This window comes from Muscardinus avellanarius (assembly GCF_963383645.1).
Source record: "Muscardinus avellanarius genome assembly, chromosome: 19".
NCBI lineage: Eukaryota > Metazoa > Chordata > Mammalia > Rodentia > Gliridae > Muscardinus > Muscardinus avellanarius.
The window spans coordinates 49,109,295-49,180,521 of NC_137805.1; the positions used below are offsets into that span (position 1 = coordinate 49,109,295).

Sequence of the window (71,227 nt, forward strand, 5' to 3'; positions counted from 1 at the left end):
ACACACACACAATTTTATTGCTTTTTCACAAAGAGGGTACTCAAAAAACATGAGGGCTAGAGGTATCCTCACCAGGTTTTTGTGGTAACCTGCACATCTGTTCATGCCCTGTTCACATACTACTCGCCAATCTGTACCTCTATCATTTATCCATTTTTATACCTCCATGCAGACACCATGAACTCATTCACCATCCATCATCCATCCAGCCCAAAGTCCACTCACCTTCTCTTTCCGACCATCCTTGTCCATCACCATGTCTTCCCTACCCAGCCATCGCCATCTTCCTATCATCCCTCATCAGTCTATTTCTCACCCACACATCTGTTCAGACTCCCACCAGCCATCATTCTTCCACCTGTCTATCTATTTATCTTCCATTCCTCATTCAGCTACCCACCATTCACAGCCGTTAATTACTTACTTACTATCTCTCATGCATGCATTTGTTCCTTATCCATTCAAGCTCACGCACTTACTCATCTCTTTGTCCCCACCCACCCACTATTCCATTCATCATTTATCCATACATCATTTCTCACGTATTAATTGTATATCCATTCTTCATTTATTTCTTCATAGCTACCATCAGTCATCAATTCACAAATTTATTCTTCATTCATTCATACATTGTCTGTCTTTTTTGTATGTGTGTGGTACTGGGGATGGAACCCAGGGGCATTCTATCTCCAAGCTACACCCCCTGCCCTATTTTTTATTCTTTATTTTGAATCAGGGTCTCACTGAGTTGCAAAGGGCCTCACTAAGTAGCTGAGGCTGTCCTTGAACTGTGATCCTCTGTCTCAGCCTCCTGAATGCTGAGATTACAAGCGTGCTCCACCATGCCCAGCTCTCCACCGTCTGTCTTTCATTAAATATCTGTCAGACAGTTGCCATGCCTGTCATCATCTGTGCATTTTCCACCTATATACCCACCTACAGTTCGTGTAATAATTTCATCATCTATCTGTATACATCCAGTCATCCATTTATTTATTTATTTACTTATTTTTGGTACTTGGGACTGAACTCAGGGATATTCTACCTCCAAACTATCCCCCCAGGCCTGTTCTTATTTATTTTGTGGTACCAAGGATGGAACCCAGGGGCATTGTACCTCCATGCTACACCCCTAGCCCTATTTTTTTAAGTTTTTATTTTTTTTTGAAACAGGGGTGTGTGTGTGTGTGTGTGTGTGTGTGTGTGTGTGTGTGTGGTACTGGGGATGGAACCCAGGGGATTTCTACCTCCGGCCTATACTCCCAGACCTATTTTTTCATATTTTATTTTGAAACAGGGTCTCACTAAGTTGCTGAGAGCCTAAGTAGCTGAGGCTGGCTTTGAACCTATATGATCCTCCTGTCTCAGCTTCCCAAGTGCTGGGATTACAAGTGTGCACCACCACACTCGGCTTTGAAACAGGGTCTTACTGAGTTGTGAAGGGCCTCGCTAAGTAGCTGAGGCTGTCCTCGAACCATGATTCTCTGGTCTCCGGCTCCCGAGTGCTGGGATTACAAGCATGGGCCACCACACCCGGTTTATTTTTATTTTGTTTTTTTTTTTTTTTTTAATTTTATTTTATTGGTGCACTGTATTCATACATCATAGTGGGATACAAACTTTTGTAGACATACATGCACACCTCGCCCAGTCAGCCCCCACCCGATCCCCACCCCATTCTCTCCCCATCCCTCCTTCCCATGCTTGGCTTAGTGGTTGACATCTAGTATTATAGCAATTTATCCAAAATTAAAAATGATAATCTCACATAACAGTTTCATTTGTCTGATACCAAGTGTTTGATGATTTAAAGATAGCATTTCAATATTTCTTTTTGCTTTCTTTCTTACTAGAGCATATTTTTTTCTGTTTTTTTAGGTGAAACTATCATATATTTATATATTTATTTTTCAGAAAAAAATCTATCCTAATATGGAATATGAATTCTAGATACCCAAAACGATCTTGAAAAAGAACAAAGCTAGCAGATATATATTTTCTGATTTCAAACCATATAAAGCTACAATAATTGAAACAGTGTAGTACTGTTCTAAAGGCAGATATATAGACCATTGGAGTTAAATACAAGCCTAGAGCTAAATTCTTCCCTATATTGTCAAGTTATTTTTGACAAGGTTTCCACGAACATTTGGTGGTGGAAATAATAATCTTTTAACTAAATATTGTTGAAAAATAATAATTACATGGAAAAGAATAAAATTGGACCTTTACCTAATCCCATATACAAGTATTAACTCAAAATTGATAAAAGACCTAAATATAAATCTTAAGACTATAAACTTTTAGGAGAAAATCTGGGTCATAAAACCTCACAACATTGAAATTGGCAGTGATTTCTTGGATATGATTTCAATGGCACAGGCAACAGAAGAATATACAAACTCCCTAAAAAATAAAAGAAAATATTGTATATCCAAAGACAATGTAAACAGAGTTAAAAGTTACTAATAGAATTGGATAAAATATTTCCAAATGCTATATCTGAAGGTATATTAATATTCCAACTAGAAATCCTAAAAATTAACAACAATAAAGGCAAACAATACAACTTAGAGATAGGTAAAAGACTAACATAAATAATGAATCTCCACAGATAACCAATCTTAGTTGTCTGTTGGATGGAAACTCTTGTTTCTCTGGTTCTGGTGAGTGTTACCTATTTCTTCTTTGTAGTTAATCTCTTTGAGTATTTTCTCTAGCGCTGGTTTTGAAGACATAAATTCCTTCAGTTTCTGTTTGTCATGGAAGCTTCTTATTTCTCCATCTAATTTGATAGAAAGTTTTGCTGGATAGGAAATTTTTGGCTGGAAGTTGTTTTCTTTCAGAGTTTGGAATATGTTACTCCAAGCCCTTCTGGCTCTCATGACTTGGTTTGGGAAGTCTGGAGTGATTCTAATTGGTTTGCCTCTGAATGTCAGTTGGCCCTTTGTTTTTGTTGCCTTTAAGATTCTCTGCTTGGCTTCCACATTGGTCATTTTGACAATTATATGGCGTGGGGATCCTCTTCTCCGATCCTGTCTAAAGGGAGTTCTATAAGTTTCCTGGATCTGTGTATCAACCTCTTGCTCTATATTTGGAAAATTTTCTGCTATTACTTCCTTGAAGAGATTGTTGATCCCTTTGGTATCACTTTCTTTTCCCTCCTCTATTCCAATTATTCTTAGGTTAGCTCTCTTAAGATGGACCCATATTTCTTCAATGTCAGATTCCTGCTGTTGGATATTTTTTTCTACATTAGAAACTATGCATTCATTTTTGGATTGCTCATCTTCTAAGAGCGAGATTCTGTTCTCCATGTGGTCTAATCGGTTGTTTGTGCTTTGAATTGAGGCCTTTACTTCATTAATTGCATCCTTTATCTCTTTTTGGCTCTCTCTGAATTCTTTTCGAAGCACCTCTATTATTTCTACAGTTATTTTCCTGATTTGATCTTCTAGAAATCTCTGATTTTCTGTTTTATCAGGTTCTGATGTTGTGGGGTTGTGCACATTCATTACTCCAGTGTTATTCCTCTTTCCCATGATTTCGGAGGTTTGTGCCTTCTCTGGGTTCTTCCCTTGGGTCACTATGGCTTCACTTAAGGTGCTCTGGATCTCGAGTCTGTATTATCTCAGACCCCACTACTCCTTTACTGGGTTGTATCACAGAGTCTCCGACCCAGGGAGTCGATAGAGGCTGCTTTAAACTATGGGGGGTGCCAGGTTGCACGTTCTCCTATGGTGTGATATCTCTGCCACCACCACTCCCTCACTGGGTCAAGTCCCAGGAGGCCCAATACTGCGATTTCTCCTCTGTGGCCCGCAATTTGACTCACTGTTCTTGAGTACGCAGATGTAGCTGTACTGGACTCGGTGAATTCACTGCTGCTGCCGCCGCCGGTGGCAATATGGCGCCTCTGCCACGCCCTCGGCCATGAGGCTGGCGTATTTTTTCTTCTCTGGTTTTGATTTCCACTCTGAATCCCTGCAGCGTGTGCTGAGCTCAGCCACTGGGAGCTTTAAATGCTGTCTGCGCCGAAAGATCCCGCCTGGCTGTTCCGCAGCGGCTCACCTGGCTTGCTGTAGCCGTCCATTGAGTTCGCCGCTGCCGCCGGCAGTATGGCGCTGCTGCCGCGTCCTCGGGCGCGTGTGTCTCCTCTGTGGCCCTGAGCTCTGTTCTCAGTCCGCTTTCTCTCTGGAGCCTGGTGGGTTTTTTTTGTTTTTCTGGTGATGGTGTTTTCTGGCTATGAAAGGCGCTCTTTTTGTGGTAATGGAGATTGGTTGTTAGCGGGACTCTTAAGCCCCGCTTTTCTCGGTCGCCATCTATTTTTATTTTGAAACATGGTCTCACTAGGTTGCTGAGAGTCTCACTACTTGCTGAGGCTGTCCTCGAACCTGCGCTCCTCCTGTCTTAGCCTCTCAAGCACTGGGAGCACAAGTGAGCACCACTGTGCATGGATGATCCAATAACTTATGGTCCATTTTCCACGTCACCCACCAGGTGACAGGCAGCAGTAATCCAGACTGAGTAAACCGCGATCTGTCCTCGAGTAGTTCAGAATCTAGTAGAGAATGCAAGTTTGGCGGTAACTACATGATGTTTGCTGCAGCCACACAGATGACTGTACCAAGCACCCGGGTGCCGTGCCTTAGAGGATGAAGGAAGGGCTCCAGGGAGCGAGCAGCCTGGGTCTTGAAGATGAGTACAAGTTCAGCTGGTGCTTTGGGGGATGAGTCCTCAAGTGGGGAGGGATGTACAGCCAGGTCCCCAGCCTCCACACCAGCCCTGGTTTTGCTTCTTTATGGGAAACAGCAAATACTCCGGAGAAGCCAATTAAGCAAAGAAAACTCCCCTGTAGGCGGTGGGAGAAGGCTACTATTTCAGGATCTGGCTGAAATAAAAGGGGATTTCCTTAGACGTCAGCCCCCATGGAAGGAGAAGTGACAGCAGATGCCCATGGTCCCGGCCGGGATTTGACAGAGAATGGCCTTGGGAAGAAGGAAAAGGTCTGGGCAGGAGTGAGGACCACTTAGTGTGAGCCTCTTAGGTAAAGATGAATCCACAGAGGGTATTTCCTTGTTCCTTTTACTCAACTACAGGAATGATAATATCATTATATCATTATTTTAACAGCCACAGTGTGTGTGTGTGTGTGTGTGTGTGTGTGTGTGTGTGTGTGTGTGTGGACCCAGGGGCATCTTACCTCCAAGCTGTACCCCAGCCCAATTTTATTTTATTTATTTATTTATTTACTTATTTATTTATTTATTTTGGTGGTACTGGGGTTCCTGGAAGCCCTTCTACCTCCGGGCTACACTCCCAGACCTATTTTATACTTTTTTATGTGGAAACAGGGTCTCTTGAGCCAGCGCGGCTGGCTCCAAACGAGCGCAATCCTCCTGTCTCCACCTCCCAAGCGCGGGGATTACAAGCGTGCGCCACCATGCCCGGCCTTATTTTTTATTTTGAAACAGGTTCTCACTAAATTGCTGAGGCTGGCCTTGAGCCTCTGGTCCTCCTGTCCCAGCCTCCCGAGTACTGGGACTGCAGGCGTGTGCCACCACACTCGGTTGGAAGCCACATTTATTAAGTACAGACTAGTGTTAGGAACTTCCCTGCATTATACCATTTCATCCTTCATCTTCAGCAACCCTAAGAAATAGTTGTTACTCCCCATTCTTTGGGTAAGGAAACTTAGTCCCGAGAGGTTCGGCGAGGGTTCAAGTCCCTCTGCACATTGCAGGTCCTCTCCATACCTCCTGGCTGCATCTCTCTGACTGTCCCTTGGGCTCAGTATATGGTTATTCTAATCCCTGAGCACGGGGACCCAGTGAGGAAGGAGCAGGGGAGTAGGAAGAGGAGACTCCTACATGACTCAAAGTGCGCACTGGCTAAAGTCAGTGTTTCATCAGACTCGAAGTTGTGGTCCTCCTGTTTCAGCCTCCCAAGTAGTACAACACTGCTCCCAGCCAGAGGAGGCAGTCGGGTGTGGTAGCGCATGCCTGTAATCCTAGTACTTGAGAGGCTGAGACAGGAAGATCACAGAGAGTCCAACCGCAGCAATTTAGTGAGGCTGTCAGATCCTATTTTTTTTTTTTTTTCGGTACTGGGGATGGAACCCAGGGGCAAGCTACACCCCCAGCGCTATTTTTTATTCTTTATTTTTTGAATCAGGGTCTCACTGAGTTGCAAAGAACCTCACTAAATAGCTGATCCTCGAACCGCGATCCTCCTGTCTTAGCCTCCCAAATGCTGGGATTACAAGTATGCGCCACTACGCCCGGCTAGCAAGATCCTATTTCAAAGCAAAAAATAAAATAGGGCTGGGGTGTAGCTCAGAGGTAGAATGCCCTTGGGTTCCATCTCCAGTAACACACACACACACACACACACACACACACACACACACACACACACACACACCGAGACTATGAGAACATCTTCATTCTTCATTCCAGCATTCATGAACAAATACTTAATGAGGCATTGTTTGTGTTAGAAGATAAATTTTTACAGAAGCATAAAATCATGTCACTTTTCCAAACATAAAGTGAAAACATGCCAGAGATTCTATTTAACTTAATTTATGAGGGAAGCAGTAAGGTATTAGAAGCTAGTTAAAAGGAGAATCCAAAGAGAAGATGTGTGTGTGTGTGTGTGTGTGTGTGTGTGTGTGTGTGTATAAGGAACGATGCAATTGGCTTCGTAAAGATGCAAAACTTCTTGTATTAGGACTGGGGGAGGGGAACCAACCACATTTTGAACAGATAAAATTTATTTGAATCTTGCTGGGCGTGGTGGCGCATGCTCATAATCCCCGCGGTTGGGAGGCGGAGACAGGAGGATGGTGCAGGTTCAAAGCCAGCCGCGCTGGCTTAAGAGACCCTGTTTCAAAAAAAAAAAAAAAATATATATATGGTCTGGGAGTGTAGCTCAGAGGTAGAAGGGTTTCCAGGAACCCCAGTACCATAAAAAAAATTTATTTGAATCTCCATGGCAAAAATTATTATTATTCAGCCAGGCGTGGTGGCGCACGCTTGTAATCCCAGTGCTTGGGAGGCTGAGACAGGAAGATCACAGGTTCACGGCCAGCCTCAGCTACTTAGTGAGGCTCTCTGCAATTTAGTGAGATTCTGTTTCAAAATAAAAAAAAATAGGGCTGGGAGTATAGCTTTGAATCAACCCCCAGTTCCTCAAAAATATATCTGCTGTGTTTTTTATTTGGTGACCTATTGTTCTGAAACCTGCCTCCCCTTGTGAAGCTCCACTTTAGCACACTTTTGGATGTTTGTTCTCTAAATGCTTTGGGGTCTGAAGTTTTTAGTGTGTAAAACTGGTGAGTGAACCCAGAGGCATTCTACCTCTGAGCTAATAACCCTCAGCCCTATTTTATTATTATTTATTTATTTATTCATTTATTTTTGTGGGTCTGGGAATGGAACCCAGTGAAAGATCTGTGGAGAAGCTGTGTAGATTACCAAGGGCATTTGATCTCCAAGCTACACCCCCTGCCCTAATTTTTATTCTTTATTTCGAAACCGGGTCTCACTGAGTTGCAGAGGGCCTCACTAAGTAGCTGAGGCTGTCTGTCCATGAACCGTGATCCTCCGGTCTCAGCTTCCCGAATGCTGGGATTACAAGCGTGCGCCACCACACCCGGCCTCTCAGCCCTATTTTCTTAATTTTTATTTTGAAACAGGATCTCGCTAGGTTGATAAGAGTCTTACTACTTCCTGAGGCTGGTCTTAAACCTGTGATCCTCCTGTCTCAGTCTTCCAAGTACAGGGATTATAGGCTTGCAGTACCACATCTGGCCTGAATTTTCATTTTTATAAATGATAAGCTGGCCAGGTTTGGTGGTGCATGCCTATAATCCTAGTACTTGGGAGGCTGAGACAGAAGGATCATAGGTTTGAGGACAGCCTCAGGAAGTAGTGAGATGCTTATCAACCTAACGAGATTCTATTTCCAAATAAGAAATAAAATTGGGCTGGGGTGTAGCTTGAAGGTAGAATACCTCTGGGTTCAATTCCTAGTACCACAAAAAATTAATAAATAAAAAATGATAAACTGGGTGTTGTGGTGCACACCGGTAATCCCAGTACTAGGAAGGCCAAGACAGGAGGACCACAGATTCCAGGCTAGCCATATCAATTTAGGAGGCTGTCATCAATTTAGTAAGACACTATTTCAAAATAAAGATAAAAAGAGGCCGGGAGTAGTGGCGCACGCTTGTAATCCCCGCGCTTGGGAGGCTGAGACAGGAGGATCGCACAGGTTCGAAGCCAGCCTCAGCTACTTAGCGAGGCTCTCGGCAACTTAGTGAGACCCTGTTTCCAAATAAAATATAAAATAGGTCTGGGAGTGTAGCAGAGGTAGGAAAGCTCCTGGATTCCACCCCCAGTACCAAAAAAAAAAAAGATAAAAAGAGCTGGGGGTGAAGCTCAGAGGTAGAATGCCCCAGAGTTCAATCCCCAGTACCAAGCAATAAAATTGTGATTAAAATATATATGTTCTAAAATTGTAAACTATCATTTAAACCATTTTAAGTTTCAGCTCACTGGTATTAAGTACATTTACACTGCTGTGCAACCATCACCACTATCCACCTCCAAATTTGTTTTCATCTTGTAAAACTGGACTCCACACCCATTAAACACAGCTACCCATCTCCTTCCCTCGCCAGCCCCCACGTAATCTCCATTCTATTTTCTGACTCCATGAATTTTAATACTCCAGGAATCTCATATGAGTGAAACAAGACAATGTTTGTTCTTTTGTGACTAGCTCATTTCCCTTAGAATGCTGTTCTCAAAGTTCACAGCAGATGTCAAACTCTGTGTGTGTGTGTGGGGCGGGTACTGGGGATGGAACCCTTCTACCTCGGGGCTACACTCCCAGACCTATTTTATATTTTATTTGGAAACAGGGTCTCTTAAACCAGCGGGGCTGGATTCGAACCTGCGTGATCCTCCTGTCTCCGCCTCCCAAGTGCGGGGATTACAAGCGTGCGCCACCACACCCTGAAGAATTTCTTTCTTTTTAAAGGTTGAATAATGTTCCACTGTTATGCCGGGCATGGTGGCGCACGCTTGTAATCCCCGTGCTTGGGAGCCTGAGACAGGAGGATCACACAGGTTCGAAGCCAGCCTCTGCTACTTAGTGAGGCTCTCAGCAACTTAGTGAGACCCTGTTTCTAAATAAAGTATAAAATAGGTCTGGGAGTAGCCCAGAGGTAGAAAGCCCCTGGGTTCCACCCCTAGTACCACTAAAAACAAAAATAATGTTCCACTGCTTGTCCATCCATCTGTTGGTAGACATTTGGATCGCTTCCATATTTTACTTTTGGGAATAATGTTGCTATGAATATGATTGTGTAAATATCTGTTTGAAGCTGGGCGTGGTGGCTCATGCTTGTAATCCTGGCATTCGGGAGGCTGAGACAGGAGGATCACGGTTCATGGACAGACTCAGCTACTTAGCCCTTTGCAACTCAGTGAGACCCTGTTTCAAAATAAAGAATAAAAAATTGGGCAGACGATGTAGCTCAGAGGTCGAATGCCTCTGGGTTCCATTTCCAGTGCAGCAAAACAAAAACAACAACAACAACAACAACAACAACAACAACAACAAAAAACAATTTGAGACTTTGCTTTCAGTTCTTTGGGGTACACATGTTGAAGAATTGGCGGCTCATATGATAATTTCATGTTTAATTTTGAGTGACTGCCATACTGTTTTCCATAGAGATGGTATCATTTCTCATATCCACCAACAGTATGCAAGGCTCCCTTCTCCATATCTTTGTCAACACTTATTATTTCCTGTTTTTTGATAGCAGCCACAAAAATAGATGTAGGTGGCTTCTCATTGGGATTGAGCCCAGGGGCGTTCTATCACTGAGCTCAGCACCTGCTTTCTTTTTCGTTCCCTCTTTCTCTATTTCTGTCTTTCTTTTTTTGTGTTCCTGGGGATTGAACTCAGAGGCACTCTGCCTCTGACCTATACCCCTACCCATTTTTAAAATATTTTTGTTTGAAACAGGGTCTCACTGGGTTGCTGAGAGTCTTGGTGGGTTGCTGAGGCTGATTTCGAACCTGCCATTCACTTGTCTCAGCCTCATAAGTTTATAGATGTGTCCCATCATACCCAGCTTTAAATACCTCTCTAAAAAAATCTCTTCGAGTCCTTTGTTTTGTTTTTGGTTCTGGGGTCTGAACTCAGGGCCTCTCTACCTCTGAGCTAGGCCATCAGCTTTGTTTATGTTTGTATGTAAGTATGTATGTATTTATTTATTTATTTTGCAGTACTGGGGATGAATGCCAGGGGCATTCTACTTCTGAGCTACATTCCAGCCCTATATTTTATTTATTTATTTTTGCGGTGCTGAGGATAGAACCCAGGGGCATTCTACCTCTGAGCTACACTCCCAGCCCTACTTTTTATTATTTATTTTGAAACAAGGTCTCACTCAGGCATTTCATAACTACTTGAATTCTTATGGTAAAAATGTCACTAATATGGTAGAATCACTTGAGGTGACAAATTACCTCAGCATCTGTTTTTCGGTATTACTTAAGGCTATTTCTGGTAAAGTTTTGCTTTTTTGCACCAAAGGGCAAACATTTTGCCATATGGATATTTATGGTCTGTAACTGTATTTATATGTATGCCTATAAATGTTGATACTATGACAACGATCAATTAAAATTTATCAGCAGTCAAAAAAAAAAAAAAAAAACAGGGTCTCACTGAGTTGCAGAGGGCCTCGCTAAGAGCTGAGGCTGGCTGTGAACCGCGGTCCTCCTGTCTCAGCCTCCCAAATGCTAGGATTACAGTGTGCACCACCACACACACAACTGGCTCTTTTTTATTTTGAAACAAAGTCTCACTAAATTGCAGAGGGCCTAAGTAGCTGAGGCCGGCCAGGAACCTGTAATCCTCCTATCTCAGCCTCCCAAGTACTGGGATTACAAGCGTACACCACCATGCCCGGCCCCAGCCCTTTAAAAACGTATTGTTTTTGCCGGGCATGGTGGCGCACGCTTGCAATCCCCGCGCTTGGGAGGCTGAGACAGGAGGATCGCGCAGGTTCGAAGCCAGCCTCAGCTACTTAGTGAGGCTCTCAGCAACTTAGTGAGACCCTGTTTCCAAATAAAATATAAAATGGGTCTGGGAGTATGGCCCAGAGGTAGAAAGCCACTGGGTTCCACCCCCAGGACCACCAAAAAAAAAAAAAAAAAGTTTTGTTTTGAAACTAGGTTGTTAAGAGTCTCACTAGGTTTCTAAGGCTGTCCTTGGAGCTGAAATCCCCGTCTCAGTCTCCTAAGTACTAGAATTACAGACATGAACCACTGTTCCCTAGCCCTTTTTAACTTTTATTTTATTTTATTTTATTGTGGTACTGGGGATGGAGCCCAGGGGCCTTCGACCTCCAAGCTGCCCCCTGCCCTATTTTTTTTATTCTTCATTTTGAAGCGGGGCCTCGCTACGTTGAGACTTAGATGGATCCCTTATGCCATCCTTAGACGGCCTCAAACCTGTCATCTTCCAGCCTCAGCCTCTCAAGTAGCTGAGGTTATAGGCCGATTCCACTAAATTTTCTTTTTAGATTCTTTGTTGTTGATATACAGAAGAGTATCACTTTCTATTTCTACAATTTTGCTGAATTTTTTAGTTCTAAAAGACTTTTTTTTCAATACTGGGGATGGAACCCAGGGACATTCTACCTCTGAGCCAAACCCTCAGCCCTATTTTTTATTCTGTATTTTGAATCAGGGTCTCACTGAGTTGCAGAGGGCCTCACTAAGTAGCTGCGGCTGTCCTCGAACCGTGATCCTCCGGTCTCAGCCTCCCAAATGCTGGAATTACAAGTGTGCGCCACCATGCCCGGCTTTCTAAAAGCCTTTTTGTGAAATAAAATGAGAGTATTTTAAAAAAGGAAATGTATCAATTAAAATGCCTTCATATAATGACACAAACCAGCTCAAACAAGAAGAGAATCTGTTATACAATGTGAAACCCAGCTGTAGGGTGATTCAAGTATTAGTTAACTGAGCAACATCAGCATCAACTCAGTTTTCCCATCTTTCCTCTCTGACTTCAGGTAGCTCCCTTCATAGTTGCAAGATATTTGTCACAGATTCAGGCATCAGATCCTCGCTCAGCAATATACAGAGGCAGGAAAGGGACATGCTTGTTGAGTCAATCTGTTACAAGAGAGTGAGTGAATGAATGAATGAATGAATGAATGAATGAATGGAGTCACAGTGCCTAACATCGGCTTAACTAATAGGTGTTAATCTTTATTTTTATTGTATAAAATTTGCAATGTATTTGTATAATTCATAAAAAATGCAAAGGTGTACTGGGAAGAGTCTCATTCCCATTCCATTGTCCATCTATTTGGCTCCTACCAATGTGATTGGCTTCCTAGGTTCCCAGAAGTTCTTCATGCAAATTTACACAAATTTATGCAAACAAGCATGTTGTTATTCCCTGGGCCAAGTTGAATGGGGGTAGTTGGGACTGAGCAGGCAGGGTCTGGTAGACTTGAGGTCAGAGGACCTGCTCAGTTCATCCTTGCTGGGTTTCTCAATTAGCCAGCCTTCCATTGCTGTTAACAAATTCCTTTTTACTTTTTTTCTTTTTTGCAGTATGGGGATGGAACCCAGGGGCATTCTACTTCCGAGTGACACCTCCACCCCTTTCTTTCTTTCTTTCTTTCTTTCTTTCTTTCTTTCTTTCTTTCTTTCTTTCTTTCTTTCTTTCTTTCTTTTCTTTCTTTCCTTCCCTCCCTCCCCTCCCCTCCTCCCTCCCTCTTTCTTTCTTTCTTTCTTTCTTTCTTTCTTTCTTTCTTTCTTTCTTTCTTTCTTCTTTCTTTCTTTCTTTCTGGTACTGTGGTTCTTGGAAGCCCATCTACCTCCGGGCTACACTCCCAGACCTATTTTATAGGTTTTATTTGGAAACAGGATCTCTTAAGCCAGTGCGGCTGGCTTCGAACCTGTGGGATCCTCCTGTCTCTGCCTCCCAAGTGCAGGGATTACAAGCGTGCGCCACCACGCCTGGCTATTATTCTTTATTTTGAAACAGGGTCTCACTGAGTTGCAAAGGGCCTCACTGAGTTGCTGAGGCTGTCCGTGAACTGTCATCTTCCTTTCTCAGCTTCCTAAATGCTGGGATTACAAGCATGCGCCACCACGCCCGGCTCTTATTTATTTTGAAACAGGGTCTCACTGAGTTGCAAAGGACCTCACTAAGCAGCTGAAGCTGTCAGTGGACCTGTATTCTCCTGTCTCAGCCTCCCAAATGCTGGAATTACAAGCATGCACCATCATGCCTAGCTGTAACAAATTTCTGAGATAATCAACTTAAACAGAGAAAAAGGTTTATTTTGATGAATGGTTTCAGTCCATGGTTGCTTGATCCCGTTATTTCTGGGCTGTGCTGAGGCAGAATGCCGTAGTGGGGAGCATATGGCAGTGCAGAGCTACTCTGCCCATGGTGGCTTGGAAGTAAAGGGTAAGCAGGAAGGGACCCAGGTCCCCTTTTCCCCTTTGAGGGCACACCTTCAATAACCTAACTTCCTCCCGTTAAGCCCCACCTCCCAGAGGTTCCACCACTTCCCCCTAAGGCCACAGACTAGGAACCAGTCTTTCAAAACATGGGCCTTTGGGGTGACATCCAAGATCCAAACTATAGCAGGCAGTGCTCTGATGGGTGCACAGTTGTACACTTGACCTGAAACATGAATCAAATCCCCAAGCCTGGATTCATCCCGGCCAGGGCTCTGGCCTCCGCACCTGGCCCGTGGTGAGGTGGAAGCACAGCCCCTGCGTGGGAAGCGACAGTCAGGCGCACCACTTCCTCAGAGCAGGCTGGCTACAGCCAGGGAGACTGCGCAGCTGCCCACTGGAGCCACGCTAACCCCAGAGCAGCAACACCAGAGCGAGGACCTTCCTCCTGTTCCACTTCTCCTTCAACTTGTTATGAAGGAGAAAGTCTCAGTTGAATGCCCTTGTGTTTTTAACACCTCTTATAATGCTTACTTCCCTTTTTTAACAGAGAATAGGTCTCCAGAGCCTTGGCCAGGCAACCGGATCCGGCTAGAATTTAATGACATTGTTTTGTTTTCATTGCGCTTATTTTTATGGTTACCTTCTATTTATGGCACCAGATACTGGTTTTCCATTTATGGAGGGATCTAAAGTTTCCTTTTGGAATAATGTTACTATAAAACATAATAATACAAAACATAAATATAATATTTATAATTATTAATTTTTTGGTACTAGGGATTAAACCCAGTGGCATTCTACCGCCAAGCTACACTCTCAGCTCTTTTTATGTTTTGTTTTAAAACAGGAGCTTACTAGGTTGCTGAGGCTGGCCTCGAACTCCCAAGTACTTATATCCGATGTAGAAATGTTAAAGGAGAATGGGCTAAAAAGGTGGACATGCTTCTCAGGTGCTGCTTCTCCCAGTCCCTATGTGACAGAGGGCCAGTGAGGCTGCGAGAGGGAGGGAATCTCCAGGTCACACTGATACTTGGACTGAGCACTGGTCCTCTCCATCCCCCTGTGGCAGGAGATGTGCCAGAGAGGTAAGACAGAAGCCAAGTGTCAAGCGTGCTCACCCCGGCCAGCCCACTGCATTAGTCAGCTGGCCAGCATCTCCACAGCTGACCAGGCCAGGAAGGGAGTGCAGAGCGGTTTGGGGGCTGCAGGAGAGAAGGGAAGGATGTTGGTGTTTATCAAGCACCAGCCAGGTGGCACTGGTCATGTATTTGAACCACAGATTCCCCAAATCAGTGATACCAGCCCTGGGAGGTGCTGGATCGATCCAGGAGGCAGCAAGCAGCCTCAGGTGATTAGTTGGAGGCCAGTGAATACAAGTAAGGGAGTGGCAGAGCACCCAGAGGACACAAAGTAGCTTTTCTACAAAGAGGGTGGTAGGCCGGGCATGGTGGCAGCATTCCGGAGGCTGAGACAGGAGGATTGCGGTTCGTGGACAGCCTCAGCTACTTAGGCCCTCTGCAACTCAGTGAGAGAATAAAAAATAATATTCATAGTTATTAGGGCTGGAGGTGTAGCTCAGAGGTAGAATGCCTCCATCCTCAGTACTGCAAAAACAAAAACAAAAACAAAAAAACCCCACAAAAAACCCAAACCAAAACAACAACAACAAAAAGCCAGTAAGTTTGAAAATTTATGTTTAGATCCTAGTTGAGTGCTGGACTTGGCCCTAAGGAATGCACAGGTTCAGGGGCAGACTCACCCCACACCAGTAACTCAGGTTTCTGTTGGCAGTCCAGTAGGTATTGAGCAAAGACATCTCAAGTGACATCTGGAGTTTTGTCAGCTATTTTGTCCCTATTTTCTTTTGGGAAACCATCCCCTCTGAATTCTTATAGCCTAGGCCAGGCACGTGAGACGTGGGCACATGACCAGGCCTCGCCAATCAGAACACTTCATCCTTCTTGTCACAGTGATTGGCTCAAGGCACATCATCTAAGGCAGGCCAATGAGGGCCTTCCCCAGGACTTTTGCTGAAACTGCTAGAGAAAGGGCTCTCTCCTTAGGGTTTCTAGATGGATAATCATAGGCCAAAGCGCAGGCACCATCTTTACCACCAAAAGGGGAGGGTTCCCTGAAGAAGCCAAGAGAAAAGCAGGAAGAGAGACTGAGAGAGTCCGTGTGTGTGTGTGTGTGTGTGTGTGTGTGTGTGTGTGTGTGTGTTCCTGGGGAGGGAATGAACCCAGGGGCATTCGACCTCTACACCCCAGCCCTTTTTACGTATTTGTTTTGAAACAGGGTCTCACTAGGTTGTTGAGAATCTCTCTGAATTCCTGAAGCTCTCCTTGAGCCTGTGAGCCTCCTGTCTCAGCCTCGTGAGCACTGGGACTACAGGGCACACCACCAGGTCCAGCTTTGTGTTGTCTACATTTTACTTTATTATTTACTTTCTTTGTGGTACTGGGGATTAAAGCCAACTCTGAGCTACATCCCTAGTCATATTTTAATTTTATTTTAATTTAATTTAATTTTATTTTTTGGTGGTACTGGGGTTCCTGGAAGCCCTTCTACCTCCGTGCTACACTCCCAGACCTATTTTATATTTTTGAAACAGAGTCACTCTAAGTTGATGAGTGTCTCACTACTTGCTGAGGCTGTCCTCAAACCTATAATCCTCCTGTCTCAGCCTCCAGAGTACTGGGATTACAGGAATACACCACCATGTCTGGCTACATTGTATATATTTTAACACAATTAAAAGCTATTATTTGGGGAGAGATGCTGATTCCTAGGGTGGTCAAGGCATGCCTCTCTGAAGAGGCGACATTTGAGCAAATCTCTGAACAAAGGGAACTAGTGAGTTTTGCGGGCATCTGGGAGAAGAGCACCCAGTGGGAGAAGAGCACCCAGGCAGAGGGGCTGTGGGGTGGAGCGAGCCTGGCCCCGGTGGCAGGGTGGTGGCAGGACCTGTACGTCAAGACTGAGCTTCAGACTTGGTTAAGAGTCATAGGATAAGCCGGGCGTGGTGGCGCACGCTTGTAATCCCTGCACTTGGGAGGCTGAGACAGGAGGATCGCACAGGTTCGAAGCCAGCCTCAGCTACTTAGTGAGGCTCTCAGCAACTTAGTGAGACCCTGTTTCCAAATAAAGTATAAAATAGGTCTGGGCCGGGCGTGGTGGCACACGCTTGTAATCCCCGCACTTGGGAGGTGGGGACAGGAGGATCGGGCAGGTTCGAAGCCAGCCCCCTGGCTTAAGGGACCCTGTTTCCAAAAATAAACAAGTATAAAATAGGTCTGGGAGTGTAGCCCGGAGGTAGAAGGGCTTCCAGGAACCCCAGTACCACCAGAAAAAAAAAAAGAAAAGAAAAGAAAAGAAAGGTCTGGGAGTATAGCCCAGAGGTAGAAAAGCCACTGGGTTCTATCCTCAGTAACACACACACACACACACACACACACACACACACACACACACACACACATCATAGGATAAGCCGGGCGTGGTGGTGCACACTTGTAATCCCAGTGCTTGGGAGGCTGAGACAGGAGGATCACAGGTTCAGGAACAACCTCAGCTACTTAGTGAGGCACTTTGCAACTCAATGAGACCCTGTTTCAAAATAAAGAATAAAAAATGGGGCAGAGGGTGTAACTCCGAGGTAGAATTTACCTGGGTTCCATCCCCAGTATTGCAAAAAAAAAAAAAAAAGAGTGATAGGATACTGGGCGTGGCGGTGCACGCCTGTAATCCTAGTACTCAGGAGGCTGAGACAGGAGGACCACAGGTTCAGGGAGTTTCAGCAATTAGACCACATTCCAAAATAAAGTAAAAGGGCTGGGCATGTAGCTTGGAGGTGGACACCTCTGGGCTCAATCTCCAGTAACACACACACACACACACACACACACACACACACACACACACACTCACACTGTGTGTGTGACAGGAAGCCAGCGAGTGCTGGACAGAGGAGAGACGTGATGGCCCTGCCTCCTCGGCTCTCCCTGGCCGGCAGGAATCTCAGGTGTGCCTCTGGAATCTCTCGGTTACTGCCCTTCATGTGCGCCTTCATGCCGATGTCGAGGTCATCTTTTCTTTTTCTTTTTTCAGTACTGGGGGTTGAAGCAGGGCCTCACCTGTGTGTGGCCAGCACCTAAGGCTGAGTCCTAGTCCTGAGTTGCACCCGCAGCCGCAGGCTGTCGTTTTGTCAGCTGGGGCCTCTGTGGCCTCCAGCTGGCCTCCCTGCTGACCTAGCCTCTACCAGCCACCAGGGCTCTGTCTTCCTGCAGACCGTGCCCCACTGAGAGTGAGGGCTCTCGCTCTCCAGCCTGGCCCTATCCAGCTCTGCAGCCTCATCTCTTCTTGAAGCCTCCTAAGCCCACACCCAGTCCCTGAGCTTCTGAGAGGTCCCCTGCCTTCGGCTCCCTCTGGGGCTGCTATACTTACCCGCTCCCCTGCCCAGGTCCCTTCTTACCTAGACCTCCTTGCGTCTTTCGCTAGTCCCCCAGTCACTGGTCTGCGAAGCCCTCCCGGCCTTCCCACCCAAGCTGGCTTGCTCCCTCTCATCTCTACCTGCAGAGCCCGCCACACTGTCATGCAAGGCTGCTTGTTTTTGTTTCGTTTTATTTATATAAGCATCTCCATCCCCTGACCTCCTGTATCCCTCACTTGCCTGCCCACAGGATGCTCTCAATGAATATTTATTGAAGAAGGAGATGAGTTTAGAATTTATCTAGCAAAAAATAATAACCAACCACTACCACCAGCAGCAGCCAAGCCAAGGTAGGGCCTCGCTGTGTGCCAGGCGCGGTGCCCACCACTTCAGAATCTGGATCTCATTATTTTTCACAATCTTAGGAGGGAACCACTGTAATTAGCCCCACTTTAGAGATGAGGAAACTGAGGCATGGTGAGATTAAGCAAATTTCCCACGGCCACATAACTCAGAGGCACTAGAGCTGACAGTTCAAAGAACCCAGTCTAGAGCCATAGTCCAGTGCACAGCCGGGCTCCTGGCGTCACCGCATCCATGGCTGGGCTTTCCAGGAGTCCCTGAGCCACACGCAAAACTGGCTTGCCTGTGAACTTTTTTAGGAGGAAAAGTTCATTACTTTTTAAAGTTTTTGGTGCTGGGGATTGAACCCAAGGCCTTAAACATGCTGTACACTGCACTACTGAGCCATTTCACCATTTCCAATTCACAAAACCTATTTTTTGTTGTTTTTAATAAGAGATAGGGTCTCGCTCTGTTGCTCAGGCTGGCTCCAAACTCTTGGGCTTAAGCCATCCTCATTTCTCAGCCTACTGAAAAGCGGGGATTGTTACACAGGCTCTTTGAAAGTTCATGACTTTTATCAGTCTCAGAAGGGTTCTTGATAACCTCTAAATTTAAAATGTCCTTCCGCATTCGGGGGGAAAATGTGGAGTGTTTTGAGTATTGGATTATTGGGCTTCAACCTATGCTTTAGAAAGACTGCCTTGGTTGTTCATTGTAGTATAATGCAGTAGAGAGAAAAAAATTGGAAACATCACTAATATCTGCCCAGAGTGGATGCTTCATTTGTATTATGTCTGTCCTTCCACAGAAGAGAATGTTCATTCAGCCATGAAAATGAATGAAAAATCTCTGTATTCATCAACAGGGAATTATTCCCAAAATATATATATATATATATATATATATATATATATATATATATATATATATATATATATATTACGGTACTAAGGATGAAACCTCAGAGCTACACAGTCCTATTTTTTATTCTTTATTTTGAAACAGGGTCTCACTAAGTTGCAAAGGACCTCACTAAGTAGCTGAGACTGTCCTTGAACCTGATCCTCGTGTTTTAGCCTCCCAAATGCTGGGATTATAAGCATGTGCCACCATGTCCAGCTCCAAGATATATTTTTTGGTGGTACTGGGGTTCCTGGAAACCCTTCTATCTCCAGGCTACACTCCCAGATCTATTTTTTTATATATATTTTTATTTGGAAACAGGGCATCTTAAGCCAGCATGGCTGGCTTCGAACCTGCATGATCCTCCTGTCTCCGCCTCCCAAGTGTGGGGATTACAAGCGTGCGCCACCACACCCGGCTCCAAGATATATTTTAAGTGAATAAAGCAAAGTGCAAACTAGAGGGGATATTATTATTTTTTTTGAAAGTTCTGGGGATGGAACCCAAGGGCATTCTACCTCCAAGCTATACCCTCAGCCCTATTTTTTTTAATTCTTTATTTTGAAATTGGGTCTCACCGAGTTGCAAAGGGCCTCACCGAGTAGCTGAGGCTGGCTGCGAACCCAGATTCTCCTGTCTTATCCTCCCAAATGCCAGGATTACAAGCATGTACCACCATGCTCGGCTTAGGGGGTATATTAAATTTCTATTTGTGCTTTTATAAAAGGGAGATGGTAGCAAGGCATGGTGGTGCATACCTATAATCCTAGGGGTTTGGGAGGTTGAGGCAGGAAGACTGCAGGTTTCAGTCCTGCCTAGGCAACTTAGCGAGACCGTGTCTCCAAATTAGAAATTAAAAAAAAAAAAGGCTGTGGTGTAACCCAGTGATAGAGCACCTCTGCATTTGAACTCCAGTACTGAAAAAAAAAATAAGAGAAGGAGGGGGTAGGATTATAGATCTAGACATGCTTCTATATGCACAGAACACCTTTGGCCATATTCACATGACAACAGCCAATGGAAAGTCTACCCCAGGGTTTGGATTAAATGAATTCATATTAGATAATTGCTTAGAAGAGGGCCTTGCACACAGTAAGCAGTACAGAAGATTTTGTTGAGTAAAATAACAGAGGGGTTCTCTTAGGAACCAAGCCACTTAGGGGTGGAGGAGACTTACTTTATACTGAGGCCCTTAGGTACCTTTTGACTTTTAACCATGGGTGAATGTTATCTATCTACATCTATCTATCATCCATCTATCATCTATCTATCTATCTATCTATCTATCTATCATCACCATCTATCTTTCTAAACTGTGTGTGTGTGTGTGTGTGTGTGTGTGTGTGTGTGTGTGTGTGTAAAACCAGGGGCATTCTATTGCTGAGCTACAACACCAGCCCCCTTTTTTATTTTGAAACAAAGTCTCAGTAAGTTGCTGAGGCTGACCTCAAAACTCATGTACTGCCTTAGCTTCCTAAGTACTGGGATTACAGGCCTGTGCTACCGCCTGGCTCTTAAAGTTGAAGACTGACATAGAGGTGGATAAAGGGCAGTGGAGGGGTGGGGCCTACAAGGAGACCCTGTTGGAGTCGGTGCGAGTGGCCAGAGGCTGTGTAGTGCAGTGTGAGAAATCAGGAGGGCGAGGAAAGGGGGAGGGGACACTAGAATGCCCACACCCACGGTCCACTATAAAAAGCATACTTGAAAACACAAGGCTGGAAAAGCTTTTTTAGTATTATTATTATTATTTTTAAATAGCCAGAGTGCGTCCCCCCAGGAGGCGCGCTGCAGCTGTGGCCACGACAGTTCCCAGGTGATGTCAGGCTTGGCCTGGAGCCAGCCCTGGCCCCTTGGAGACAGTCTTGGGTTCAGCTTGACTGTTTTTCCTTCCTGAGACTTGAGGACACCTTCCTGTCTCAAAGAAAGCTGCCTTTCCAGGGCTTTCTGCGGGCTGGGGGAGGCGGTGGGCCTGCATGAGGGCAGAGCGCCTCTGCCTGCCCAGTCCCTTCTCTGCCCTGGCGCTGCCTGGGGGAGGCCCTGGGCTGAGGCAGGCTGGGGGCGAGGGACGTTCCCACGGACTGCTCAGCCCTCCCTCTCCCTGCAACCCTTCTGCCCACCCCCCTGTCCACTGTGGTTGCAGTGGCTGCCCGTGCTTCTGAACTGGGCCTTTGGAGGGTGCGATGAACAGAGCTGCCTTGGGGGTGTCCCCTGCTCCTGACTGTGTGGCCTCAGCCTGTCTGTTCCTCTTTGGGCTGTGACATGGGCCAAATCACCTCTTGGTGTGCAGACACCTGGCACTCAGATGCCCCAGCGGGTGGCGGCCTGGAAGAGCCTGCCTCTACGGACACTTGTCTCCTGCCTGAAAGCCTCTGCGTTTAGCCAGAGGCTGCAGGAGGAGGAGCTGAGTGTGGGCTCTGGCCCCAGCGTGTGTCTCTATCTAGCTTCTGTAGTTCTGTGGTTGCAACCTGGGGAGCCAGGAGGGTGGCAGCAGCCTCTGCTGCACCGGCTGGGCAGGAGAAATGATGACAGGCCTCAGGCGTACCTGGCATCACGGCGGTGCCAGGAGATGGTGCTGGGATTACCCTTCGCCCAACAAGAGCATGGCGTTGACCAGCCACAGGCTGCTTGGTGCTCACGGAGACACATCAAGTGAAGCTGATACCCTACCGTTAGTGTGGGTGCAGTAGCAGCCAGGGCGCCTCTCAGAGCCCCACACTTGGGAAAGCCCTCTCTCACCCTGGTGCGCCATCCCCGAAGACACTCCTGCTGCAGTGGTCACTATTCTCACACGCCTTGGACACAACCATCTTTTTTTTTTTTTGTCCTGGGAATTGCACTTAGGCCTTGCACTTGCTAGGCAAGCACTCTACCATTGAGCTTTACCCACAGCCCCCAACTTTTTGGGAGGATACTGGGCATTGAATTCAGAGGCATTCTACCTCTGAGCTACACCACCCTCCCATTACTTTTTCATTTTTAAAATTTTGAAACGGAGCCAGGCATGGTGGCGCACGCTTGTCATCCCCGCTCTTGGAAGGCAGAGACAGAGGATCGCACAGGTTCGAAGCCAGCCGCGCTGGGTTAAGAGACCCTGTTTCCAAAAATAAAGTAGGTCTGAGAGTGTAGCCCGGAGGTAGAAGGGCTTCCAGGAACCTCAGTACCACACACAAAAAAATTTTTTTTGAAACGGGGGTATTGGGGATTTAGCTCAGTCACAAAGTGCTTGCCTAGCAGGAGCAAAGCCCTGTGTTCAATCCTCGGCCCTATAAAAAACAATGGAAAAGAGACAGGCATGGTGGCTCACGCTTGTAATCCCAGCATTCAGGAGGCTGAGACCGGAGGATCGCAGTTCGTGGGCAGCTTCAGCTACTTAGTGAGGCACCCTGCAATTCAGTGAGACCCTGTTTCAAATTAAAGAATAAAAAAAAAAATTGGCAGGGGGTATAGCTCAGAGGTCAAATGCCTCTGGACCTGCAAAAAACCAAAAAAACAACAATGGAAAAGTATAGGGGAGGGAGGGAGGGAGGGAGGGAGAGAGAGAGAGAGAGAGAGAGAGAGAGAGAGAGAGAGAGAGAGAGAGAGAGAAACAGGTTCTCACTAAGTTGCTAAGGCTGGCCTGAAAACTGCAATCCTCCCACCTCAGCCCTCCCATGGACTGGGATTTTCTAGGTACACACCACTGTAGCCAGCTCCTGTATTTTTTATTTGCTCAGCGTCTGCTTTTTGCCATAAGTTGTAACAACTAGGTCAGGCACCACCTCTGTGCCAGTCTCATCTTCTCTAGAGACTTCTGTAGTCCATGGAGCAGCTGCACTCATGTTTGTTGACTGACTCGCAGGCTAAGTCCGCCTTAAGTTGGTGTATGACGTCAAGCTCTCTATTATGCCTCCCGCTGAGTTTTACCTCCAGCAGTGACTCAGGCCATGGGCTCTGGGGTTGGATCCCCTGGATTCTGGCTCTGCTATTCATTTCCTAGTTGGATGATCTGGGGCTTGATTTTCTTGTCTGTAAAAACAGACTAGAAACAGTACCTACCTATGTGCGTTGCTGCAAGATTGAATAAACCCTCTGTGTAAGTCCTTCCGAGTGGTGCCTGGATGGGTGAGCCCCCTCAACGTCAGGATGCAGCTCTTACCTGGTGTGGTCAAGTGGTGGGTAGGTGAGAGCCGAGCGGGGCTCTGAGGCCAGAAAACTTCCTATGGCTGCCCTGACACCCAAGGCAAGGTCTTCCCCTTCTTCCCCTCAATACTAATAGTAATACATATGTAGTGAGCATGTTGAGTACAGTGTCAATTCTTCTATATCAAGTATTACATACTTAACACAGAAGTAGGCCCTCAAAAGATCCAGGCATTTTTCCAAGCCTAGGGATTTGGATGTTCAGGAAAAAAATACAATCACAATTTGCCAGGCTCTCCCCCAGGGTCAGCCTGTCCGGTTCACAAAGCCCTTCTGGTTCCCTGTGTGCTGGCTGTGCTGAGACGAGGCCAGCAAGGCCCAGGGAGGAGCAGATACCCACCGCGGCTCGCCAGGAGCAGTGGGCCGGGGACCAGGAGCAGGGGACCAGGCCAGGTCTCACGCCTGGGGCTGGCTTACCCGCCTTGCTCCCTGGTTTCCAGGCCCTACTGGCCTGACCTCTCACCCTGGCCCCCTGGGAGTCCGATCTCAGGCCTGTGGGGTCTGCAGGTCTGGTCTGCATTAGACACGCTGAGAGGCAAGGGCCGCCCCTAGCTGGCCGCTCGGCGGGGCCCCGCTTGCAGCTGCCAGGGCTCCCAGGGACATGAATCATGGTGGCAGGAGGCTCGGGAGGCTAGGACCACCTTAGCCTCTGGAGGGCCACAGAGGCCTGGGAGTCAGGGGCAGGGGTGTCTGGGTCCACTGGGAGGATTTTTCTGGCTTCCCTTGGACTAGCTGAAGTGGAGGGTGGGGGCAGGTACCATTTGGCAGCCCCTGGTTTATAATGGGCCAAGACCCCTGGCTTCTTTAATGATTTTGCAATCATTTACAAACATGCAGAGAAGAGATAAAAGTAGTGTGGAGAACCCCTGCGTACCCTTTACCTGCATGCCCTTTACCTCCATACCTTTTACCTGCCTGCCCTTTACCTGCATACCCTTTACCTGCATGCCCTTTACCTCCATACCCTTTACCTGCATGCCCTTTACCCCATTCACCAAACTTGACCGGTAGGCCACATTTGCTTCATCCTTCTCTCCCACATGCATACTGTTTATTTTTTCTCTCTGATCCATTTGCAAATATGTGACCTGCATCATGCTCCTCTAGTCCCAAAGAATCCTTAGTTCTTAAGCACAAGAACATCCTGCATGGCGGGAGGGAGACCTGGTTGCTGGTGGCCCAGCAGGGCCAGGGACTCGCTGGGGGGACCTCAGGCAGGCTGTTCCTTTGTGTTGTGTTTCCTCACTGAAATGTGAACTCTCAAATCATGTTCATGCTGGTGGGTGTAGAAGGTTTGGATGAATAAGTACAGACTGTCAAGGTCCACGGTGGCCTGGCTGCAGTCGGTCCTTCACACGCTCTCAGTCCTGGATTTCTTCTCCCTGAATGACTTTACTCCTCTGGCCCCCAAGTTGGCTTGGAGAAGCCTGACTGGGCTGGCCCATCCTGGAGGCAGAAAGTACATGTATCGGGGGAGGGACCAAGTTAGAAAAATGGTCCCCAGAGGTATTGGTCCACAGCTGTGCTTCTCCCAGGCCACATGGGTTGGGCTGGCCTTGCAGCTCACTTAAGGACATTAACTGTCCATTGCCCAGGAAGAAGCAAAATCTGCAGAATGGAGCATTATGCAGCTGTGAAAAAGTGAAGGCACTCCTTGAACATCAAGTGTCCCTAATAAATATTGTTAAGGTAAAAAGACCCAAGTCAAAGCCGGGTGTGGGGGCGCACGCTTGTAATCCCAGCGCTTGGGAGGCTGAGACAGGAGGATTGCACAGGTTCAAAGCCAGCCTCAGCCACTGAGTGAGGCTCTCAGCAACTTGGTGAGACCCTGTTCCCAAATAAAGTATTAAAATAGGTCTAGGAGTATAACCCAAAGGTAGAAAAGCCCCTGGGTTCCACCCCCAGTAACGCGCGCGCGCGCGCGCGCGCACACACACACACACACACACACTCCAAATACAAAGCACATCAATGCTCTCACATGTGTGGAAATCGACATGCACATGTATGGTGCACGTACCTGCAGAACATCTGTAGAAACCCTTCAGACCCTGGCTCAAAGTACCTGACTCTGGAAAACTTAACAGACTGAGAGGAGATGCCGTCTGCTCATTCTCTTCTTGTCTTTTGAGCTGTGATCTAAGTATACTGTGTAGGTCTACATAATTGAAAGAACCCGGTCTGAGTGGGATTGCTAGCCTTGGGCTCCCAGGAAGGTGCTAATAGCGTTTGTTGTTCCGAGTGCTGGATATACAGGTGTGTTCAGTTGGTGAGACTACTGAACTGTGCTCTGTTATAGTCGTGCGTGCGTGCGTGCGTGTGTGTGATGCCAGGGGATTGAACCCAGGCGTGTTCTTACCACTGGGCTATACTACACACCTATTTTATTATCTATTTTGAAACAGTCTCAGCCCAGGTGTGGTGGCACACACCAGTACATGGAAGGCTGAGACAGAAGGGTAGCAGGTTTGAGGACAGCCTCATCAATTAATTAAATAATTTATTTATTTTTGGTGGTACTGGCAGTGAAACCCAGGGGCTTTCTACCTCTGGGCTATCCTCCCAGACATATTTTATTTATTTATTTATTTATTTATTTATTTATTTATTGTACTGGGGATGGAACCCAGGGGCCTTCTACCTCCGGGCTAAACTTCCAGACCTATTTTATACTTTATTTGGAAACAGGGTCTCTTAAGCCAGCTAAGGCTGGCTTTAAACCCGTGCGATCCTCCTGTCTCAGCCTCCCAAGCGTGGGGATTACAAGCATGTGCCACCACACCCAGCTCCAGACCTATTTTATACTTTCTTTGGAAACAGGGTCTCACTAAGTTGCTGAGAGCCTCACTAAGTAGCTGAGGCTGGCTTCGAACCTGTGCAATCCTCCTGTCTCAGCCTCCCAAGCGCGGGGATTACAAGTGTGCGCCATCACGCCCGGCCAGCCTCATCAATTTAGTTAGACCCTGGTTCAAAATATTAGAAAGGGCTGGGGGTATAATTTGGAGGTAGGATGCCCCTGGGTTTATTTCTTAGTGAAGCCCCTCAAAAAAGAAGGAAACAGGGCCTTCTAAGTTGCTGAGGCGATCCTCCTGTCTCAGCCTCCCAAGTACTGGGATTGCAGGCGTGTGACACTGTGCCTGGGATGTGCGCTTTGATAAGAAGTTTTAACTTGGCATGCTGTAAATGACTGTTAAGTGTGTGGGGTGGTTTTTTTTTTTTTTTTTTTGGTGGTACTGGGGTTCCTGGAAACCCTTCTACCTCCGGGCTACACTCCCAGACCTATTTTATACTTTTTTATTTGGAAACAGGGTCTCTTAAGCCAGCAAGGCTGGCTTCGAACCTGCGCGATCCTCCTGTCCCCGCCTCCCAAGTACGGGGATTACAAGTGTGTGCCAGCACGCCCGGTGAGAGAAGTGTGTGTGTTTAACCAAAACTCCACAGGATTACAGTGAAAGGTGTGGTTATCTATGGGATGGATGATAATTCTAGGGTTTTGTAACATTGATTTATTTTTTCTTTTGCAGTGTTGGGGATTAAACTCAGAGCCTCACATATATAGACAAGCACTTTACCACTAAGCTACACCCCCAGCCCCACATTTCAACTTTTTACAATAAAGAAATAAGCAGAGATACCTATGACATCTCCCCCACCAAAGAAATAGTAATTAGGAGCCAGGTATAATGGCAAATGCTTGTAATACCAGTACTTGGGAGGCTGAGACAGAAGGATCACAGGTTCAAAGCCAGCCTTTGAAATTTATGAGGTTCTCAGTAAACTAGTAAGTCCCTGTTTCCAAATAAGAAATAAAGTCAGGCTGGGAGTGTAGCTCGGAGGTAGAATGTCCTTGGGTTCAAAGACCAGTACTATTAAAAAAAAAAAAAGAAATTGTAATTAGTAGCCAGGCATGATGGTACTTGTTTGTAATTCCAGTACTTGGGAGGCTGAGACAGGAAGATCACAGTTCTGAGGCTATTTTTGGCAACTTAGTGAGATCTTGTTCCAAAATAAAATATAAAAAAGGCTGGGAGTGTAGCTCAGAGATAGAATGGCCCTGGGTTCAATCCTGACAAAAAAAGAAAAAGAAAAGTTGGGTGTGGTGGGATACACCTATAATCCCAGTACTCTGGAGGCTGAGACAGGAGGATCACATGTTTGAAGCCAGCCTCAGCAACTTAGCAAGACCCTGTTTAAAAATTAAAAATAAAATAGGGCTGGGGGTATAGCTCAGATATAAAATGACCCTGGGTTCAATCCCTAGTACTCCCCTCACACATACACCAAAAAAAAAAAAAGGAAAGAAGGAAAAGAAAGAAAGGAAGAAAAGAGAGAGAGAGAGAAGAGGAGAGGAAAGGAAAGGAGAGGAGAGGAGAGGAGAGGGAGAGAGAGAGAGAGAGAAGAAAGTATGTCTGTGTAATCAGTATAGACCCTTCTGGAAGGACCTACAGGAAACTGCTAACAGCAGTTGCTAACTTAAGGAGGGGCTTCAGGGAACATGTACTTTTTACTGCATATTATTTGATAAAGCTTGGACTATTTACCCAGTGCATAAATGGTCTATAAAAAGCTATTTAACACAGCAAAACAAACACTCCACTTTCTGTTCTAGCTGCTCTTGATTAGAAATTGGGCCAAGGAGACCAGAGAGGTCAAGCAATATCTCTGGGGTCACCCTGCAAATCCGGGGGCAGAAATGGGCTTCCAGCCCAGAGCACCCAAGTGTCTACCCTGCCCCCACTCCCAGATTTCCTGCCATTGACAAGGTCAGAGTCTCCTTTTCCTGTGGCTTCGCCAGAGGCTGCCTGTACCTGGACAGGGCAGGCACAGGGAGAGCAACGTGCTTTCCTAATTAACTCCCAAAGGGAAAAGCACAGCCTGCTGGGACACAGGACAGACAAGACCAGTGTGCCTGGAACACCAGAAAATGAGGAGAGCCTGGAAAGCTCGCCTGGCGGCCTCCCTCCTCTGGATCTCATACCGAAGGGCCGAGTGTGGCGTTTCACAGCTGGCCCCAACAGGACTGACAGTCTTGGTGACTCTTGTCATTTGTCTGGGGGGAAGACCAGGTGGGTTGGGCTCAGTGGGTGGTAAGTGGCATGGTGCCTGGCACTCAGAGGGTATTTGGCAATTATCTTGATCTACAAAATGGGCATTCCCAATTCAAGCTCAGAGGGTCAGGTGCATAGAAGGGGGTATGTAAAGCACAGGAACTGTGGACAGGAATAGTGAGCCAGACTACACTCAGTAAACACCAAGTAAGTGCTTGTTAAATGAAAAAACAAAGTCCATGCATATACCTTGCCAAGAAGCGGGCGGCTGCCTGGATGCTCTGGCCTCTCTTGCCTTCTCGCCTCCTGAGCTTTTCTGATCTTAGTCTCACGGGAACCAGAGAGCCACTGCTCCTGGCTCTATGACTCCTCTCCCCACCATCTCAGCTGAATCTGTGAAAGGGAAATGTGGCCCCACCTCCTGGGACTGCTGGGCGTATAATTGGGGTCATAGGGGCCACGCTCCATCTGGACAGGGGACGCAGCTGCTTTGGGCTTTAGAGGTGGACGGACTCAGGTGTCACTGCTGAGTGCCTTTGGGCATCACTGGTCCTCCAAATCTTCGCAGCCAAGACAAGGTCGGATCCACCTGCAGCACACGCTGGCTTGCAGGTGTGCCACACTGCACACACACAGCCTCACGGGCGACATGGATGGAGGATGGCACGTTTATCAAGTGGAATGATGGGCAGCTAACAAAGGAATGAGGACACCTTCTAGGTCCTGATTTGGGATGGCAGCAGGCTCAGTCCATTAAGTCCCAAGTTTTCAATTCTGTGAACATAATACATATACAAATATTATTTCAGACTTATCCTAAGTAGTATATTTATTGCTCATTTTAGGTTTTTTTTTTGTGTGTGTGTGTGGTACTGGGGATTGAGACCAGGGATGTTCTACCAGTGAGCTATACCCCAGGACCTATTTTATTTTTCAGTTTGAAATGAGGTCAAGCTGCTGACGGTCTCACTAAGTTGCTAAGGCTGACCTTGAACCTGCAATCCTCCTGCCTTGGCATCCCAAATACTGGGATTATAGGCATGTGCCGCCAAATCTAGTTCCCTTTTTTATATTTTATTTTGAAACCAAGCCCTGCTAACTTGCTGAGGCTAGCCTCAAATTTTTGATCCTTCTGTTTCAGTCTCCCCATTACTGGGATTACAAATGTGTGCCACCATGCCCAGATTCAATTTAGGATCTCATAGGTCTTCCACATCTGGAACGATGGGACAAAAATGGACTAAGGGAAATAAAAAGAATGATTATTCATAGGGGATGTGAATGGGGACATCACAGAACACTGGTGGCTGAGGTGACCCCTGGAGGAGAGCTGGGAGCAGGAGGACAGGAGGACTCATGGCTTCTCACCACGAGTTCTCTTGGAACTTCGGGGGTGGGGGGCGTCGGTGGTGCATGCCTGTAATCCCAGTGCTTGGGAAGCTAGACAGGATCTCAGGCATGAGACCAGCATATGGTAAGTTAGTGGGACTCTGTCACAAAATAAAAAATAAAAAGGGTGTGGGGGGTTGCTCAGTAGTAGAGCAGCCCTAGGTTCAATCCCCAGTACCGAGAGAGGGGGGGTTGGAACCATGGATCTAGTCCTCCTTCAAAGATAAATAAAGGCCAGGAATGGTGGTGCATGTTTGTGATTCAAGGTCATGGGTGGCTAAGACAGGAGGATCGCAGGTCTGAGGACAGCCTCAGCAACACAGTGAGACTCAGCAACCCAGTGACACCTTGCTTCCAAACAAGAAATAAAAAGGGGCTGGGGGTATAGCTCAGAGGTAGAATATCCCCGAATTCAATTCCCAGCACAACAAATGAATACATAAAATCATTGCACCAGACCCCTAGTGGTTATTCACTAACAACAGATAAATGAAAGGCTGGAGAAAGACTGATCATCTCCACTGTGGGGAGGGGACCACTCCCCCCTCAAGCCCCAGCAGCCCCCGTCACAGCTATACCTGTCTAGGTCTGGAGAGGTGCTACCTGTGACCACACTGTCCACAGGGCCTTCCTTTCTTCAGCCAGAAATGCCTTTTATTTAAAAATACTTTTATTTTAAACCCATCAATTTTCTCTTGCACACACCCACACATGCACAGACACACACACACCCTCTGTCACCAACAGTGTGCTTTTCAAAAGTTCTGCCTTGTCTCTGGCCAGCCAGGCCTGGGTGGGCTGAGAGTCGCTACAGCTCTCCAGTGTGGAGTAGAGACGTCCCAGGGGTCCTTCCCAAGGGTCCTGAGCCCAGGCCATTGTTCCAGATCCCTGTACAAAGACAGGATAGGCTCGGCTTCCGGGGTCTCCTCCCCTGTCCAGCCAGCAGCTGGTCGGCCTTCTTCGCCACAGTCCTGTTTGGAGCAATGCCGCAGGGGCCCCGGCTCATCTCCGTGGCCCTCGAAGTGGGGCCATCCCCCTCACCTTCAAGCAGCTGCCCCCCAGGTCACGACGGCCACCCTGCAGGAGGAGAGAGAGGTGTCAGAAGGACGGGTCAAGTCACTTGAACACATAACTAGCTTCTGTGTCCAGTGGGAGGGGACTTGATCAGTAAGTCACTATTCAGCTACACAAGGAAGTTCTCTGTGGCAGTAAGCAGGAGACACTCTTGTGGGGGGACAGGGAAAGCTGTGGAGGGACGCTGATTAAGGGCAAAAGCGAGGGTAGAGCTGAGTGTTCCTGCACACTGCCATGTCTAGGGAGAAGTGCATCATAGCTAATGGGTGTCTCCAGAGCACAGGGTTTTCATGATGGGGAGACAGGATGCGAGGAGGCTTTCACACTTGTACACTTTTTCACTTTTTCCACTCCTTCCCTATGTGATGTGTTGCCTTTTAAAAAAATCTAATATAGGATAGGTAGATAAATGGGTGGATAGATAAAATACAGAAATTCTTTGTGTGTTTGTGTATGTGTGTCTGTGTGTGTTGGGGATGGAATCTAGAACCTTGCACAAGTTAAGTACATGCTCTACCTCCAGTCCCTAAAAATTTAATATTGAGCTATATCTCCAGTCCCTAAATATTTAATATATGTATGTATATGTATATATATATATATATATATATATATATATATATATATATATATATATATATCGTGGGGACTGAACCCAGGGACATTCTACCGAGCTACACTCCCAGCTCTATTTTATTTTTATTTTGAAACAGGTTCTCACTAAGTTGCTGAGGCTGGCTGTGAACCTGCAATCCTCTTGTCTCAGCCTCTCAAATACTGGAATTACAAGTGTGCATTCCTGCCCCTGGCTAAAGCAGAATATTTTCTATAAGGGGCAAAACAGGCCCACGGTGGTTTCAGCGCTGCCTGACCGTGTCCTGGTGGCGGACTCTACCCTTTCAAGAGCACTGCCTTGGCTTCTGGTCTTCTTGTCTTGGTTCGGGGTCCTCCCTTTGTTAGGAATGTACTTTCAGGCCGTGTCTCCCTGGGAAGGTTTTGCTTCTATTGAAGCTGCCTAGTACTTCCTGCCTCTTGAGGGACATTCCACAGGGACAAAGCTCAGAAAGAGAAGGCAGGTCCCCTGGCTCCTGCCTCTGGCCAGGAGCTCAGGGAGTGACATGGAGCAGATCCTCCTTCACGAGGCTCCTTTCCCAGGCTAGGGCTGAGACACGCTGCTCGAATCCAGTGGTGGCCACGGAGTTGAGCGAATGGTGCGGTCCCTGAAGCCACACAGTCCCCAAGCCCCTCCTCCACTCACATCAGTCTGTCAGCATCCTCAGCTCCATCTGACCTCACCAGACCTCACTGTAAGCCAGGGAGGTTGCACAGCTTACGCTCCCTCTTTAGAGACCCCAGAGGCACCCGCCAGTTGGTAAAAGCTGGGCTAGAGATCCATGTTGCCCGACAAGCTGTCCTGTCCCAGGACAGAGCATGGCCTGAAACCCCACTGCAAATGTTCATCGCCTAGAAGGAACGAGCAACTTTCTCAGCCCGCCTAGAGAAAGAGCTGACCATCTGGGAGCTCTGCCCTCCAGCCCAGGCCCAGGTTGGGGCAGATCCATCCAGATGTGAGCCCAGCCTCCCTCGAGGCTCTCTGGCCCAGGGACAGCATGTGCACTCACAGGCAGAGCTATTTTGAGGGCTGAGGCCATAGTCCCAGCACAGCCTGGGGTTTGGGCTTCTCAGAGTCTGGCAGGAGTGTCTGAAAAGGGTGGACGGGGCGGAGAGGCGCAGAGTCGAGGCTGGGGGATAGAACACCAGTGTCCCCCATTTTCAATCTTCAAGTCTTCAGGGAGGAGGGGAAGTGCCACCTTCACCCCACGTCTGGAGGTCATCTGGAGACCCAGGTCCCCTGAGAATGTTGGGACTGTTCACTTCTCTGAACCTCAGTTTCTTTCTTTCTTTTTTTTTTTTTTGGTGGTACTGGGGGTGGAACCCAGAGGCTTTCTACTTCCGGGCTATACTCCCAGGCCCATTTTATATTTTATTTGGAAACAGGGTCTCGCTAAGTTGCTGAGAGCCTCACTCAGTAGCTGAGGCTGGCTTTGAACCTGCACGATCCTCCTGTCTCAGCCTCCCAAGTGCGGGGATTACAAGCGTGCGCCACCACGCCCAGCTTGAACCTCAATTTCTACATGAGGATAAAATTATTCTCCTTGCTGTCTCAGGTACAGTCCAGTGTAAGTGGAGCTGTGTAAACTGCTAAGAGTGCTTAGGTCCTGACTAGGCACCAGCTTGTCTGTCCCTGAGGAACTCAACAGCAAGAGTCTTTGAGAAGCACTGTGGCTAGAGTCGTGCCCAAGCAAGACCACCCTGGCCTTCAATCCCTGCTGTGTGGTGGAGGCCAGCTGGACTGAAGCTCAGTTACCCCACCTGTAGAATGGAGTTACGTTACAGGATTGTACCTCTAACACAGGTTACTCATGCTAACACATAAGAGCCCTTAGCACAGTGTCAGAAACATAGTGTTAAACAGATGATGTCCACGATGATGCTATGATTAGCAGCAGCATCTTCCTGGCCCCTGCTACCCTCTCTAACCACCTGTTTCTGAGCTAGGCACAGGAAGGGCCATTCCTGGAGGGCGTCCTGTCCAGCCCCCACCCCCAGGGGACAAAAAGTAAAACAAAGCAGAGCAAGAACACCCCCCCCCCTGCACTCTACTGACTACCCCACCCCAGAGGGCAGATGCTGCCAGGAAGTGTTTTCATGGCCACCCATCCCCAGACCAGCCAGAATGGGAGGGAGGTGGTGGCTCAGGATGAAGGGATGGATCTGGGAACTTGGAGCAGGGGTTCCCCAAGACAGCCAGTTTTCTTCCAGCTGGATGTCGGAGGGGCCAGAACTGGAGAGGATCATCCCTCTCGCCTATTCTCACAGGAGCATGGCTTCTTTTCTTTCCCTCTTTCTTTTTGGTGGTACTGGGGATTGAACACAGGGGCATTCTACTCCTGAGCAACACCCCAATCCCTATTTTTTTTTTTTTTTTTTTGGTATTGGGGATGGAACCCAGGGGACTTCTACCTCCGGGCTACACTCCCAGACCTGTTTTATATTTTATTTGGAAACAGGGTCTCTTAAGCCAGCTGAGGCTGGCTTCGAACCTACGAGATCCTCCTGTCTCAGCCTCCCAAGCACAGGGATTACAACCCAATCCCTATTTAATTTTTTATTTTTGAAACAGGGTCTTACTAGGTTGATGAGAGTCTTGCCACGGTTGTCCTTGAATATGCGAACCTTCTGTCTCAGTCTCCTAAATACTAGGATCACAAGCATGCGCCACCACTCCCGGCTTAAGCTTGGCTTCTGCAGTCAAATTTGGCTGGGTTTTTGGTCCCACTGACAAGAAGGGGAAGTAGTCAGGGGCAGGTGAGGCCCTGTGAGCCGGGGGCATGCCTGAGAGACCTTCTCCAGGCCTGCAGGTTCAGGGCCCTCCCACTGGGACCTGTCTCCCTGCCCCTCCAGGAGCCCTCTGTACCCTTTGTGGGCCTGCCATCCTTCAGGAATGCAGCAAGGAAGCCTGTACCCTCAGCTGGGTTCCCGGGCAGTCCCTCGGGGCCTCCTTCCCCCTCCCGACCACAGCATACTTGTCTTCATCTCCCTGCACTGGCCCTGCCTCTGCACAGGTAGTGCCTGGCCAGTCAGTGGGGCCATGACCTGCCTCTCTGGGAACATTCCCAGAACCAACAATAGTTGGCTGCTGGGTAAAGAAAGGCAGAGCTGAATGAATGAATGGGTGAATGGTGGTCAGTGGGAGGACTGGAGGGCCCAGCCAGCCCTTCTACCCTGGCTGTGTGCCCAAAGGCTCAGCCCTGGCTCCCCAGCCTAGTCTGAGGCAAGGGAACATTAGGGAGCTTTCAGAGGATAGAAGTCAGAGGTAAGACCAATTCAGGGAAACTGAGGCAGACAAAGGGTGAGAAGCCAGTCTGGGAGTTTGATGAGCCAGAAGGGGTGGTGTGAGGCCAAGACACCAAGACTTCTCCAATACAGTAGGGAGGACCCAAGTGTGGAGGGGGGTCTGACTGTAATCTCCACTCCCTTCACTGTCTACCAAAGCAAGACTCAGAGTCTTTTCCAGATGTAAACAGGAGCTGCTGTCAGCACAGGTTTCTTCACTGCAGGATAAGCTCAAGCCAGAAAGAGGGAGAGGCTGGGGTGCAGCCGGCCAGGGCTGGCATGTCTTCATCCAAGAGGGTCCCTGGCAGTCTCTGCTGCCACCCAGCCCCACCAGGCGGGCTTACCCCTTACTGCGCTCCGGAGCTTAACCCCAGCCCTAGCCAGCAGAACCCGCTCCCAACTCAATACCCCTTTTGGCTCTGGCCACCCTTAGGGGACCCCCTTTCCTGCGCTGCTTATCAGTTGGGTACCTCATGCTCTGGGTGGAGGTATGCGTCCCCATTGCTTTTCAGTCTCCTGCTCCTGGGTCAGGCCTTCGAAGGAGGGACAACTATTTCAAGATGGGGGTAGCTAAGGGCAACACATACCCAGCACAACCGGGGCCTGCATCCAGTAAGTGTGGCCATGTCGTCTCATTTGCTGCTCGGATCCTCTGAGTGACACCCGAGGGGAAACAGACCGGCCTGATGGACTTGTGAAGGTAAAAAAGGGCGGCCAGTGCGTGGGGCACAGAGGAAGAGCTCCATAAATGCTCTCTTCACACCCTGGGGCGGGGGAGGCTCTGCTCCAGGCCTCACCCTGGGCCTCGTCACTGCTCCCCTGCCGAGAGGCGCGATCCCGCAGCGCGGGCGCGGGCACTCACCCCCTTGCGCTGGTTGCTGAGGCAGAAGGTGCAGATGGAGCGCGGCTGGCGGCCGTCGGCGGGGCCCGGGCCCTTGGCGCCGCCGGCCGCGCGGAAGCAGGGCTGCCCGTCGTCGGCCGCGTCGCCCAGCAGCAGCACGTTGGCCAGGTGCGCGATGTAGCTGGACGCCAGGCGCAGCGTCTCGATCTTGGACAGCTTGCGGTCCACCGGCTCGGTGGGGATGAGCGTGCGCAGCGCCGTGAAGGCCGTGTTCACGCTCTGCGTGCGGTCCCGCTCGCGCGCGTTGGCCGCCTGCCGCTGCCGCACCACCACCACGGGGCCCGCGCCGCCGCCCGCCCGCCGCCCCCCCGGGCCCGCGCCGCGCCGCGCCGCCTCGGGGCCCTCGCAGCAGCCGAACGACTGGTCGGACGCGTCGCTCTCGCTGCGGTTCTCCTCGTCCTCGCTCAGCAGCCGCACGTCGGGGTACAGCACGTGCGCGCCGACGGGGCGCAGCAGCGCGAACGCCATGGGCGCAGCCGCGTGCCCGCGCCGCGCCCCAGCCGGCCGCGCCCGCGCTCCCACGCGCCGCCTTATAGCCGGGGAGGGGCTGGCTCCGCCCCGCGGGGGAGGAGCCCGCCGCGCCAGCCAATGGCGACGCGCGGGGCGGGGCGCCCGAGCCCCGCAGGTTGCCGCGCCGGGGAGCTGGTGGACCTTCCCCAAAGCTCCAGGTCCCGGCGCGCGAGGTAGGGGTGGGGGGAGTGGGCTCCGTGCCGCGCCCCCCGAGCTCATCCTCGGCCGCGGGGGACGGCGGGCAGCGCCTTCTCCCAGCCTGGCCGGTTTTCCTGTTAAGAAAGTGGTTGTTGGAGTCTTCCGACGCTCGCCTTCTGATCTTGTGGTCCTTCGTTCGGCTTTGGCGTACGTTAGAATTGGGGAGGGGGCTTATGACAGTACAGCTTCGCATTTCGCCCCCATTCCGCTTCAGCAGTTCAGGAATCTGCATTTTGCACACATCCGTCGTGATGGCCGTGGTGTCCATGGGGAACACTGGGGAGAATCCTTGCCATAAAAGGATTCAACGATGTCGCCTCCCTGACGACAGTCTTTGAGCGCACACAGAGCTAAACAAAACCCAAACACACAAACCCCGGTAGCTCCGTTTGTGCTTTTTTGCATTCAGCAAATATAATCGCCCTACTCGGTACAGGCATGGTTTAGAGCTGAAGTTACAGATCTCAACAAAATAATTTTTTTCCCCTCATGGACCCTCGGAGCTGACACTCAGTGCTGGGTACTCTACTGCTCTTGGCTGAGCTTATATGGCAGTACCCCGATTTACAGATGAAAGAGCTGGTTTTTGGCGGAGCACCTACGAGTTCGCAATTCATCACCGCACAGGCTCTCTTCCCTCAGTGCCTGCCTGCCTTTCAAAAACTTGGGATTGTTCAGAGGCGTCACTGTCCTCTGCAGGGGCTCTGGGAAGCATAACCTGAGCTGATGATGGCACGGGGTCCCAGGTCACTCAGGCCGGTTTGTCAGCTCCATCCGGGGACTGGCCAAATTAGCACCCAGTGGCCTTGGAATCCTCATTCTCTGCAGCGCAAATGGCTGCCAGTGTGTCAGAGAGAGCCTAGGGAGTGGAGTTGGAAGGCTTTTCTGGAAGATGCCTCCCACCTCCGCCACCCCACGTTTCCCGTCTCCCCTCACCCAGGCCCAAGTGGGCCTTTGGTTGCTGAAGAGGAGCCCCTTAAGTCTCCAGAACCCAAGGTCTGCCTCAGAGTCAATTCCCACACCTGGCTCCCCACCCCCATTTGACCATGACCCCGGCCAAGCTGGGATGGGGGGAGGAGATGTAGCCTGCACTGCCCCCATCCCACAAGGCCAGTCCCACACGCAGCCCAGGCCGGCTGCTGCTTCCTGAGCTGATGAATTATTACGAGGAGATTTCCTTCCCTGTCTGCGCCTCCTCGCAGGGGCTCCCAGCTCCCTCCACTTTCGCTTTCTCCCCCTCCCCGCTGCTCCTGACCCTTGGGCTGCTTGGAATTCCTCTGTCCAGCCCCCTCCCCATTCTAGCTTACAACTGCAGGACGGAGCTGGCGGAAGTAGGGAGGGGGCTTGCACGGTGGTCTCCTTCATTCATTTGCTCAAGTGGCAGGTTTGGACACAAGAGACCCTGGGGGTAAAATAAAACCATGAATGAGTCTGTGGCGGCTGCTGCAACCCAGGGGAAGGAAAGCTATAAACCGAGAATTTCAGGACAGTGTGGTGGGAACAAACCAGGGTCTGGCATCAGAGGGACGCAGTTCCCGTTCCAAGGTTATCTGCTTTCTTGGAGTCTCCTGCTCTGACAACTGAGGACAAGAATAGTACCCCTTCCCAGGGATGGTGATGGCACTGTGAGCTTGTGCCAAGAAGGCGGCTGGCACACAGCATGGAGTTTGCTACTGTCCTCAGGGGCAATTGCCCAGCACCGTCCTGGCTGCTGGGAGCTATAGTGGCCTCTGCCTACTCAGCTCACTCACAGAGGGCAAGCCCCTCCCGTTCTGTTCTCTGCCTCTCACTCTGCTCCAGCCACTAACTCCTCTCCATCCCCAGCACCAGGAGCCACCTGCCAGCAACCGCTCTCCCTGGCCACCCTGCTGCTTTTCATAGTACCTGTGGCTGCCCTTGGTTCATTTATCCATTCATTCTACAAATATTAATTGAGCACCTGTTATGTGTTACACATTCCCCTCACCAGGAATACAGCAGTAAATACACACATAATTATATATGTCACATTTTCTTTTTGCCCTGTACTTCCTGCCTCTTGAACCTTCCGAGGCAGCTATTGCCATGCTTTCCCTTTTACAGATGGAGACACAGGTTCAGTGGAGGCGACAGTGACTTGTCTGAGGTTGTGGGGACCAGTCCAGGTGCTCGGGTTGACCCTACTCCATGACCTTAGTTGATCCATGGGCTCTGTGGCGGCTCGTGAAGGGTGAGTAGGAGTTTGCGGGGCAGGAGGAAGGAGCTGGCCCTGCCTCCTGACCCTGGCACGCTGGCTTCTGTGCTGCCCAGCACTGAACTTCCTCAGATCCATCAGCTGTGCACATCCCTGAGCCTTGGTCCCAGCTGTCTTCCCAGGGTGGCGTTCTGTCCCTTTGGGAAGGACTGGGCAACACTAGTTCCCTGCCAAGGTTCAGGGCAGCTTTTCAGAAAAGCCCCCGCCCCCTAAGCCAGACGTGGTGGCACACACTTGTAATCCCCGGGCTTGGGAGGCTGAGACAGGAGGATTGCACACGTTTGAAACCAGCCTCAGCTACTGAGTGAGGCTCTCAGGAACTTAGTGAGACCCTGTTTTCAAATAAAGTATAAAATAGGTCTGGGAGTATAGCCCGGAGGTAGAAAAGCCCCTGGGTTCCACTTCCGGTACCAAAAAAAAAAGCCCCCAACCCAGTACAAAGTTCCGAGTACAAAGAATACAGTAACATCACATGTGATTTTCTTCATCCTGATTCTCCCCTTCCCTTCTCTTCAGGGTACCCACTTTAGTGTGTGTGTGTGTGCGTGCGCACACACATGCACGGGTGCAATACTAGGATTGAGCCCAGGGATATTCTACCTCTGAGCTATGCGCCAGCCCTTTTTATTTATTTACTAGGTTGCTGAGTCTCACTAAGTTGCTGAGGCTGGCTTCAAACCTGCAATCCAAGCTGGATGTGGTGGTGCACACTTGTAATCCTGGTACTTGGGAGGCTGAGATAAGAGGTTCATAGGTTCGAGGACAGCCTTAGCAAGTAGTGAGACTCTTATCAACCTAGTAAGAGCCTGTTTAAAAATAAAAGTTAAAAAATAGAATTGGGAACACCTGTTCTTCTGTCATCTGGAAGTTGGCTAGTTGCAAGTGCCAGGGGTTATGTGGGCAAGATGGTCCCTCATGCTGTGCTGATGGAATTGTGCACTGGGGCAGCTAGACAGTACTCAGGCTAAGTACACGTGTTCGCTCCGCTCCAGCTATCCTGCTCTGGGTGTATATTGCAGAGTAATACACACCGGATTTTCTGAGAGCCACGCACCAGAGTTCACTGAAGCTCTGTTTCAGGGGAATGGTAAGAGGAGGCCTGCGGATGCACAAACCCTGTGCAGTCGACTCCAGTGAGATGCTGTACACCAGGCAGCATGGAGTAAACAAAGGAAAACAGAATGTTTTAAAAAACAGATCTGTAGAAATGGCCATGTACATTAATGTATATTAATGATCCACTCACCACATAAACCCTAAAAACAAAATATTTTATAAAGATACACACATATCCAAAGACACATATCAAAAATATTAGAGTGTAGCCGGGCGTGGTGGCGCACGCTTGTAATCCCAGCATTCGGGAGGCTGAGACTGGAGGATCATGGTTTATGGACAGCCTCAGCTGCTTAGCGAGGCCCTTTGCACCTCAGTGAGACCCTGTTTCAGAGTAAAGAATAAAAAACAGGGCTGGTGGTGTAGCTCGGAGACAGAATGCCCCTGGGTTCCATCCCTAGTACTGCAAAAATAAATAAATAAATAAACAAATAAACAAACAAATAAATAAATAAATGAAAATAGTAGAGTGCACGGAGAATTTTTGCAACCAAAAAAATTAGTGCAACCACTTTGGAAACAGTGTGGAGGATCCTCAGAAGAATGGGAAAGAAAGTACCATATGATTCAGCAATACCACTTCTGGATATCTACCCAAAAGAATGGAAACCAAACTATCAAACTCACGCATGTGTGTCTATGTTCATAGCCACAAACTAACAATTGCCAAACTATAGAGCCGGCCAAGACGTCCATCAACAGATGAACAGATTACAAAACTGTGGGATAAGTATGCAACAGAGTTTTACTCAGCCACAAGTAGGAACAGAATCATGGCGTTTGCAGGGAAATGGATGGAACTGGAGAACATTATGCTAAGTGGGATTAGTCAGTCACAGAAAGTAAAACACTGGATGCTCTCCCTAATATGTGGAAGCTAGGGAGAAAGTGGGTCATAGCAGGAAGTCTAGAGGAAGGATGAGAAGCCATAGATGAGGAAATAAGGCGACCTGAGAGGGAGGGGGGAAGGGGACTTCCCTGTTGTGCATGACATACATTCATAAACATGTCAAAGTCAATAAAAAATTAGAGTGGGTGTGGCCTGGTGCTGCACATCTATAATTCCAGTACTTGGGAGACTGAGACAGGAAGATCACAGGTTTTTCGTTTTGTTTTTATAATTATCAAGGCTCTCAGCAACTTAACTAGTCTCTATTTCCAAATAAAAAATAAAATAGGGCTAGGGGTGTAACTCTGAGGATGAAAACCTCTGGGTTCAATCTTCAGTGAACGGAAGAAAGGAAAAAAGGAAGAAAGAAAAAGAGAAAGGAAGAAAGAAAGAGGAAGGGAAAGGAAAGGAAAGGAAAGGAAAAGAAACAGGGTCTCATTAAGTTGAGGCTGGCCTCAAACCTACAATTCTCCTCTCTCAGCCTCTCGGGTACTGGGATTACAGGCATGCACCAGCACAGCCAGCTGGGTTTTCTTTCTGCCCCCCCTACCCAGGGAACAGGCTTATAAATGGGGGTGCTTCGCTGTGATTCCCCCCCTTTCTTTGAATCTTCCCAGTTGGAGCCGCTGAGTCATGGAGCAGTGGTGAGCCTTTGCTGGAGTGGTCATGCTGCACCCTGAGCTACAGAATTTCTGAGCACAAGAAAATGGTTAAGACATCAGCCTATGGAGTAATTAGTCGCTCGGCAACGGTAACTGCAGCTCACTGCAACACCTACAAGCACCTCAAAATCTTAAAGTATAGTTGCTTTCATCATTTGTTCAATCTGTTCCATAAAGTCCCTGGAACCATTGCTCTTAGGGAAAATACAAGATTAGGGATCGCTCTTTGGTCATGATGTTTTCATCAAGTAGCCAACGCATAACTTTATTTATTTTTGTGGTATTGAGGATTGAACTCAGAGGAGCTCTCCAACTGAGCTGTATCTCCAGTCCTTTTTATTTTTTATTTCAAGACATGGTCTCACTATGATGCCCAGCCTATCCTCAAAGTTGCCATCCTCCTGTCTCAGCCTCCTGAATAGCTGGGATTTCAGGCATGTGCCACCATGCCCACCATAACCTTGCCTATGTGGGTTTCTGTTTAAGGACACATTAGGTAATATACACTGTTGATTAATTCAACTGAACTCACTCCAACAGTACTGTAACTTCTGAATGAAGCTTTTTAATGCATATGTCTTCTCTTTGAGTCTATATCCAGCCTTCTTGTGCTTAGGAACACTAGGTGGTTTGTTTGTTTGTTTGTTTGTTTGTTTATTTATTTATTTATTTATTTATTTATTTATTTATATTTGCGGCACTGGGGATGGAACCCAGGGGGATTCTACCTCCAAGTTACACCCCCAGCCCTATTTTTTTAATTCTTTGTTTTGAAACAGGGTCTCACTGAGTTGCAAAGGTCCTCACTAAGTAGTAGCTGAGGCTGTCCTCAAACCGTGATCCTCCTGTCTCACCCTACTGAATGCTGGGATTACAAACTTGCACCACCACACCAGGAGATTATTAGATGGTATTTTTGCGTGCGCACGCGCGCGCGCACGCGCGCGCGCACACACACACACACACACACACACACACACACACACGGCCATTTTAAACTGGCACATGACTGTATTTGGAAGACTGAGACAGGAAAATTGCAGGTTTGAGACCAGCCTCAGCAACCTTGCAAAACTCTGTCTCAAAAACAAAATTCAGCTGGGCGTGGTGGCGCACGCTTGTAATCCCAGTACTTGGAGGCTGAGACAGGAGGATCCTACTGGTTCGAAGCCAGCCTCAGCTACTTAGTGAGGCTCTCAGCAACTTAGTGAGACCTTGTTTCCAAATAAAATATAAAATGGGTCTGGAGTGTAGCCAGGAGGCACAAAGCTGCTGGGTTCCATCCCCAGTACCATAGGGGAAGAAAAAGAAAGAAAGAAAGAAAGAAAGAAAGAAAGAAAGAAAGAAAGGAGGAAAGAAAGAAAGGAAAACAAAGGGGGTTGGACTTGATGTGTAGGTTGGAGGTAGAATGTCCCTGAGTTCGGTCTCCAGTACCAACCCCCTGAAAATAAACCTAAAAAAAAAAAAGACATTTGTTTACATATGAAAGCCTGAACAAGAAAAGCAGCCTGTCTACTTCTTGGCCCAGCTGGGAATGTGTGTGTGTGTGTGTGTGTGTGTGTGTGTGTGTGTGTGTCCAATTGTTCATCCTAATTCCCCCACCCTCTGATAAGCATGAGAACTCCAGGGAGTTGGGGGTTACACATAAATTTTAGAAAGTGGGCGAATCCATGATCCACAGAGTAGGTAAGGAAGAGTCCCAAGAACCTTACTTCTCTCACTGGTGAGATGTGGGTGATGATCTCCCGCCACCATGGGGTTTGCAAAAGGAAGGGTCATAAGAGTCACTATTATACACTAAAGACTATCGGGGAAGCCATCTACGTACTAATGAATAGAGCCTATTGTTCAGCCCAGTTTGCAGAAGAAGGAAGTTGAGACCCAGCAAGGTTCAGGGACTTTGCTCAAGATTTGGCAAATTGGCATTGGACCTGTAATCCCAGCACTTGGGAGGCTGAGACCAGAGGATCATGGTTTGTGGACAGCTTCAGCTACCTAGCGAGGCCTTCCATAACTTAGACCCTGTTTCAAAATAAAGAATAAACGGGGCCGGGATGTAGCTTAGTGGCAAAGTGCCTGCTTTGCAGGTGTTGCGCTCTGGGTTTGATCCCTGGTTCTAAAAAAAAAAAAAAAAAAAAAAAAAGAATAAAAAGAATAAAAAATAGAGCAGGGTGTAGCTTGGAGGTCGAATGCCCCTGGGTTCCATCCCCAGACCTGCCAAAAAAAAAAAAAAAAAAAAAAAAAAAAGAGCAAGTAGTGAGACTCTCATCAACCTAGTGACACTCTATTTCAAAATGAAAATAAATATGACTGGGGTGAACTTGGAGGTAGAATTCCCCTGAGTTCAATTTGCATTACAAAAAAACAGAAAGGAAGAAAGAAAGAAAGAAAGGAAGGAAGAAAATAAAAGAAAAGGAAACAAAAAAATGGACAAAATGGATAGGAAGCCTCTGCCCACCTTGCTTCTCACACTCTAGGATTCTTGGCTCTGTGGCCCACACACAGTCAGCCCACAGTAAGTGGGCACGCTGCTGCCGCCGCTGCTGCTGCTGCTGCTACTGTTGATGATGATGAGAAGCTGGAATCTGGGATTTCAAGATAGTTTTGCCCAGGGAGGCGGGAGGAAGTGAGACAGGGCAGGTGGGGGCCAAGCATGCGTGCGTGTCAGGCAGGGCAAGGAGGGTCTCTCCTCCACAGAGGGTTAAAGCAGCCAGCCTCCTTCCGGCTGAGCGGAAATCAGATTCTGAGAGCGGAGCGGGCTCCAGAGGGATGTTTTCCTTCTCCATTTGTCTGCTGTGGCTGGTCCATAAAATCTTCCGGAACTCTGAGCTGGACTGAGGAATTCCTGCTGATCAGGGATATGGAGCACACAAGGTGGGGCCGGTGGGGGTGGGGTGGGCATCTAATTTAACCTCGTATCAGAGCAGAGACCTTCATCCCTCATCTTTAAGGCCTGAGGCCTCCTGGAATTCCTGGGGTGGGCAAATGGGGGCAGGTGCAAGGAAGAAATGATACCCCCCTGGGCCTTTTCCAAAGTGAGCTTGGGGGGAGGAGTGAGAGGAGATGGGGAGGGGTCCGGCTCTGGCAGGTCCCTGGCCTGTGATTCCAGTTCCCACCTCTTCCTGGGTGACACCCGGCAAGTCTCGCCCGTTTCTGCACCTGTGGTACTTAGAGTGGGGTGAACACCACGTGAAATTTCTCCACCACAGCCAGTGTGTTTCTTTCTTTTCTTTTCTCCCCTGTGGTACTGAAGAGTGAACCCAGGGGCGCTCTATCTCTGAGTCATACATTCAAGCCTATTTTATTTTTTTTAAATTTTGAAACAGGGTCTCACTAAGTTGTTGAGGGCCTTGCAAAGTCTCTGAGTCTGGCTTCAAACCTTCCTGTAACAGCCTCCAAAGTACTAGGATTACAGGTGTATACCACCACACCTGGCTTGCATGCATTCCTTGCTGGGAAGGCAGTGTAATCATTATCACTTTGTTTTTACACTTTTATTGGTTCAATGTAATTATGCATCATAGCGAGATTCAAGTAATACCAACATATATACTTACATCACTTGGTGAATTTCCCTCCCTCTCCACACATGCTGGTGAGTTGGTAATGATATCTTCGTAACCTTATTTGAGTGGCTTCTTTTCTTAATCCTAGGCGTTCTCCCCTATATTATAGGTGAGTAAACTGAGCCTCAGTGGGTGGAGTGTCCCGCCCCATGTCACCATGATAAGGGGCAGAACGGGACCCCAGCTCTGACAGTGGGTGCAGAACCCACCTCACAGCCTTGTCCTGTCCTTGTCCTGGGATGTCCTCATTGTTTAAGACTCAGCTCATGTGTTACCTCCTCCAGGAAGGCTACCCCAACTAGCCAGGGCGGGCTGGGGCACCTCTCTGGCCGTCCACACCTGGGAAGTTAACGTGTTTAGTCTCTGGGCTCTGACCCCCAGGAGAGGGGGACAGTGTTAGTTCTGAATCTGCCCTTTGCCTCTTGCACCAGCCAGCACAAGCAAACTTCAACATGCCTAGAAAATTCTAAGTGCTTGTGGTCGCTCTAGAATATGGATCCATTCAGGAGGGGTCTGTGGCTTCTCCCTTGAGTGTGGGTGGCTTTGACCTATAGAAAGAAGCAGAAGTGATTGTACATGACTCCTGAAGATGTTGGAGCCTCGTGCAGAGGCCTCAGCCTCTAGTTGTTGACTCACACCCAGTATTCTAGTTTGGATCTGGAGCGGCTCCCAAGGTTCATGTGTTGAAGGTCTAACCCCCACCCCAGTGCAGTATCCCAGAGGCAGGTCGCGAGGGCTTTGACCTCATCCCTACACTGACCCTCTGATGGACTACTGAGGTGGTGGGAACTGCAGAAAGTAGGGCCTACATGGGGGAAGAGCTAGCTGGGGACTATCTCTCCCCAGATCCTCGCCCTCGCTTCCTGGCGGCCATGAGCAGAGCAGCTCTCCTGCGCCCCGCCCTCCCACTGCGAGGTCTTGACTCAGTGCGGTCCTCACAGCAGGGGACCACAACCTGAGACCATGAGCCGAAACAAAGCCTTTCCTCCTCTCAGTTGTTTTTTCTCAGGTATTGGTCACAAAGATGAAAAGCTGATTGACAGGCTTACCCTTCTGGTCCTCCCAGCTGAGGTCCAAGACACTGCAGAGCCCAGACAAGCCATTCCAGCACGCCTGGCCCCAGCTCGGGAGCAGAGCCAAGAGGCGCTGCGTGAGGTCCCTGTGTTCGGGACATGAGCTATAGTGATGGGAACAGCGCCGCCATGCTGCGACGGCGCCTTTATCTCCTGTCAGTTCTCATGGGCCCCTGGTGCCTCCGTTTCCCCTCTGCAGCATAGCATGACACGGAAGCCCCAGATTTCTACTAAGGCCCAGATTGTATGATGTCCCTCTGCACAAAGCCCTCACTTGGCTCAGAGCTCACTTGCAGCAACAGCCAAATCTTGGCAAAATTTGTAACTAGCCATTTCCTCCCTGTGCTTCTCTGTGCTGTCTCCTGCCCTTTCTCCTCGGTGACTCTCACCAGTCACACTGGCCGACTTGCAGACACCCTGCCCCTGCCCCAGGGCCCTTGCACTTGCTGTGGTTGGTACTCCACTGCCTGGAGCTTTGTGTCAGATGTCATTTCTTTGTTCCCTCATCTTTCAGGTCCCTGCCAAGATGTCACTTTCTTGGTGAGGCTTTCCCTGTCCACCCTGTTTAACACCATGGCCTTCTCTCCTCAGGACCCCTATCACTGCATAAAATGCTACACACCTTACTTATTTGGTATACTATTTTCTGTCTCTTCTCTGCCCCACCTCCTCCACCACAGAACAGCAGCACCACAGCAGGAATCACTGTCCATCCTCCAATGTACCCCAGGACCCAACACAGCCTGGCACCTGTGCAGGAGCCTGGCAGAGGCTGCTGCCCTTTCCTGGGCCAAGGAAAGGGCAGAAGTGGCCAGGACAGATCAAGCCAGTGTGGCTGGGGCTGGAGGACGTTCCATGGGGGTCCATGCTGCCCTTCTGGGAGCCCCCAGGACAGGAGAGGCAGGACGAAGCTTGGAAGATGCAAACCCGGGCCTCTCCAGGGCCTCCTTCCTGGTCCTGTGTGCCTCCAGTCTGGCCAGTAAACAGGATCTCTGGGCGACTGCCTGAGAGCCCTGCCCAAAGCTGCAGCTGCCTCGACCTGCTCCTTCCTGCACTATAAATCGGGTCCCTGCAAGCTGCAACATCCTGGACTTGTGGGGAGAGGCTAGGCAGATGGATTTACGGCAGGAAGCTGCCGTGGCTTTGAACAGGGCCCCGTGCAGGGCCATCGTCAGCACTGTGGGATGGCGGAGTGGGGACCGCAAAGTGCGGCTGTGAAGTTGAATGCAGTAAAGCATGGCCGATCTTCAAAAATGAGATGCTTGGCGGACCTGTGGGGGTTTTTCTTTTCTTTTTTAAAATTTTGGTGGTAGTAAGGATTGAACCCAGGGGTACTTCAGTACTGAGCTATATCCCCAATCCTTTTTCTTTTTATTTTGAGAGAGAGGTTCGTTAAGTTTCCCAGTCTGGCTTCGAACTTATGATCCTTGTGCCTCAGACCCCTGGGTTTCTGGGATTACAGGTCCACACTACCATGCCCAGCCCGAGGGCCTGTTAATGGGTAGAGGCCCAGGAGGCAGATCGCAGCTGCCTCTAAACTCTGCTACCTCACCTGAAAGTGAGGCTAATGTGAGTCACCGCCTCCCAGAGCTGCGGAGGCATTTAACATGTAGGGAGGTAGCCGGGCATGTTGGTGCACACCTGCACCCCAGCACTTGGGAGGCTGAGACAGGAGGACTGCAGGGTTAAGGCCAGCTCCAGCAACTCAGAGAGATTCTCAGCAACTTAAAGAGACTCTGTTTCAAATTAAAAAATAAAAATAAAATGGCTCAAGGTGTGGCTCAAAGGTAGAATGCCCTTACCTGGGTCCAAATTCTAATACTCCCCCCAGAAGGAAAGAAAGAAAGAAAGAAGGAAGGAAGGAAAGAAAGAAAGAAGAAAGATGCTGAGATAATTTGTATACCCAGTGGTAGAGCAAGAGATGTTAATTATTATTAACTGTAATTATTACAATGATGATAGAGAATCAGATATTTGTGAGAAGCTAAGGAACCTAAGTTCACCCCAGAAGGGACGGTGAGCTCATCCCTGCGCCTTCTGTGTAGCTCTCAGTCTGACTGTAGAGAGCCGCCCATGGAGAAGGGGACGCCCCACCTGCGCCCAGCAAGGCCACGCCTGCGAGTCCATTATCACCTCAAAATGTGCCACCGGAGTCAGTATTTAGCCTTCTGGGGGAGGCTGTGTGTAGGGGCTCAAATGTGGAAAGACAGACGTATTACTTAATCATTCTAGGCTTCCATGTCCTCATCTGAAAGAGGAGAATAATGAAAACAGTCCCCTCTCGCAGTAGTGACAGCTGAAAGAGCCAGACACGCTCGGAGCCCGGCCCTGAGCAAGCGGTGGGGCAGGGGCAGCGTCTTCCCCTTGCCCTGGGGAAACCGAGGCTAACCAGGAAAAAGAGCTGGGTCAAGTCATCCCTTGTGGCATTTATTGGCTCTGAGTTGGGATTAGTTTCATCCCACTATTAGAATCCCCGGCCAGCGAACTTATTGTTTGTGAGATATCTCTTTTATTTCCTTGTGACTTTGCTATTTCCATGACAATAACTTGAGAAAATAGGCAAGAGAAAAACAACACTGAGAAAATGTCAACCATGAATTTTTTCCAGAGTGAGGAAAACACTTGATCTTGGTATTAAAAGGTCTTGGGTCCCAGTATAAGATGCACCACAAGAGGTAGCAGGGAGTCCTTGAAGATTCTTGAGCAGGGGGAAACGTGAACTTTGAGGATGAGAATCTGACAGTGTGAAGCTACTGAGACTCAGGCGTTGCTGATGGGGTGCAGTGCCGGGGTCTCCGTGAAGGGTGAGTGAATTTCATAAATATTCAAGATATTTTTGTAGAGTCCCGAATGAATGCCAGTTGGTGTTCAAGTATGAGAGTTTGCAGCAAACAAATCCGACCCAGTCCCTCTGCCCTGCATTTGAGATCTGGAGAGGAGACCATCGATGGCTTTGCAGTACAACTCGGCACAGTGCATTTTGGGGAAAGGGATGAGACAGGAAGTCAGAGCAGGTTAAGGAGAAGGAGGGCATGAGTGGGAGGGGGTCTTGCGACAGGGGAAGGGTGAGCATTTCAGGACAACAGACATTCATCACACAGCAAGAGCAATGTCTGCTGACTATGTGACCTGACGTATCTGCTTCTGGGACTTTGTCCTACGTTCACACTTGCCCAGGTGGGAGCCAAGGTCAAGTGCGGACAGGGATGTGGATGGTGCTGGGGTGTGGACCGGAGCTACGGTGTCCATCTGGAGAGCAATCTGTCAGATTAAGTATTCACTCACACTGGAGTGTTGGAAAGCTGGCCACCAGTTCATTGATGAACCCCCATTGGGAGACGGGTCTGTGTGCCTGTGATCTGAAGCTGGCCTGGCACTGCTGTATCCAACGTCCGACAGAGATGTTGCTGAGCCAGATGTGGTACACACCTGTACTTGGGAGGCTGAGACAGAAAGCTCACAGGTGTGAGGCCAACGCCAGCAACTTAATGAGGCTTTCAGCAACTTAGTGAGATCCTGTGTTTTTTTTTTTTAAAGGGCTGGAGGTGCAATTCAAAGATAGAATGCTCCTGAGTTTAATCTCCAGTACCATGAAACAAGACAGAAAGGAAGAAATGATGCTGAGCATTTCCAGACCCAGACTTTCTGAAGCTGGTGTCTTTTTCCTCCTCTTTTTTGGACTGATCACTTGAGGAGAGCCAGTTGCTATTGAAACCGGGCCAGCCACCCCAAGATTGCTGATTGCAAGGAAGTCCTGCTGGTGTTGGGAGGCCCAGAGAGGGGGTGAGTAGTCCTGCTCCTTGAGGGGCAAAAAGGCCATGCTGGAAGGAAGCCCCTAGCACCACCTCTCTGTTGGTGCGAGGGCTCCGAGACGAGCCATCCTGCTCAGCCCTTCCTGAATTCCTCACGAAATCATGAGAAAAGTGATGTGTTTGTTCTAAACTGCTAAGTTGAGGCTATTGTGGTGCAAACGAAAACCACACGACATGCGTTCCACTTTATAACCCACTTTTTCCACACCCAGCTATGTGTCCAGAAATACATGCAATGGAGGCCCTAGGAGGAGGGGACTTACATGGTGGGAGGGAGCTGGAGGCTATCCAGGTACCCACTCCTCGGTGGCAGAGAGGGACGTATGGCGGGTGCACTCCCAGGAGTCCTCATCAGCAATCGGAAGCCATAGGCCACATTGCATGCAGACGGATGTTAAACAGGGAATGCTCATCCAGACAAAAATAAATGAAAATGCAAACACCGGCTGGGGAGGTAGTTCAGGGACAGAGCACTCAACTAGCAGATACGAGGCCCCGGCTTCCATCTGCAGCACTACAAGATAAATACATGAAGAAATGTCGAAAGCGCAAACTCAGAAAGCAACAATACACAATGTATTGTGTTTCACAAGAAGACTTATGCACCAAAGAACACACATATACGCCACCAGAATGGGTCTGTGGTGACTCAGACGACGGCAGGGGAATGGGATGGAAGGGGATTGCCCTGGGCCCTCTACACTTCAGCTACTGCCAATCGTGCATCAGAAATACTTGGAAAAAAATTTGCTTCTGCACTGAACACGTACAGACTTTCTTGATCATTATTTCTTAAACCATATAACAACTATTTACATAATATTTACAGTGCGCTAACTATTATAAGTCATCTAGAGATGAATTAAGGCATAGGGAGGGCTGGGGCCTGGCTCAGTGGTAGAATGCTTCCCATGTGTAGGGCCCTGGGTTCAATCCCTAATACCACAAAAAATACAAACAAATTCTAGAAAGCACATGGGAGGATGTGTGTAGGTTACACAAAGGACTTGAGTAAGTCTGAAGACTTGGGGCACAGTGCCTGATGCAGGCACAGCAAAGAGGTAGGGTCGCTGCCGCCCGGTGCCTGAGAGGATGCGTGGTTAGTGACCAAGAGAAGTGGCAACGCAGACCCTGGGGGGCGTGTGGTGCGTGCGTGGGGGCGGTGTTGAAAAGGAGCTGGCATTTACCTGCCATTTTCCCCTAACGGTGATTATTCACTGAGGGTTTGGGGCAGAGGAGAGACACAATCAGATTTTATTTTCTTTTTTTTCTATGCTGGGGACTGAACCTAGAGAATTGCACGCGCTCTACCACTGGGCCAGACTCAGCCAACCTCTTACCTCTTAGTGAAGAGAACTGGGGCCAGGGCTGGAAGCCAAGAGCCCAGTAAAGTGGTGCTGCTAAAATCCTGGCAGGATCGGGGCGGGCTTGGACAGCTGGTCGGGTCTGTCTTGCCGGGTGACCCTACACTGCTTGCTATTTACCGCTGGAGGCTTGGGCTGGAGGAAGGGGAGGAAGCTGGCACGGCCTGGGTGACTTTGGGCAAGTTACTTGACCGCTCTGTGCTCAGCGTCCTCATGTACACCAAGGAGAAACAGTCACGCCTCCGCGGGGTGGACGTGACATTGGATTGTGCGTGCCGGGCACTCGGCCTGCTCCTCCTGCCCATTAACTGTTAGCTAAGGAGATGCCGGATTATATTTGGCTTTTAATTTTGCAACAATTTCAGAAACACAGAGAGGTAACAAGGACTGCCCAAAGAAATATGCCCTTCACCCAGATTCCTAGACATTAACATTTTATTGCACTCACCGAATCATTCTCTCTCTGCATACATTTTTGTCTAAACTAATGTAAATTGCAGACATTATACCTCTTTGTCTCTCTGTTAATTTGTGTATATATTTTTTTCTTTTTCATGGTACCAGGGGTGGAACCCAGAGGCTTTCTACCTCCGGGCTATACTCCCAGACCTATATATTTTTTTAATTTTATTTGGAAACAGGGTCTCACTAAGTTGCTGAGAGCCTCACTAAGTAGCTGAGGCTGGCTTCGAACCTGTGCAATCCTCCTGTCTCAGTCTCCCAAGTATGGGGATTATAAGTGTGTGCCACCACGCCCGGCTTATTTGTGTATATTTTCTAAAAGCAATAATTTTCCTTTATGAAATCACAGATCGCCGGGCGTGGTGGCGCACGCTTGTAATCCCCATGCTTGGGAGGCAGAGACAGGAGGATCGCGCAGGTTGGAAGCCAGCCGCGCTGGCGTAAGAGACCCTGTTTCAAAAATATAAAATAGGTTTGGGAGTGTAGCCCGGAGGTAGAAGGGCTTCCAGGAACCCCAGTACCACAAAAAAAAAAAAAAAAGAAATCACAGATCAAATACCAAAATCAGGACATTAATATTGATATAATACTACCATTCATCCTATCAACTTACACTATGCCAACTGTTCCGCCAATGTCACTTATAGCAGAAAATAAGAAACTGTATTTATCTGAAACAGGATACAGGTGCATTTAGGTGTGTGTGTGTGTGTGTGTGTGTGTGTGTGTGTGTGTGTGTGTATGTTGCCCGGAATCAAACCCTGGGCACTGAGTCATACTCCTCCCCTATTTTTATTTTTTATTCTTTTTTTTTTTTTTTTGCAGGTCTAGGGGTGGAACTCAGGAGAATTTGACCGTCAAGCTATACCCCTGCCCTATTTTTTATTCTTTATTTTGAAACAGGGTCTAGCTGAATTGCGGAGGGCCTCACTAAGTAGCCGAGGCTGCCCTTGAACCTGTCTCAGCCTCCTGAATGCTGGGATTACAAGCATGTACCACCACGCCCAGCTTTTATTTTTTATTTGAGACAAGGTTTCACCAAATTGCCCAGGCTGGCCTGAAACTCGAGATCCTCTTGCCTCAGCCTTTTGAGTATATGCACCGCCATGCCCGGCTGCATTTAGCCACTGTGTGTGTGTGGGGGGGGGGTACTGGGGCAACCCAGGAGCATTCTACCTCTGAGCCACACCTCCAGCCCTTTAATTAACTAATTAATTTTATTTATTTATTTATTTATTTATTTATTTATTTATTTATTTATTTATTTATTTTTGGTGGTACTGGGGTTCCTGGAAACCCTTCCACCTCCGGGCTACACTCCCAGACTTACTTTTATACTTTTTTATTTGGAAACAGGGTCTCTTAAGCCAGCGTGGCTGGCTTTGAGCGATCCTCCTGTCTCTGTCTCCTAAGCGGGGGGATTACAAGCGTGCGCTACCATGCCTGGCAATTAATTTTATTTTGAAACAGGGTCTTGCTAAATTGCTGAGGCTGGCCTCGAACCTGCGATCTTCTTGTCTCAATCTCCTGGATTACAGCTAGTGCCACTGTGCCTGGCTTGCAGGACATTCTACCTTCAAGCTACATCTCCAGACCTATTTTATTTTTTATTTTGAAATAGTGTCTATTAAGTTGTGGAGGGCCTCCTGATAAATTGCTGAGGCTGGATTTGAACCTGTGATCCTCCTGTCTCAACCTCCCAAATACCGGCATTACAGGTGTGTGACAACATGCATGGTTTATGTAAACACCTGGTTTCTCATCATACAGCCCACCCATATACCTCCTAGCAGAACAACATATTGCTTGTTAGATGTCATTATCATTCAGTGAAGGAAACAGAGCAGGGAGCAATATTCTGCCAGCCAAAGCTAGCAGGGAGTCGGAGAGGTTCCTGCCCCCTCCCCAGCCCTTCCTTATTTTCACTTTATTTGTCCTTCTAGAAATTTCTATGCATAGATAAGCTAAAATATACATGCACCTCTCTGAGTACACAGAAAGTAGCTAAATACACGCAGTAAGCCAATCATGGTGATGTGTACCTGTAATACTAATACTCGGGAGGCTGAGTCAGGAGGACGGCAGGTTTGAGGACAGCCTCAGCAATGTAGAGAGACCATGTTTCAAAATAAAAAAGTAAAAAGGGCTGGGGGTGTAGCTCATCATTAGAATGCCCCTGGGTTCAATTCCTAATAACACACTAATAATAATAATATTAATAATAATAATAAATATACACAGTATTCTGCATCTTGCTTTATTTCACTAAACAGCTTGGAGACTATTTTATATTTCTACCTAATAGAAATCTACGCTAATTTTAGACACTTAGGTCCATCTGAAATGGAATCCCAAGCTAGTACAGTATCTTCATACTCAAAAATAGTGAGGCCGGGCACAGCGTGCATGCCTATAATCCTAGTACTAAGGAGGATTACAGGTTCAAGGCCAGCCTTAGCAATTTAGCAAGGGCCCTCAACAATTTAGTGAGACACTGTTTCCAAATAAAACATAAAATAGAGCTGGAGTGTAGAATGCCCCTGGGTTCAACTTCTAGTGCAAAATAAAAGTGAAGCTGAGCCCTAGAGTGGGGAAGAGACAGGTCCCCAGGGTCAGAGGCAAAACAGACCAGAGAGCAGCCTGGAATCTGCACGAGGAGAAATCAGGTCTTACTGCTGGCGAACCTGCCCTGCTGGGGCCTTCCCAACTAATGCCAGTTCCAGCTCCTGCCCCTGTCCTCGCCGGCTTCTCCCTGCTGCCCCACCCGCCTGGGTCCCCTTCCTCTTGGCTCTACTTAGGGCCTCTGTTCCAGCTCCCTGCTGGGCCAGGCTTGGGAGCCCCATTGATCCTCTGACAGCCCAAGACAGATTGGTGGGGAGTGTGTATTCAGGTGCAGCCTGAGCACATGGAGGCCAGATGAGAATGGGGGGCTCGGCCGCTGGGGTGGGGTGGGGGGACCAGTACAGCATCCTACACACCTGCCTCCTCTGCCCTCCCCCTCCAGCTCCGCCTTCTGGGGGCCTCTGGGGCCTCTGTTCCTCCTGCCTCCTCTCCAGGCCTGGCAGGGCTTACCCACACCCCTGCTCTCTCCTCGGGGCCTGGAGTGCTGAAGAGAGGCTTGGGGCACGAGTGAGCCTTGCTCGGCCAGATCCTCTGAGAGGTGGAGGGAGCCCGCCTCCTTGGTGTCAGTCCAGCGAGGCCAGGCCAGGCATGCTCCCCGCCATGCTGGCTCTCAGACCCTGCTGTATGTTTCCTGTCTGGTCATGGAAGCCCTGGCCAAGGTGTTCCCTCAGCTCCACCTGTCAGAAATTCTTCTCTCTCCTGGGTGGATTCCCCAGGGACAGCTTGGGCCCCGGAATACGGAATACGGAGCTCTGCCTGGATGCCCAGGACACTCTGAAAGGCCTTTAAGATGCTACATATGGTCGGGCGTAGTGGTGCACGCTTGTAATCCCCGCGCTTGGAAGGTGGAGACAGGAGGATTGCGCAGGTTTGAAGCCAGCAGTGCTGGCTTAGGAGACCCTGTTTCCAAATAAAAATATAAAATAGGTCTGGGAGTGTAGCCCGGAGGTAGAAGGGTTTCCAGGAACCCCAGCACCACCAAAAAAAAAAAAAAAAAAAAAAAAAAGAAGATGGTACATGTGTCTCCAATGGGGACCCAGCATGATGCCATGGCCCAGAGGGGAGACTGAGGCAGCACCCAGCCTGGAGAGCGAGCTGTGGAGGACCAGAGGTCTGGGGGGAGATGTGAGCAGAGGGGGCAGGCTTCTGAGAAGCAGACAGGACTTGGGGAGTGGGCTCCAGAGGTGGGTGGGAGGAAGCTGGAGGGGTGAGAGGATGGGGCTCCGAGGGGGCACTGTAGAGTCAGGAGCAGGAAGAGGGACGGCCCATTTGGGGAGGGGGATGGCCCCCCACAGCTCAGGGAGGGGAGGGGCTGTCTGTGGAGGCAGGGTGGCTTCCGAACAAAGGGGGTGTGGAGGGGCAGGCTGGCCCACTCCTTTCCAGCTGACAGACCTTGAGCTAATTGCTGCTAATGAACAGCTGGACCCTGCTTCCCGGGATCCTCGTCAGGAGCACTTTGGATGGCCGCGGGTGCCAGCCTGCGAGGGTGGCTCCTGAGGAGGCTGCGGTGACTGACGTCGCCAGCTTCCTGTGGTTTTGCCTTCCCTGCAGAGTGGAAGATGACTGCAGGGCCGCTTTGACCAGAGCAGGACACTGGTATAGGCTTCGGGTGTAGGCCAGGGCCTGGGGTGAGGCTGCTGGGGAGGGTGGAGTGTGCCCTCACACAACTGAGGACCTTAGGCCTCCGATGGGTAGCAAGCTGCTACCCTCACTGAATCCTCTCCACCCAGCCCAGGGGTGGCTAGTTCTGAGCCCATTTCTCAGGTTAGGGGACTGAGCAGCCACGCAGCCAGGAACCGGCAGAGCCAGGATGTGAGCCAGGTCCTCCAGCCGGTCCTGTTCCCTCCCAAGGCAACAGGGCTAAGGGGCACAGAGCTAGGCTTCCCTGGACGGCTCTCAAGTCCCTCTGTCCCCCGCGGCCCCTCGTTGCGGGGGTGCAAGGAAGTTTGGTGCCCCTGGCGGGGTTGGGAGGTGAGATTTAAGTATAAATAAATAAACAGGGAGCAGATGGTAAGGGGTGCGAGGGGCAGGCCAGGGCCTCCCACTTCTCCCTGAGAAAACATAGACCGTCGGAGCAAATGGACTCCAGACCCAGGGCTGGAGCCTGCCCCAGGCTGCTCACCTGCCTGCTGCCCTTGGGAAAATGGTGGGCTGGGACCCCGAGTCTGCAGTTTGTCCATCCTTACTTCTCTCTCTTACTGTGTAGCCTTGAACAAGTCACTTTACCTCTCTGTGCTCCATTTCCCATCTGTCAGATGAGTGGAAGGAGAATGAACTGCCAAGTTTCTGTTCAGCGGCCCCTTCTCTGGGAAGCCTTCCTGGGTTGCTCCAGGTAGACTCTGTTACAGCAACAACTTTTTCTCGAGGAGAATATGGGTATTTGTGTCTTTCAAGTCATGGCAATTCATCCTTGGGTGCGTGGTGTGCCTGGCCATCATCAAGGATGACAGTGTCTGGCACATAATTCTTCCTTGTAGCTCCAGCCCTGAGTGGGTACTAAATGCTTGCCATCCAGACAAATGCATGAACGGGCAGAAGGAGAGCCGCCATACTTCTGAGTGTGGAAGCGGCGTCCCTGGGAGACTGGGGTGGGAGCTGGAGCAAAGATGGTGTGGGTGAACAGGAGCAAATTGTTAAATCACAATAAAATCTCCCAGTCAAGCAGGAAGTCTTTACGAGCCTGGCAGGAGCTTCAATAATGCCAGGAGCCTTTCCAGCTCTTCTCTGTCTGTCTCTTAAGCTAGAGAGCCCTGGTCTCCAGCTCAGAGCTTCTGCAGACAGTGTTATCCGCTAGAATTTGGTGCAGGCACATATCATGTTTGTTTTTTTCATTTTGGTCAGTTACTTTTAAATTTGTGAGAAGAACTCTGATTATTCACATATGTTTGGATATTGCAGTGGGAGCCAGAAGAAGTCTCATCACTCCAAAGACGTGTTCGCCACCCTTGTATGTATGATCCCTCTGACATCCACTGGGCCTCTCTCCCCTCACTGGAGGGACTGAACCCAGGGGCGCTCCACTACGACTGAGCTACATTTCCGGTCCTTTTTATTTTTTACTTTGAGACAGTCTAGCCAAGTTGCCCATGCTGGCCTTGACCCTGCCATCCTCCTGCCTCGGCCTTTGGAGTACTGGGGTTCTAGGCGTGAGCCACCGCACCTGGCTTTTTCCCACAGGTCAGATCCTGTCCTGACAGGCAGACCACTGCGCCTTCACCAGTGTTTCCTGTGTCATTCTTTCTCCTCCCCTGCTTCTACCAGATATTGCATTTCATATGTTGAGCATAGTTTGGGTTTGTGTCCTGATGGTCTTTCTGAGTGGCTTTAAGAAGACAGGTGACTGTCTGTTTTATGCTCCGATGTCCTCAGTGCTCGGAACTGTCCCTGGAGCCAGAAGGTGTCCATGCCCAGGGAGGTGCGTGAAGGGCGAGGAAGTCGCCTGAGGCCTGTCCAGTCTCTCCAGGGCCACCAGCCCCCTCTCTGGCATGGCTTTCCTGTCTGCCTACCCCTTGCCCCCAACCTCAGGGCCAGAATTGCACAGCCAAGTTAGTCCAGGAGGGCACAGGGTTCAGCAGCCGGCAGCCTTCCTCCTGTCCGCCCTCCGTCCCTGAGCCGGAGGGGCCACGCCCTGCACCTGCTTCCAGCTCCCCTGTACCCATCAGCCCTTGTGGACTTCCTGTGCTTAGCCTTACTTTACAGGCAAGGAAACTGAGGCACGGAGAGGTGAATTTGGCTCCAGAGAGCTTGGAGCCTCAGTCCCTTCCTCTATAAAATATGGACAAAAACTCTCCCTTTGTAACCCCGGGTGTGGTGTCACACACGTGTAATCCCACTACTTGGGAGGCTGAGACAAGAGGATCGCAGATTCAAGGGCAACCTCTGTAAGTAGGGAGACTCTCATCAACCTAGTAAAACCTTGTTTCAGATTAAAAATAAAATAAGGCTGATATTTTAGCTTGTTCAATCTCCAGTACCACAAGCAAAAAACAAAAAAATGCCGGCACGTGCTAGGTATTCAATAAATGGCTGCTATTATTGTTCTGAGCGTTGCACTTACCAAGGCCTCGGGGATGGGAAGGTGCACAAACAATTCAGACCCAGGTCTGTTGATCTAAAGTGGCCCTCTAGAAGCCGGGCTGAGACAGGAGGATCGCACAGGTTCAAAGCCAGCCTCGGCTACATAGTGAGGCTCTCAGAAACTTAGTGAGACTGTTTCCAAATAAATTATAAAAATATGGCTGGGTGCAGCTCAGAGGTAGAAAGCCCCTGGGTTCCACTCCCACAGTACTGCCAGAAGAAAAAAAATAAAGTGGCCCTCTAAGCCAGGCATAGTGGTACACCCTGTAATCCCAATACTTGGGAGGCTGAGATAGAATTGAAGGTTTGAGGCCAGCTGCAGCAATTTAGGAAGGCTCTCAGAATATATATAATTTTTTTTTTTTTTTTTGCAGGTCTGGAAATGGAACCCAGGGGCATTCGACCTCTGAGCCACCCTGCCCTATTCGACCTCTGAGCCACCCTGCCCTATTTTTTATTCTCATTGAGTTGCAGAGGGCCTCACTAAGTAGCTGAGGCTGTCTGCGAACCTTGATCCTCTGGCTTCAGCCTCTCAATGCTGGGATTACAAGTGTGCGCCACCACGCCCAATTTCTCAGATCTTATTTCTAAACAAAAAATAAAAAAGGACTTGGGGCTGGGTGTGGTGGCTCATGACTGTAACCCCAGTACTTGGGAGGCTGAGATAGGAGGATCACAGGTTCAAGATCAGCAACTTAGGCTCTCAGCAACCTAGCGAGATCCTGTTTCAATATAAAAAAATAAAATAGGACTTGGGTGTAGCTTAAGGTAAAATGCCCCGGGTTCAATCCTCAGTACTGGGGGAGAATAAAGTGGTAGTCTAACAGTCGCAGAATAATGGCTGGGTGTCAGTGACAGCCCATAACCAGCACCAGCGCATCGCCGCGGCGTCCCCGCGCTGCTGGAGGCTCAGAGCCGGGCGAGGTGCCCGGGCGCAGCGCCCGCCTGGTGCCCTGGGCGCGACCCAACAGGCAGCGGCCGCGCTGCCCCGGGGGCGCCCCATCCGCCCCCCGGGCCGCCGAGCGCTGCTGGGGCCTGGAAGACATTACACGGCTGTCGGCCGGGGGGCGTCGCGCGGAGTTCCGGAGGGGTCCGGGCGGCCCCGCCACAAAGCGCGCTTTGTTCTGCGCGCCCCCCGGGAGCTGGAACCAATGGATTGGCGGCAGCTGAGGTCATCCGTCGGGCTGCGCCGCGGGTCAGCCCGGGAGGGGCCGCCGGCCAGGTGCGGGGTCCGCGCCGCGCCTCCGCGAGCCGAGGATCCTGCTCGCGGGCCAGGCCGGAAGGATGCTGCGGGTGCCGGGCCGCCCAGGCGGGCGGTGGGCGCGGGGAGGGGCGAGGAAGAAAGTCCTGCTGTGATAAGGCCCTCACGTCTGCCCGGGGGAGGGCCGGGGCAGGGCCCGGGTGACCCGCGACTCGCAGTGCGAGGGGCGCGGGGCGGGAGCTCTGCCTGGGGCCCTTCCCGCCCAGGACCCGCGAGCTTCCCGGCTTTGACCCTGGGTGCCCGGCGGGGCGGCCTTCTCCATCGCCGGCAGGTCTGGCAGGTCCAGGGCCCTGTCCTGTTGGGGCCGGTCCCTGGGGCCCTCTGGCTTAGCTAGGTAGGGCAGGGCTGGCGCCACCTAGAAAGGTGGTTCTTTTCCTTTTCTTCTTTTCTTTCTTTCTCCTCTCTCCTCCTCCTCCTCCTCCTCCTCCTCCTCCTCCTCCTCCTCCTCCTCCTCCTCCTCTTCTTCTTCTTCTTCTTCTTCTTCTTCTTCTTCTCTCTCTCTCTCTCTCTCTCTCTCTCTCTCTCTCTCTCTCTCTCTCTCTCTCTCTCTGATCCTGGGGTTCCTGGAAGCCCTTCTACCTCCTGGCTACACTCCCAGACCTATTTTATATTTTTATTTGGAAACAGGGTCTCTTAAGCCAGCAAGGCTGGCTTTGAACCTGCGCGATCCTCCTGTCTCCTCCTCCCAAGTGAGGGGATTACAGTGTGTGCCACCACGCCCGCTAGAAAGGTGTTTTTTTCTGACTGGAGGTAGATCAGGGTGTGAACACTTTTCTAGAATCCTTAAAAACCAGAGCCTTCTCGGTGTGCCTCCTGTCCCCTCTGTGAGACAGTAAGTATTTGAAACAGGGTTCCCTGGAAGACCATCAAGGGCTCACAGCTTTCTTTGGTTTTCGGCCATGTTCACGACCCCAGAAAAGGTTAAGAAGCACTGGGTGGAGCCCAGGGGAAGAGCAGAAACTCCAGATGTCTGCTGGGGCAGCACTAGTAACAGCTACTTGAAGTCAGAACCGTGCATGTGTCGGCCAGGTGGTTCCACACCCAGGTGTGCTTTCCAGCGGGTAGAGTGGTGGGGGGGATCTCTCTCACAGTGGCAAAGAGCTGGGGTAGAACCTCTGTCCACAAACAAGACAATGTCCAATACACCGTTACACTCATGCCCTGAATGCCATGGAGCAATGACAAAGAACGGCTAGCTGGATGTTGGTACACACCTGTAATCCCTGTACCTGGGAAGCTGAGACGGGGGCGTCACAGGTTCAAGACCAGCCTTGGCAATTTACTGAGACTCTCAGCAACCTAGCAAGAACTTGTTTCAAAGCAAACAAATTAAAGAAAAATAAAAGGGCTGGAGGTGTAGCTTGGAATTTCTTCATCCAACAGTGGTTTATTGCGTGCTTACTATGCATGAGGGGCCGTCCTTAGCACTGGGCCCGTGGTGATAAGCAAGACAGATCAATACTGCCCCGGTGACTCACATGCTAGAATGCAAGGCAGACCGATCGCTACAGAGTGTAATAAACGCTACGAAGAAAATAAAACGGGATGGGACAGGGTGATGGGGGCGGCCCCTCTGGGGAAGTAACCTTTGGGCAGAGACCAAAATGTGGGAGCCCTAGGAGACGAGAAGAGCCACCGGCAGGGCAGGAGCAGGGAGGAGCAAGCCCTGCAAGGCCACCGCAAAGGAAGAGCTCTCCACTCAAATGCAGGCAGGTGGGGGCCAGGATGGGCATATGCGAAAGTCATGAGGGCAATTGTCAAAAAGGGCAAAGGGACAACCAGGATTAGGACTCCTGGTGGGTTTCAGGGAGCCGCTAATGTTTTCATTTTGAAAAATTTAAATATTCAGCATTTTATTTATTTTTGGTGCTGGGGATTGAATTCGGGGCATTCTACCTCTGAGCTACACTCCCAGCCCCATGGAAACAGGATCTTGCTAAATTCTGAGGCTGGCCTGGCACCTGTGACCCTCCTGTCTCAGTGATTACCTGAGTACTGTGATTACCTACAGGCGTGCACCACCACGCCCAGCCCCTCAACATTTTAATATCTTAGTGTTTAATTTTTTTTTTTTTTTTGGTGGTACTAGGGGTGGAACCCAGAGGCTTTCTACCTCCAGGCTATACTCCCAGACCTTTTTTATATTTTATTTGGAAACAGGGTCTCGCTAAGTTGCCGAAAGCCTCACTAAGTAGTTGAGGCTGGCTTCGAACCTGTGTGATCCTCCTGTCTCAGCCTCCCAAGCGCGGGGATTACAAGCGTGCGCCACCACACCTGGCTAATCTTTTTTTTTTTTTTTTTTTTCAGTACTAGGGATAGAAACCAGGGGCATTCTACCTCCGAGCTAAACTCCCAGCCCTATTTTTTTTTCTTATTATTTTTTGAAATGGTCTCACTGACTTGCAAAGGGCCTCACTAAATAGCTGAGGCTGTCCGTGAACTGCAATCCTCTGGTCTCTGCCTCCCGAATGCTGGGATTACAAGTGTACGCCACCACGCCCGGCTGTTTAATCTTAATGCAGGTGAATATACTACCTATAACTATAAACATTAGCTGGGCATGGTGGGACACACCTGTAAACTAGTACCTGACAGGCTGAAACAGGAAGATTGCAGGTCTGTAGGCCAGCCTCAGCAATTTAGCAAGGCCCTACACAATTTAGCAAGACCCTGTTTAAAAAAAGTAGCTGGGCGTGGTGACATACCCTTGTAATCCCAGCGCTTGGGAGGCTGAGACAGGAGGATCGCACAGGTTCGAAGCCAGCCTCAGCTACTTAGTGAGGCTCTCAGTAACTTAATGAGACCCTGTTTCCAAATAAAATATAATATAGGCCTGGGAGTATAGCCCGCAGGTAGAAAACCTCTGGGTTCCACCCCCAGTACTACCAAAAAAAAAAAAAAAAAAAAAAAAAGTAAAAAAAATAGGGCTGGGGGTGTAGCTCAGAGATAGAATGCCTCTGGTTTCAATCCTCAGCACCACAAAACAAACAAAATTTAAAAAACGAATTCTACCATGCTGAAGAGCTTGGTTTCAGAGCAGTAAGGGTCTCAGAGTTCCTACACACAGTCTTTCACGGGCTCCTGGCCGCAGGAGTTTGTTGGGGAGAGGACATGCAGGATCGTGGGAGCTTCGAAGAGGTGCTTGGCCAGGCTTGGAGGGGCCCAGCAGTTTCCTGAAGGGGCTTCCTTTTGGAGGAGCCTAGCATGCCCAGTGCACACTGAGGCCATGATGTGTGCAAAGCCAGAGAGCAAGAGCAGAAGATATAAGCAGAAGCTTAAACTCCACACTCCAGCCTGGTCTCCTCGGGACCTCGGCCCCTCCCTGGGCCAGGCCCTTCCACTCAGCTCTTGCTACTCCCCTTCCGCGCTGGCCAGAGGCCAGAGGCCCAGCCTTCGCTGGAGTAAGAAAGCAGCACCACCTGCTGGCTTAAGAGGGAAGCGCAGCTCCCAGGTCCCATTAACAGCCACTGGCTCCTCTTCCATCCTCCAGCCCAAGTTTACTCCACCAGCCCAGACTTCTCAGCAGGGACAGCCCTTGGAGGAGGGGCTGACCACCCGCTTATACTAGCCCAGTGGGTGCAGGAGGTTTCACTCAGGCAACAGTGGCACTTTGCAATAGCAGCTTACGAACCATGTCCTATTTCCCTGACTGTTGCTACAAACTTAGGGGCCGACTTGATGGCTGGGAAAAACCCTCCAGAAAAGGGAGATACTTGCCCAGTGTCACCTGGCAAGGGCATACACAAGCTGGTTCTGGGTCACAAGATCTCCGAGGCCCAGCCCCAGGGTCTTGCCTCTCCATTTGGGGGTGGGGTGCGTGCATGTGGGGTGTCACTATATTTCAAAGTAACTGATGCAGGCTAGATAGTCTTTCTCAGCTCATGGTTCCTGCTCAGCAGCATCAGCAGCACCTGGGAACTGGTTAGAAATGCACATTCTCAGGTCTGGCCCAGCCCTGCTGGATCAGCAACTGGGGCTCAGCACCCAGCCTGGCAGCCCGAGCCACTGGTCTACAGCAATTACACACCTCTTATTATTAAATAAACTTGTATTTTGGAATGACTTTATTTATTGTGGTACTAGGGATTGAACCCCTGGGGCATTCTACCTCCAAGCTACACCCCAAGCCCTATTTTTCTCCTTCCTTCCTCCCTTCCTTCCTTCCTTCTGAGGATGGAACCCAGGGGCATTCAACCTGTGTGCTACACCTCCTGCCCTGCTTTTTATTCTTTATTTTGAAACAGGGTCTCACTAAGTTGCAGAAGGCCTCACTAAGAAGCTGAGGCTGTCCACTAACCGTGATCCTCCAGTCTCAGCCTCCCGAATGCTGGGATTACAAGCGTGCACCACCACGCCCGGCTTTCTTCTTTATTTTTGAAACATTAGGACTTCACTAAGTAGCTGAGCTGGTAGTTAACCTGCGATCCTCCTGTCTAGGCCTCCTTAGTACTGGGATTACAAGTGTGGGGCACCACACCCGGCTTGAAAGGTGTGGTTAGATTTGCAGAAAAGGTAAAGAGACAGAACAAAGGGCTCACCCAGCCCACCCAACAGCGGCACAAGTCAGCACTTACGTAACCACAGAGAACTAACACCAGTATGTCATTAACACCCAGACCTTCTCAGACTTCCAGCTGTCCCGGTAAGTGTGGTCACTGGAGATGCCTGTTGGAGAGGACCCAGCTCCTCCCCTCCTCCCCTCGCTGCTCCTCCCCAGACCCTGAGGGCCAGTACAGTGTCTTAATGACTTAGACTGGCGAGGCCGTGCGTGTGCGTGTGTGTAAGATATGCCTGCCTAGACTTCTTTGTGATGAACAATGGTCAGGAGTCCTTTGCAGTTCTCCCATCGAGAGGTATAATCTTGAATCTCTGCCTTGTGATTTGCTTTGACCAAGAGACCTGAGCAGAAGTGACACTATCCCAGTCCCTAGCCTTGAGTCCCAGAAGTCTCATCAATTTCACTCTCCTGGAACCCTGAGGCCATCATGTGAATGAGCCTGAACTAGACAGCCAGAGAGGCCAGGGGGGGAACCACGCCACCCCAGCAATAGGCTCTCACCAGACAAGCAAGAGGGCTGCCTCAGGGCACCCAGTGCCAGCTGACTATGCCCCATGAACAACCCCAGGTGAGACCAGCAGAACCACCCAGAGAACCCAGCCCTAATCACCAGCCCACAGAAGTATGAGGAAATAACTAACTAGCTTTGGATTCCTAAGTGGGGAGCTGGTCCCTGCACAGCGCAGGCTGGCCTGTGCATAGCTCCTCCTCTCTGTTGGTGATGGATCAGATGACTCAGAGGCGGAGTGTCAGTCCCAGGAGAGGGGATGTGACTGGGGTACTCCACTGTGACAACTGTTCCCTGCTGTCTTTGCAGCCAGGGGTGGCAGTGGTCACTGGCTCTGGCTCAGAGGAAATATGCAGGGAGAGAGCAGGCCCCCGGGTTCCGAGGGAGGTTTCACTTTGTACAGAAGGTGAAGGTCCAGCTGGCGTGGCCCTTCCCCTTCCCTCCTCCTCCCTTCCTTGAACACAGACGTGATTCCTGGAGATAGCTTGTGGCCGCGCAGTAGGAAGCAGTGAGGACAGGGCGAAGGGCCGGAGATGGAAGCCCTGACTTTGCTGAGCTACTGGAGCAATGCCACTGCAGCCACTTGTCTCCAGAATTTACTGTGTGGACGCACACCCACTCTAAGCCACCATAACCTCGGCTTCCCTTTACTTGCAGCTGAACATATCCACATAACAGGATCAAGAAGACAAAGACACAAAAGGCCCTCGTCTGGGGAATTTACAGCCAGTGGCATTGGCTCTCCAAATCCATCTCTTTTCTCATTTCATTCTCTCAACCATCCTTCAAGGACAAGGATCCCATTTTCACGGAGAGGGAACCGGGGCCTCTGCACTGTTCTGCATGAGGCGGCGCCAGCCAAGCGCCCCCTCGTTGCCAGAATGCGCCCTGCTGCGCCTTCTGCATGCCAGCCCGCGGGGGCCAGGTGTGTCTTCTGGGCTCTCGGGAAGCTGCTATTGCAGGTCAGGTGTGGATGCGCCCAGATACAACCTTAGGTCCGAGAGGGTGGACTGGACGAGCTTGGCTGGGATGGTTTCTCGCTGCAGCTGCTGGTAGGCGGCGTAACGGTGGCAGCCCCCAAAGGAGTAGAAGTAGTCACCACCCTGGGCCCCTTTGATCCAGAGGACATCGATGGGGGGCACGCTGTCCGGGTCCTCCTGGAGAGAAGAGGGCAAAGGGCAAGTGAGCACAGCAGACTCTGGCAGCGCGCTCCCGTGGCACGAAACCTGCTGAGCAAGGAGCGCACCGTCCACCCGGCAGCTCCGGGGGCTGCCGGCGGCAAGCGTGGCCTCCAGGGGAGTGGGCAGTTGAGGGGTGAGACACCTGTCCACACACCCACCCTCTCTCCTCGTCTGAGACTCTGGGACGAGGTGCAGCCCCTGCCGTCATGGGGCCTCAGCTCAGGGGCAGAGGGGACGCAGCAGTGTATACTGGCGAGGTAAGTTCCATGAAGACAGTGAGACAGGTGACATGGCCGGGGCCCACCGGGCCTCTCTGAGGTGGTAAGGAAGCGAGATTCACGGGGAAACTAGCAAGGGGTTTATGAGCACGACTGACTGTGGTTTTTAAATTTTTTATTCTTTTTAGTACTGGGGATTGAATCAAGGGGCATCCTACCTCTAAGCTATAGCCCCAGTCCAATTTAATAATAATAATAATTATTATTTTTTTCATGGTACTGGGGTTCCTGGAAGCCCTTCTACCTCTGGGCTACACTCCCAGACCTATTTTTACATTTTTTATTTGGAAACAGGGTCTCCTAGGCCAGCGCGCACGGCTGACTTCGAACCTGCACAATCCTCCTGTCTCTGCCTCCCAAGCGCGGGGATTACAAGCGTGCGCCACCACGCCCAGCAGCCTTACTTTTTTTTTATTCTTTATTTTGAAACAGGGTCTCACTGAGTTGCAAGAGCCTCACTAAGTAGCTGAGTCTGGCTGCGAACTGCGATCCTCCTGTCTCTGCTTCTCAAATGCTGGGATTACAAGCAAGCGCCGCCACGCCCGGCTAATTATTATTTTTTTAATTTTGAAATAGAGTTTCGGGGCTGGGGTTGTAGCTCAGTGGTAGAACATTTGCCTTGCATGCATGAGGCCCTGGGTTCAACCCTAAGCAGCACACACACAAAAAAAGAAATAGAGTTTCAAAAAGTTGATGGAGAGCCTTGCTAAGTTGCTGATGCTGGCATTGAACCTCAATCCTCCTGCCTTAGCCTCCCAAGCACTGAATTACAGGCCTGTGCCGCCACACCGATGACTGCTGAGTTTAAACTCAGCTCTGCTACTTGCCAGCTGTGTGACCTTGGGCAATGACCTCTGTGTGCCTCAGTTGCCCCACCTGTCAAATGGGATGAAAATATCATAGTTACTGAACTGGGCCTGGCACATGGAAAGCGCTGTATAATGTGTGCTGTGCGTCACCAGGGCAAACAGCATCGCTGGTGGAGGGAACAGCCAAAGCAAAGCCCCTCAGGTGAGAAGAGCTGTGTGGAGTGAGAGGGAGGGGCCGGTGTAGAGGAGGTCAAAGGTCAGCAGCAGCCAGCGGAGGAGGCTTGCTTTCAAGAGCCAGACCCCTGTGCCAGGGCTGAGGCAGCAACCAGGATGACAATGCCCTGTGGAGCTCCCGACAGACAATGCAATACACACAAATAACTGTATCATGTAATTTCTGGGGGTGTAGCTCAGAGGCAGAAATGTCCCTGGGATTAATCCTCAGTACCACTTAAAAAAAAAAAAAAAGATGGAGCCGGGTGTGGTGGCGCACACTTGTAATCCCACGCTTGGGAGGCTGAGACAGAAGGATCACACGGGTTCGAAGCCAGCCTCAGCTACTTAGTGAGGCTCTCAGCAACTTAGTGAGACCCTGTTTCCAAATAAATTATAAAATGGGTCTGGGAGTATAGCCCGGAGGTAGAAAGCCTCTGGGTTCCACCCCCAGTACCACCAAAAAAAAAAAAAAAAAAAATTGTCCACATCTTAACCCTTAAAGCTTGTGGAGCTGTCACCCTACACAGTAATTTCTGGTGGATTTAAGTGTGAGGTACCTCAGGCTAAGGTGTCCTCGAGGCCAGGGCTCTGTTAGCAAGTGGTCAGGGGTCAGAGAGGGAGCAAGGCCCTATGGCTGTCTGGGGAGATCTCCAGGCCGTGGGAATAACAGTGCAAATTCTAGCCTCGTAGACACTGTGGCTGGCTATCCAGGCGATACAAGGCGGGGGTACCACGAGCTCATGTTCCAAGGGTCTGGGAGGAGGAGATGGGAAGCCACGTAGGCCTAACCTGACACATTTTCCTGGGTGCCAGCTCCCCTTCCTGCTAGGACCTCTCCAGCTCTCCAGCTTTTTTTTTTTTTTTTTTTTGCGGTGCTGGGGATTGAACCCAGGGCCTTACACATGCTACACAAGCACTATACCACTAAGCTATACCACCAATCCTTTTCTTTTAATTTTAATTTAATTTATTATTATTATTTTTTGGTGGTACTGGGGTTCCTGGAAACCCTTCTCCGGGCTACACTCCCAGACCTATTTTTTTATATTTTTATTTGGAAACAGGCTCTCTCAAGCCAGCGCGGCTGGCTTAGAACCTGCGCAATCTTCCTCTCATCGCCTTCCAAGCGTGGGGATTACAAGTGTGCGCCACGACGCCCGGCCTTTTTTAAATTTTATTTTGAGACAAGGTCTGGCAACTTGCAATCCTTTGGCCTCAGCCTCCCAAGCTCTGGGACCACAGGTCTGGCTGGCTCTCCAGCATTCTTGAGCACCCTCCCTCTTTGAGGTGTCCTCTCCTATTTCTCCTCCACACGCTGCCCTCCCAGCGGATCCAACACGCCAGTCCCACTGCCTCTAGCTTCCCTCTGGTTAGGGGCCTTGTGGCCCAGCGCTAAGGCCAGGCTGCCAGCTGTGAATTTCCACCCTACCACCTTTTTTTTGGTGGTACTGGGGTTCCTGGAAGCCCTTCTACCTCCCGGCTACACTCCCAGACCTATTTTTAAAAAATATTTTTATTTGGAAACAGGGTCTCTTAAGCCAGCGGCTAGCTTTGAACCTGCGCAATCCTCCTGTCTCCGCCTCCCAAGCGCGGGGTTCACACGCGTGTGCCACCACGCCCGGCCCACCATACCACCTTCTAAGAGCCTAACCCTGGAGAGGCTGCTGGAATCTTCCTGTGCCTCAGTTTCCAGGGTCTGTTCTGCATCTACCTCGCGAGGCTGGCACAAGGAGCTTGGGGACTTAGCTTCTGGGCCACTGCAAGGCGCTGTCTCTAAGGGTTACCGATCTTTATTTTAACGATCCAGCCCCATGCCCTCATGGATCCAGGCAGGAAACAGGGCCCAGCCAACGTGCTCAAGGTCACCGGGCGGGCGAGGAGCCCGGAGCCAGGCCGGCCTGGCGGACCGGCAGCCCGACCCCCCTCTCGGGTCCCGCGCCCCCGCCCCGGGCCTCACCCGGATCGCGTCCACGAGGCTCTGCACCTTGGCCGGGTCCAGCACCGATGGCAGCGGCCGGATGAGCACGCGCAGCGGCACGTCGTGCACCGCGGCGATGCAGCCCGAGTGGATGCTGCCGCCCGGCGCCGCGCCGCTCGGCCCGGGCCCCCCGGGCGCCCCCCGGCCCGCCCCGCCCGCGCGCAGCCCCATGGCGGCCGCCGTCGCCTGCAGCCGGGCCGTACCACCGCGGCCGGCGGGGACGCAGCGCCTCCCGGGGTGGGAGCGCCGGCCGCTGAGTCAGGGTGACTGTGCGTGACTCAGGCCCGGGGCGGAGGGCGGAGGCCGGCCTGCGGAGCCGGGGAGTGCGAAGCCCGCGCGCCCGCGAGCCCGAGGCCATGGTGGCCGCCGCCCACGGGGAAGGGGCGCGGACCGCAGGGCTGCTGGGAACACTTTGCTTGTGGATTAACTCGCTTACATCTCAAAGCAAGCCGGATGGGGTGCGCACTTCTGTAAATCCCCGTATGTGGGAGGCTGAGACAGGAGCATCGCAGGCTAGAGGATGGCCTCAGCAACTTAATGAGACCCTGTTTCAAGATAGGAGTCAAATAGGGCTGGGGTGTAGGTCGGAGGCAGAACGCCCCTGGGTTCAATCTCCAGTGCCCCCCACCCCCAGTCTGGGACTGTAGCTCAGAGACAGAACGCCCCTGGGTTCAAACAACAAAACAAACAAACAGGACTGGGGGTGTAGCCCTGAGGTAGAATGTTCCCGGGTTCAATCCACAGCATCACAAATAAACAAATACATGCATACCTACATACATAAAATAAACTTCAAAACAGCCCTGCCAGGTAGGGATGATTCTTATTCCCATTTTACAGACAAGGAAACTGAGGCACAGAAGTTTAGGTGATGTGCTCAAGGTTATGGAATTGAGAGGCTGAACCCGGGCTCAAATCCAGCCAGTCTGGCTGGAGAGCAGCTCGCGGTCCCATGGGGCTCCCTGATCCAAGAGCGGTCTAAGCCGCAGGAAGTTCCGCCCTGCCGCCCTCTGGACCGGGGAGGGAGGGCGCTTAGGAAGTAGAAACTCTCGCCCATGCTAGGGGAGCTGAAAATGGAAGATTAGCTGAGTGCAAAGCCCAGGCCCCCCAGCTGCCAACTCCAAGCCTGGAGGCCATGATGCCAGACCCCACCAAACCTGCGTGCTTTGGCTGCCCTCCCCCTCACCCTGGCCTGCCTGAGCCTGGGCAGTGCACGCCCACACTGCCAGCTGTGGAAACCGGAGAGGCTGGGTGGGGTGAGGCTCAAGGGCCAGGACCCTCCCCCCGAAGTGGCCTTTGGCCAGTGCACTTAAGTGTGTGTGTGTGTGTGTGTGTGTGTGTGTGTGTGTGTGTGTGTGAGAGAGAGAGAGAGAGAGAGAGAGAGAGAGAGAGAGAGAGAGAGAGAGAGGAAATTAAGTAGGTAAAATACAGATAGGAAGGAAAAGTAAAATATAACTTTAATATAAGAACCTAGAGCTGAAGTGCTTCAGCCTTTACTCCCCAAATCAGTTCTTGTTCCCAGGCCTGACCCTCCCAATTTTCTGGGAATCTGTAGATCTTAGAGTTAACTGAAAGAAACTATAATTGCCCTGTGCATTAACAACAAGACAGGTGATGTTCATACACACACACACACACACACACACACACACACACACACACACACACTGGGGATTCCATCAATCCAGGGGCATTCTACCTTCGAGCTATACCCCCAGCCCTATTTTTTATTCTTTATTTGAAACAGGGACTCATTGAGTTGCAAAGGGCCTCACTGAGTAGCTGAGGCTGTCTGAGAACCCAGATCCTCCTGTCTCAGCCTCCCAAATGCTGGGATTACAAGCGTGCATCACCACGCCTGGCAATATTTTGATATTTTGAGAACACCATAATTTAGGACACTCTCCATCTTACCTGTCTGTCAGATAATGAAGCCCCCAATTAGCCTGAGAACTTAAGGTTGACCAGACAACCAACCAGTGGAAACTGCCACAGGACTACAGGACTGAGACCATCCTCCCAGAAGTTTACCAGACCACCAGACCACCCTAAGCTGCCTCGGGGACCACAGGACTGAGGTCATCCTCACTCACCTCCTCTAGCTCACCTCTCAGGAAAGTCCCCTATCAGAAAAGAGCCCTTCACTCCCCATATGCCTTCCTCATTTTGAGG

The 71,227-nt window shown here is 49.9% G+C and overlaps 2 protein-coding genes across 2 annotated transcripts; both read right to left on the bottom strand.

Moving 5' to 3' along the window:
- Positions 1-30,812: 30,812 nt before the first annotated feature.
- Positions 30,813-36,150, bottom strand: TCF15 (transcription factor 15; the record flags this gene model as incomplete). The annotated part of the gene is made up of 2 exons (XM_080716063.1): positions 30,813-30,887; positions 35,644-36,150. 2 exons carry the CDS (start codon positions 36,148-36,150, stop codon positions 30,813-30,815), a joined length of 582 nt encoding a protein of 193 aa, XP_080572189.1.
- Positions 36,151-65,546: 29,396 nt separating this feature from the next.
- SRXN1 (sulfiredoxin 1) lies at positions 65,547-69,226 on the bottom strand (the record flags this gene model as incomplete). Its single annotated transcript, XM_080716776.1, has 2 exons — positions 65,547-65,750; positions 69,035-69,226. The coding sequence occupies 2 exons, from the start codon at positions 69,224-69,226 to the stop codon at positions 65,547-65,549; spliced, it is 396 nt and encodes a 131-aa protein (XP_080572902.1).
- Positions 69,227-71,227: the final 2,001 nt, after the last annotated feature.